The following is a 72,089-nucleotide window of genomic DNA, read 5'->3' on the forward strand; positions in this document are numbered from 1 at the left end:
GGCCCAGCATGGCTTCTTCCCTTCTTCCCTGTCCACTCAGCCACTGCTCAGACATCTGTGCTTTGTCCCTGGCTCGCCTGTGTGCACCTGGTCTTATTTTTCTCTCTTCTTTCATGATTTTTTTTGGGGGGAGGGCAGTATCAGGTAGGTGTGATTTAAGTAAAGTAATATTCCCCAGTTAGATGTACAGGAATGTGAGTTTTGAGAAGTGCCTAAGGTGCGTAACCACCGCCAGTCCCCAGGTGAGGCGCTGTGATCATGTTCTGTGGCTGCCAAAGAAGCAGAGAATAAACACATGTGACCACCAGCAGCTCGCACCTCAGTGGGTGTGGAAGGGTGGGGGTACAGGGGTGATGGGGGGGAGGGGGAGAGAGGGAGGGAGGGAGGACAAGAAGCCAGAGAGGGCAGTGTGAGTGTAAGCGAGGTTCTTAGAGGATGGGGATTTGAGTGTTGCTGTCCAAGACCAGCAGATCTGGAAACCCACACTGAGCCCGGCGGCTGTGGGCAACACTGGAGTCAAGTTGGGAGAGCCGACCAGAGTCCAGGGCACTGTGGTGGCGATGGGCTGCGGGCCCAGCTGATGCCAAGGGTGGTCAGAAGCAGCGCCCGTCACCCATGCTGCGGCTGCTTCAACAGCGTCTCTGATGTCATCAGAACTCTCAAGTCCAACTGCTCATTTTAGTTTTCTCTTCCAAAAATGGCACCATGGAAGGGTAGGATGCAAACCACGCCTCGGTGTCACTGGAGCACAGGCAGTAGTGGCACCATGGCCTTGCTCCCTTCCAGAGCCCTGGACACCACTGTCTCCAAACACAGGAGACATTCACCTAGAGACCAAATGCAGAGTCAGTCGAGTTTCAGTGAATTTAAAATCTTGGCATGACACTGAGTTCTCTGGAATCAGATCTGAACAACACCTGAAGCAAGCTCCCGAAACCTGGAGATTCATACAGGCCACCTCCAAATGACTCATGGTTTAGGCAGAGGGGACAGGGACGTGGGACTTCACTGTGAAGTGCAGGACAACGAGGAGGCGGCCATTGCCTCACTTGACACAAAATGCTGGTGTGACTCCAGGGCCCCCACCCTTCCTCCATTGGTCAGTCACTGGCGTGGCAGCAACTGTCCCTTGTTCAGGGAAGCCTGGCCTGGCCCATGGGACTGAGTGTCCTGGTCCTTCCCGTCCAGCTCCACTGGATGGTATCTGCTGTGTTCCTAGAACAGTGGAGGGGAACTCAGGAGAGCAGCATAAGTTCAGGTTCAGGGTCCTCAGCCGGCCCAAGTCTTGTCAGCGCTGCTCCCTCACTCAACCCTGCCTGGGGATCTCGCTGCCCCCATTTCTGACTTGTGAATGTCTGCAGTTCCCTCTGGGCTTCTGTTTTCTGTGAGAATTGCCCTGTGTTTTGGAGTTTTGTATCTCCCACTACCTCTACTTCAGCCTGCTCTTTAGTTATCTGTTTCCCTTTATGTGGGCTTGGCACGGAGTGTGTCCTGCTGGCCATGAGGGTCACAGAGGGTGGGAGACGCCAAACTCAGAGGAGTAGTTGGCTCAAAACACAGTATTTTGGCAGACCCATGTTGGAGGAGTTATGGAAACACATATTCATTCAACAAACACGCATAGACCACATGTACACTGGGCACTGTAGTCACTACTTCTGACTCATCAGAACAGTTGTCAGAGCAAAGGTGACCCTGAGTCCATGCTGGAGACTGAGTTAGATGCTTCCCACTGCAAAGGAGGGAGGGGTGTGGGGCAGGGTGAGGCATGAGTAGCGACAAGGAGTGGGGAGCCTGCTGTGGCCAAGGCAAGGTGTTGGTGGGGTGTTAGGAGGAGAGCGAAGGCTGGAGAAGGGGTGAGAGGCCAGGAGGTTCTCTCTCCTTAGGGTTTCACCCACTTCTGAGGACATGGCATTCCCCCTCACCCGGCCTCCCCTGGCCTGGCCTCCCTCTCTGTGCTCACTGGGTGTTTTCAGAAATGGGAGGAATGGGGCAGGATCCCGATCCCAGTGCTGGCACTCAAGGGGCACTAGGGCCTTTCAAAGGCAGGGAGGAAGACACTGGGATCTGAGCACTGTTTGAAGACACCTGCTGCCACCCTGAAATCTTGTGTTCTCTTCCTTTAGGGTTCTTGCTATTTAAAGATTTTTGTTTGAATGAGATTAATGACGCTGTTCCTCAGGTGAAGTTTTATGAAGAGGTAAGAAACAACTTTTCCTGATGCTTTGTTTCAAAAGCATATTTAAATTGAAACCCTGCTTTGCAAGATGTTAAGAGTACTAAGTGTTATGAATTTAGAAATTCATCAGAAGTAATTAGCAGGGCAGAATGTGACATGTAATTTATTAGAGCTAAGCATACCTGCAAAATGCAGGCATGTTCCAAAAACCACCTTCCCTGTGGCCTTGGAGCTGGACGGGCACTGTAGGGATGAGGATGAGCCATTGGGGCGCCCAGGGCACCGGCCAGTCTGTCCTTGGTGATGAGAGCTGAGGCCACCAGCCACTGCTGGGCTTGAAAGAGGAGTGAGCAGAAGTTCCCTGTCATGCTGACGTGCCAAGTTGGGAACCTGCTGGGGGTGGGGAGCCAAGCCAGCTTCCTGACAAGACATCAGGTGAAATCTGGGGCTGGACTGACATTTCCAGAAGGCACATTGCTGTCTACCTCAGCCTCACAGATCTGGGGAAACTCAGGCCTCATGGGGCAGGAGACCCAGCAGCCAGCAAGAGGCTAGGCAGAGTTTGTGGCTGGGACACCAGCAAGGTGTGGGTGAGCCACACCCGAGCCGACTGACACCTGCCTAGACTACCTATGAGCAACAGGTGCAGAGAACAGAGGGACAATGGACAGGGCTTGGAGAAGGGAGGGGATGGAGGTTGAGGCAGCTTCACTAGTGGGAGTTAATACAGGAACCAGCTGGGCATTGTAGTGTTGGAGTGAAAGGAAAAGACGAGAAAGATGATCAGGAGGGAAGGAAGGTCAGTGTCAGAGAGAAAACACATACAAAAGAGAAATAGGTGAGGATATCCAACACCTATGGGGACACATGCCTGTAATCCCAGCACTCGGGAGGCTGGGACAGGAGGACTGATGTTTGAAGCCCGGGCTACATAGCGAGACCCTGCCTCAGAAAAACAACAAAGATAAACAGACAGTCTGGGAGCAGGAGTTCCAGACGGGAAGAGAGAGAGAAGGGCAGAGCTATGTTTCTAGAGAAAGCAGGAGCAGTTTCACAGGATAAGGAAGGGTGGCTACTCACAGGTGCAGAAAAGCTCAGAAAAGCTGACAGAAGGAACACGGAGGAAGCATGTGTCTGTCCGTCCATCTGTCCATGTAAGAATGTGGAACTTATGTCCGCCAGTGAGAGTCTTAAGCCCAGCTCTGGCCGGGCAGGAGGACAAGTCACCTTTGGGGACCAGTGGACTGACGCTGGGCATTGCTGGAGAAAAGCAAAGGCAGTGACATGGCTGTGCTTGAAATGCCGAGAGAACCCAACACTGCCAACCAGAAATGGTTCCCAAGTGAGTGTTCCTGTAAGAGGGAAAGTGTGGTGAAGGCGTGTTCAGACAGGCCATCTGGACTCAGTCAGGACCTGTGTTGCTCAAAGCTGAAAAAGGTCCTGTGGGCAGCCGTCCCTGCAGTGGAGCTCTCCCTGAACCCAAGGGCACCTAACGTCCACATTCCAGGTACCTCATCTATCAGCAAGTTTGTGGCCATCCTCACAGGAGACCTGTCTCCCAGGGCTGCCTTGCAGCACAACTGGACAGTGCCAATGTGTCCAGGGCTCCTGTGTCCACTCGAACTTCCTGTCCCAGTGGGATTTCAAGGGAACTCATAAAATGCAAATGTTACACCCAGATCCGAGGTGAGCCCCAGAAAAGGGAGGGTAATGTCACCCCTTAGGTCAGCCTGCCAGGCAGAATGTTGTACAAAGTCCATTCCCTCGCTCCGATTGTTGGGCTGGCACTGTTGAGTGAACAGAGACCAAGCCTGCTCTTTGGAGCTGTTGTTCTGGTCGAGGGAAGGAGACAATGAACGATGGTGACGCAGACTGGGAGTGTGTGGAGGAGGACCTCTCGCAATGACACCGTAGGTCCAGGCTAGTGTGGGGTGTTGTGGCTCACTGGACAGTCCCAGGCTGTCTCAGTGGGTGGCAGTTGGACAAAGAGCCTCTTGGAGGTGGGCACCAGAGAGCATTGTAGACTGATATCACAGTGGAGACAAAGTCACTAACTTGGCTGCCATGACCAGAAGGACAGGGTGCATGACCTGAAGTTAGGTGGAGACACAGGGCTCAGACTGTCTCTAAGGGCTGTGGAAGACATAACCAGGGCGTGAGAAGTGGGTTCTGTTGATACTGGTCAGGTCCAGGTGGCCACTGTGCCCTGTCCTCAGCCCCCTGGACAATTTGTGTCTGGTTGTCCTGCCAGGGCACAGACAGGACGGCATTGGAGTCACCAGCACTGTCAGTTCCCCGTGTGTTTGGTGGCTTATACACAGTTCCAATGGCGATGTCTCCCTGTGACTGTCACAGACTGGGCAGACACAGATCACCACCTGTCCACTTGCAGTCTGTGCACGTGAAGTTCTTTTAGAGAGCGGTGGAAGGGTCTTGGCCATTTTTCTGCCTCTGACAGTTTCTGCTTCTCAGTGAGGTGACACTGGATACTATGTTTGTCTGTTGTAGGGTTTGCTGCTCTTTACCCTGTACGTGTGTGGTGTTAGCCAAACCTAGGAAATTAGGATGGCGACTTCTGACAGCAGCTTTCCTGCTTCTTTCCTCTTCTGGGACTCAGATTGTGCTAGATTTTTGGATGTCGTTCTATGGGTGAGGTCCCATTCAGTTCTTTGCCCCAGTACCTTTTCTTTTTCTCTGTTTAAGATTGGATAATTTCTCTGTCTGTGTTCAAATTCAGCCACCTGATGTCTGTCCATTGACAGTTTTATCTCAGATACTGCATTGTTACTCTGGAGTTTCCATTTGGTTCTCCTTATGTAAAGAGAGCTGCTCTCTCTGTGGCTCCTTCACCATGCAGGTGCTCTCTCTCTCTCTCTCTCTCTCTCTCTCTCTCTCCCCCCACTTTCCTGTTACACTTCAAGGTCCCCATCTGATGATCTAGCACTGGGTCTTCTCCTTGCATGTAGGCTCCATTTCCTTGTTTTTGGGGTGGAATAATTTCAATTGCATCTTGATGTGGTGACTTATAACTTGAACTCCAGGGTGAAAAACGTTTTGTTTCAGTGGACGCTGAACTTGGGTCAGCCCGGGGCTCCGTCTCCCAAGGTGGCCTTTGCTGGCAGCTTCGTCTGCTATGTCTATGTATCCTGAGGCAGCCCCAGAGGTGGTGTTGGGACAGTTTAGGGGCTCATCTTTTGTGGTGCTTTATTATTAGAAGTACCTTCTGTTTTTATAGTTTGTTTTTTAATTACCATACACCGATAGTACAGGGGGGTGCATTGTGCATTGAGCAGCTCACCTTTCCCCTATAATGCCCCCTTTCAAACACGTTTGGTGGGTTTCATTTCTCTGTTTCTACACACACATAGCATCCACAGATCCTTTCACCTCTCCCTTTCCTCCTCATCCCCACTGTCCCTCTTGGCTTCTGTTTGGTGTTCTCCTCCATTGTCTTTGTGTGTCATGTCTCTCTCCATCACCTTTTTTATTTTGAGGTCCTAGGATTTGAACTCAGGTCCTACACCTTGAACCACTCCACCAGCCCTTTTTTGTGATGGGTGTTTTCGAGATAGGGTCTAGTGAACTATCTGCCTGGGATGGCCTCATACTGCGATCCTCTTGATCTCTGCCTCCCGAGTAGCTGGGATTACAGGTGTGAGCCACTGGTGCCTGACACACCCGGAACTCTCCGTCACCTTGACGTAATGGTTCCTTCTGTCTGGAGTCCCCAGCTGCCAGCTCAGGCAGGTGGCTCTGCTAGGAGCTTGTTGACTGGGTTCGTGGTTAATTTTGAAGAAGGCACAGACACCACTTGCTCACTCACTTGGTGAGTCGGTGGCAGAGGGGAGGCCATGGGTGTCACTTGCTTTTGGCTGAAGCTGTGGGGATGCAGTTTCAGGATGAAGAGGACAGGTGGCCCATGTGACTGCTGTGCAGAGGACGTGGAAACCAAGGGCTCTATGTAGCTGAGTTAAACTCGAGACGCCCCCACCTGCAGGGTCAGGAGCATGGCTGGGTGTTTAGAATCCGGAGTTCGGTGTCCCAGTGAGTCCTGGGGGTCCAGAGTGAGTTGTCAGGTTGTTACTGGCATTTGACACCCTGTGGCTGCCTGGCTTGGCCCAAGGAGAAGGAGAATGCAGCTTGTGACGAGGGCATCAGGCTCTGAGGTGTGGCTGCGTCTGCAAGTCAGCAGAGGGAGATGGAGACGGAGGGGAGGAGTGGGGTGACCCTGCCTTGGGGACCTTGGAGGCCAGAGAAGCAGCATCCCGGACAGTGGGAACTTCTGAGCTCAGGGCTACCGCCAACTCAATGATGTGCAGGAGGAAGCAGAGAGCCGTGGACTGGGCAGGGCGAGACCCGAGTGACTAGGGTCCAGCTCCCTGCTGGTGGTGGACCCACCCGTGGCAGCCATGACCAAGGATGCTTGCACTCAGGGCTCAGGTCCACCTGGGAGCAGAAAGGGGCTGCAGGGCCTATGTGGCCACCTCCACTGACCACGTGTCTTTCCCTCAGTGAGAGGCTCTTCACCACCGGAGCAGAGCCTTGTGTGCTCGGGCACCTGGACGAGCCTCCCGGCATGAAGCAAGTGGTAGAGTGGTGGCTCCCTCTACCACTCGGTGACGGGTGCTGTGTCCTCAGTGGCCTCCTTGAGGGTAGAAAATCAAGTCTGAGTTACAGCCAGACACCTGGTCTCTATTTTTCCTGTGACTTACCTTTCCTGTGTTCAGGTTGGAGTTTATCAGGCTCCAACCTAAGGAAAGGTCACCACGGGCCCATGAAGGCACAGTCGCCTGGATGTAGGGTGTGGCAGTCCCCGGAAACCTCCAGAGAACGTCTGTCGCTCTGTGGGCCTCTGGTTCATGGACTTGCTCCTCATCACGTGTGTGGACAGTCAGTCGCTTGATGAACGCCTGGCTCTACTGTGGTCCTTACTGTGTGCAGGCAGTGACGTGCCTGCAGCCGGTGGTGTTTGATCGCTGCACGTTCTGGTGGCAGCCCTGAGCCTGCTGAGATGCAGTGCAGCCAGAGGAGGGGACAGGTCTGTTTCTGCCCGCCTGCCTCATGGTTTGTGCCTGGTGCCTGCCCCCTCATGGCCAGCATGTCTGCCAGCTCTGCCGTGGTCCTGTGCAGTCGCCTGCTCTCAGGAGTCAGTGGGAAGGGGACAGCAGGTCCTTGGTGATGTCGGCCTCTTGGTTCTTCTGGAGACAGCCTTGTCCTCTGGGCAGGCCACCAGCTGGCCCAGGCTCCTGCCATCATCAGCCCTTGCTGTCTGCCCTGAGCAGACAGTAGTTCATGTGGCATTTCAGCCATCGCCATGTCAGTTAAGACTGTCCAGTGACTTCCTGTTGTGAATCAGGGAGCTCCAGTGTGGACCCTCAGGGTCAGACATCCCTCTGCCCTCCACACACACCGTGTCCTGTGTCTGTCCGTAGTCCTTGCAGGACTGGCTGGGCTCTGACACTGTCACCCGAAACCCCTCGAGTCAGGGGAGCTTGTGCCCCTGTTAACTGCACTCTCGTAGGTGAGGTCAACCTTGACCATCCCCAGAGGGAGGCACCATGTGTCCTGGGCAGTGTGGGAGTGGCTGCCTGGTGGGCACATTTCCCAGAGCAGGTGGCCACATGTCACAGGTGTGCCCAGGCCCTTGCCGCAGGCCTCTTCCTGGCTCTACATTAACCTTAGCTTTTCAGTCTTGCCTTTGTGTTAAAGTGATTTCTGGAAAGAGTTGGGAACATTTTCCATCCAGGCCCTTCTGTTGCCAGCTCAGAGCGATGGGGCCATGTCCACGTCCAGGCCAGGGTACGCTTCCTCACACAGTGTTTGAAGTGCTGCCTTTGAGGTGACCTTTCTGTGAATGCTTTTGTAGTGCTGAAAACCCAGAGTGGTAGTTTAGTGGTTAATTCCTCACTGTGGCACTCCCTGTGGCTGATTTTCACAAGTCTCTGCAGGAGTCCTGACCGTGTTTTCCTCCTGTCACTTTGGGAAGGCTGTGGCTCAGAGCCCAGCAGAGCCCTTTGACCTGACCTGTAGCCAAGTTTAGGTATGATTTGTTTGGAGAGACGGCTGGTGAGGACGGATGGTGGGCCTCATGTGTTGTGAGACATGTCAGTGACAGTCACCCCAGGGCATCGGCAGGTTCTAGGACGGTATGACCCAAGAGTGGCACCTTTACATTGCAGATAAAGGAGTATGAGAAGCTGGACAACGAGGAAGACCGCCTGTATCTGAGCTGGCAGATCTATGATGCCTACATCATGAAGGAGATCCTGTCCTGTTCACATGTAGGTGCTTTGTCCTGTCGCAACACGTCCTCCTGTTGTTATGTCCTTCTGTCGCGACACGTCAGGGTGTCTGAGAGACACGGTCAGTGTTTCCAGCGTGAGCAACATGGAAGGAACCTGTTTAAACATTGAAAAATGCATACCCGGGATGGGGTGGAGTTCTTGTGCCCTCTTGTTTTGTGACAGGAGTCTCACGTAGCCCAGGGTAGCCCAGAACTCGCCGTCCTCCTGCCTCACTCTCCGAGTGCTGGGATTACAGGCATGCACCAGTGTGCCAGACTCTTTCTTCTGCTCTGCCAGTTGTTCCTTGTAATTCTGGCACAGAACCTGTTGTGTCAGGTTCTCTTAATATATTTCCAGAACCTGATACTCTCACTGCAAAAAATGGCTGGAATCACATGACTAATTTGGACCAGCTGAAGAGAAAGTCTCGGTCTAGACTTCGTAAAGGAAGCCCATTTGTGGTCCTTGCCTGTGCTTGACCACCGAGCAGCATGGCACGAGCTTAGTTTTAATTTAGCTCACTTTAACAATTAGGCCGATCAAAATTGGACAAATGCAAACCTTAAATAACTTCTTCAGGTTAATTGCGGGTATAACTGATAGGTTAATTTTGCTCCCGAATGTTAAGTAATAGGTAAAATCAATGTTTTCTTTGTAAATAAGATACTCTAAGTTGGCCATGAGGGTAAACTAGGTTCTTAGGAAATTATTTCCAGAAGGTAGAATAATGAAAATCACCACTTCAAAACACCTGCACATTAATTAAGGCTTTTTCAAAGGTACAGCTGACAGACCTGACCAACTCTGTCCAGCACAGTAGCCACTGGCCCTGTGTTTTAAAATCAGGTTGGGGACACACAGGTGACCACATTTGCATCTGGCAGAAAGCCGATTGGTGGCCCTGGTCATGGTAGATGGCTCACCATAGTGCCACACCGTTGTGCCTCGGTGCTCAGAGTGCGGTCACAGTTCTTACCGCCATGGCTTTGATCTGGCAGAGGAAGACACCTGAGCTGGGACAAGTCCCTGGCACTGTCGCCTCGCTGCATGGCTGGGTCGGCATCCCCGGAGGACGCATGGGGAGCTGGTGAACTTGGCTGTTACGGAGCCCCACCGTCAGCTGGGCTAAGCGGCGTGAGGTGGTGTTTAAAGCAATTTTCCTGACAATTTAAAGTTGTGATCATGGATTATAGTTTGTTCTTCACGTCGTTGCCCAGCTCTGCCCTGGGGAGCTGCAGGGAGTCTGGGTACCCAGAGCCTCTGGTGCCACCTCCTCGGGCCGAGCCTCTGCAGTCCTGCATCTGGTTCTGAGCATGAGTTCCTGCATTCGTTTTTATATAGGAGACTTTTTACCTTTGCGGATCACCTGGACAGGTGACAGTAGGGTCATCCAACCCCTCTGACCACTGGCCCCTTGACCTCGAGGGGGGAGACTTGTCTGCTGCCCATCCAGGCACATGGACACGCAGAGGGACGAGCCACAGGTTTTAAGAATCCTGCTGAGAGTTTCCTAGGCTACCATCTAGGGCTTGACGTGCTGAACTACCTGCTGTGTGTTCCGTGATGTGCAGTTTTGTTACTTTTTATTGCTAAAAAAAATACCCTTTGATTTTTTTTAAAGCCATTTGCAAAGAAAGCTGTAGAATACGTACAAAGTCACCTAGACAAGAAACAAGTGACATCAACTCTTTTTCAGGTAAGATGAAATTCCTTTGCAATAAGTGTATCTGATTTGTTCTGTGGGGCTAGGCGACACTTTTTGGCATGTGTGAACGCAGTGTAGGAGCTGTTTTGGGAACTGTGCTCTCTCTGGATGACCAGAGCTGGTCCTGGCCATCTTCTCACTGTCACCTATTCTCTACCCAAGAGCCTGGTCTTCCTGGAAAAAGCCAGGAGCCATCTTCATGGTGCCAAGGTGCAAATCCTTCCAGGGAGATGCATCTGACACTTTGGTGCCTGTGACAATCAGGGACCTAATGAGATTTATTTCCTTGTGTCAGATCTTGGTGCTTATGGTGATTGTTCTCAGATTATGTGGATTTATTTTCAAAGAACCAAGGTTTGCACACAGTGCAGGCCTACAGGGTTAAGTGACATCAGATTTGGCATCACCAGGACAAGGCCAGACATTTGAGGTCTGTGTTGATTATAAAAGGAAAGAGTGTCCTTGAGCTATGTACAAATGAAAGTAGTTAATTTATTCTTACGTTGGGTTATTTAGTCAATTACAGGGAGGTAAACTGATGTTGATTTGATGTCCTATGAGAACATTTATTTATGCAAAATTGAGGCCAGAGTTTTGGACCCCAGGTGTGTCTACCTGCTCCTAAACGCCAAATAATGAGGTGGCAATGGTGGAGGCAGAGAAAGGAGGTTTGTTTTATTACATGGCCCAGGACACGCCATGGGAAGAGGCAGAGAGAGAACTCAGCTCATCTTCAGCCATCTTCAGGTACAGACATGAGCTGCAGCTTTAAATAGAGAATTAGGGCAGGGGACAAAAGGTGTACAGAGTTAAACAGTCCCCGTCGTAGGTGTGTCCTGGTGGCTCTTCCCTCAGTCCTGGTTCTGTGAGGGTTCTGGAGCTGTTACTGTTGTCGTCACTTAGGGGAGCTGTGGCGCCTGTGAAGAGATTGCTTCTGCTCCAGGGAGCACAGTGTAGGCAGTACAGGTAACTGTCTGCATTTGGAGATTTGGAGATTTGGAGGGCATCTGTCCTGCCAGGCTCTGCGGTTCCCTTGGGGAAGTTTCAGGCCCTTGTCATAAAGATGTTTCCATCATTCCTGTCCTTCCTTGAGTCCAAGCTGATGGCAGGGGGAAGTGGCTCAGAGGGAGGGACGACAAGTACGAAATGGAGACAGAAGTGCCACGCTTTTTCCTTTCACTTAATTCCTGGCCCAAGAAAGGAGTCAGAGCTTTTTAGTAAAAGCAGTTCAAGTACCTGTTACAAAATGAAGCCGATTTCCTAGAGAGAAGGAAACGCCCATGGGCGTTAAGTGTTCATCAGAGTAATGAGATGGACCTTTCCTGAAGTGTAGGACCTGTGTGCATCATCCAGAAGATGCTAAGCGCTGGCCATCCAGTCTCGGGGGCTGCAGGACAGTCTTTGGGGTGCTAGGCGACTTCAACAGCCTCCAAACTCTAGTTTGCTCGCCTGTGAAGTGGGGTGATGCAGATTCCCCTAAAAAAGGTCCACGTGGCCTCCTTTACACTGGGCACTGGGTACTCCCATCTCAACATTCCCTGAATCTTACCCATTAGCAGGTATTTTACAGTCAGAAGGTGCAGTGTGAGCATTTGCCTTGTGTCATCTTCAGTGTGAGAATTTCAGTATTCAGCTGGCTGCCACGGTGCACCTAGAGCCGGAGGGTCCATTTCCTGTAATGCTGGTAAACTAGACCTTGTTACACGTGGCATATGAGGCAGTTTTCCATTACTGTACCAGGGTGCTTAAAGCTCAGCCCTTTATAAAGAAACAAGGTAAGCTTGATTGGAGGTCCACAAATGTAGCCTCTCTTGAGGCCCCTTGGCCAAGTCACACCATGGAGATGACGTGGCAGCAAGGAGAGGGCACATGGTGGACTGGAAGCCAGGGAGACAGGGAGGGACTAGAGGTGTCCTTCTGTGTGTGACCGTCCTCTCATGAGAACTAACTGGGGTCCCAGGAACCACATTGCCCCTTGTGAGGGCAGCGCCCCAGTGACCTCAGCACCTCCACGTGGCCACGCTGGGGACCACGCTCCCACACTGAGCCCTTGGGGGCCACTTGAGCTTCACTCAAGGTGTGCCAGGTGGGTTTCGTTGATCAGATTGTGTCAGCGAGGTAGATCAGCATGACCATTTTCACACTGCAGGGAACAGTAGATGCTGCCTCTTCAGGATTCCTTGTTAGAAATAAAAACACTGGTTTTGTTCACTTAAAAATGGACGAAGACAGTGTTCTGGTGGAATCGATTCTGGTGGGCGGTGCTCCTGCTCTGAGATGAAGGGGGCGTCACGTCAGCACAGCACACAGGCTTTAAATAAAAGCCGCACATTGCACGTCCTGTTTATAGAGATGCACTCACCCTACTCGGGCAGCATCCATAGCAAAACAGAAATACCCTGAAAGCAACAACGAAGTGTGTCACATTAAATTCCTCTTGCTGAGGGAGGAGTGAGGATAGGTAAGACACCTAAAAAACTAGCTAGCATTTGTTGCCCTTAACGCAGAGAAACTAAAGCAGATACCTTAAAGCAACTGAGGCCAATAGGAAAAGGGGAACAGGTACTAGAGAAAAGGTTAGATCAAAAAGAATTAACCTAGAAGGTAACACACATGCACAGGAAATTAATGTGAGTCAACTCCCTGTATAGCTATCCTTATCTCAACCAGCAAAAACCCTTGTTCCTTCCTATTATTGCTTATACTCTCTCTACAACAAAATTAGAAATAAGGGCAAAATAGTTTCTGCTGGGTATTGAGGGGGTGGGAGAGGGAGGGGGCGGAGTGGGTGGTAAGGGAGGGGGTGGGGGCAGGGGGGAGAAATGAACCAAGCCTTGTATGCACATATGAATAATAAAAGAAAAATGAAAAAAAAAAGAACTAATTTAATTTACTTAGATGGGCACTGTCCAATACTAGTTCTTGGACTGTGGAAATCTGTAATTTGTGCTGTCCACTAGAGTAACCACTGCCACATGTGGCTAGTGATCACTTGAGATGAGTCTGGTGTGAACAGGGAATTCATTTTTTAATTTTAGTTAGCTGTAACTGATTTATATTTGTAATTAAATAGCGATTGGATTGGATGTCATAAACTTGGTGGTATCATTCATGGAAAGATTTTTTACAACAGAAAACAAGTTGCCAAATAATGTGTGTGATCTTCTTTAAGTAAACATTTCACCTGTCCTCAATCCCATATAAATGATCTGATTCTATGCAGGTAGCTGTCTGGAAATGCACAGAAAATGGTCAGGAAGGCAACACAGAAAACTGACAGCACTGAGTACATGCAGGGAAGGTGATAACAGTGGGGCAGAGGAGGGAAAAGTTTGTGTATCATTTTGTGACTTTGCTTCTCATGTTTTGTTAGTCTTTTCAGAGGCCATGTATTCATGTGTCACTTGTATAATTAACGAAAAATAAAAAATGAAAAGCTAAAAGTAAAAAAAAAAAATTCCTCTTGCTGCACAATCAGCTTTGGAGATGAGTGGTTATGGAGAGGGTGAGGCTGGGAGGGATCCCAGCTGGCATGAGGCATCTAACATGCCAGCCCTGGGCGTGTCCTGCAAAGGTCTTCATGTATTGAATTATCGTGATAGCCTTGCAGCATGGACAGGGCTCCGTGTGTGGGGAGGGGTTACACACGGCCCCTCAGCTGCAGGGAGGCGTTGCACACGGCCTGTCTGCTGAACTTGGTTCTTTCATTTGCCTCCCTGGCGTTTCCTGGCTGTTGAATGTGGCAGTGTGGTGTGTTCGAATTCCTAGAGAGTTGCCTCTGGATGTTGGATGAAATAGCAAAGAACACTCATCAACATAACTGCTTTTGGAAATGGAGTCCCTATGGACTCACCCACTCTGATGCTCTCGCAGCTGAGGGGACATGGATAGACTCCGTGTGCTGCTGTGGAGTTGTAGGTATCAGCGCATGAGAGAACGAGAAAGAGAGAGAGAGAGAGAAAGGCAGAGCCTCCTTGAGACAGTGATGGGTTGTGAGGGTACAGGTGGCTTTGCCTAGTTGCCTCGCCAGTGTGGTGCTGCCCACTCTGTAGTGGGAAGCGAGGTCCCTGAGCAGCTGTGGCTTCTGTGGGTGCCCTGCCCAGCCGCCCGCTCGTTCACATGGTAAACTCTCAGAATGAACTGTGAAGACAGGAAACGTTACACGTCGCCTCATTCAACACACTAGGGTGTCAGACATTTTCCGGAAAGGCCTCACTGACTCTCCTCTGATCTGTGGAAATGCACTTTATAACTTCGTGGCTGGTGATGGGAAATTCATCACAGAACAGGAAGGAGCGTGGTGGGTTTGGGTCGTGGGGAAACCAGCCCAGAATTGAAGTCGGTTGCAGGCCCTCCTCCAGAGAGGGAGGAGCTCGCACCCTGGAGCCCTCACCTTCTCCCCAGAGGCCGGGGGACGCACCTGCTCATAGCCCCGCGGCCTCCTCGCCTGCAGGAGGAGGCTGAAACCCATGGTAAACACTGACTAAAGAGCATGGCTCTGCGTGGTTCATAAGTTGTGCCTCACTGTTCACAGCGTGCAGGGCAAAAGGAAAATGCAGGGACCTGTTTCCAAAAGTTATGAAGAATTTCAAGACAGTGGGAGGGGACCACTGATCCAGCCCTGGGACCCTGGGTGACACACAGCTTTGGCTATTTATAAGTGCATGTCACCCTGCCAGGAGCCACGCCAGCCAGTAGAGACACAGGGCCACCACTCAGCCTGCCCTGTCTTCAGGGAATCTAATGGTGGAGACACTCATGATGTGCTCCTGAGACCAGCCTGGTAGTGGGGCCTGCCAGCACGAGCACAGGGTGCTTTGAAGGGCACACCTGGCTCCCTCACCTGAGTCCCTCACCTCGGTCCCCCAGGGATCCCCTCAGGTCCCTGGTGCACTGGGCTGTGATCTCCACTCCCAGGCTGTCCTGTTCACGTGTGGTTTCTTTTTCTTCCTTTCCAGCCGTACGTAGAAGAAATCCGTGAAAGTCTGCGTGGTGACATTTTCCAAAGGTTCATGGAAAGGTACGGAGCTCCACGTGTGTGCCAGCCGGTCTGGGTGTGGGGGGTCACTGTGTCACCGTGTGCTGTCCTTCACTGGTTCACCCCTGGGCATTCATGGCTGTGATTGTGTGTTAGGCCTTGGTCAGGCCGTTTCCTCCTCACTGCAGCGCACACCCCGCGCTTGCACAACCTGACCTCCCTCGACCTTCAGTTCTGCTTCAACATGGTCTGAAACTCAACCAACCAGGGACCTCCCTGTCCACATGTCCCCAAGGGGGCTAGGCCTGAGCCATGGGCCAGAGAGGAGGCTTATGTCTGCTTGTGGTCGTGTGTGTCCTTTGTGTGCCTCCTAAGCACGTCTGGAGGATCACTCAGACATGCTGGCCGTGTGATGTCCTGAAGGCCTGAACGTGCCCATGTTCTCCCTCTGTCCTGGGGTTGGGGAGGAGCAGTGTGCACCTGAGTGACCCCAAGACCCAAGCCTGGACATCAGGGCCATCTGTGTCTCCCAAAGAGGAGCCTGACAGGATGGAGCTGAGCTTCTCTTATTGCCAACCCTCCGAGGCTCCTTGTGACTGTCACCTTCCACTCACCCCCAGCTCTGACCCCCCGAGTGGGTGATGAAAGACGTGGAGCAAGGCCAGGAGACCCAGGGGTTTTGAACATGGCTCTGGGCTTGGGTGAGGAGGGCAGCTCACGTGGCTGCGAAGACCGTATGCAGTGTCTCAGAGCAGGAGGTGACTTTGCCAGCCTCACACATGTTGGGAGCGCTGGGGAGAGCCCTAAAGTCACCGCAGAGGTTGCCGTGAGACTGCAACGGTTTCTCCTGGCTCTGCCTGTTCATTGTCAGCCTCAGAAATACTTGCACAGGGTCCTTCAGACCCTCGGGGACTGTGGCAGTCAACGTCCCTGGGCTTCTCGAGCCCCTCCTCCCTGCTCACCTTCTGTCCCTCTGCTTCACCCATGCTGAGGACTCTCAGCCTGTGTCAGAAATGGTGCTGGGCTGGGGGGTCGTCATCTCCAAGAACATCCTCCCTCTCTCTCTCTCTCTCTCTCTCATGCTGGGGGTGGAGCTCAGGCCTCACCCCACCCCATGCTACACATTCCTTTTGGACATTTATTTAATAAAACACACCTTTCCGAGGTGGGCATGGGGTGGACGCAGCAGCTTTGGCCTGGTGGTTGAGTAGGTCATGGAGCTGGAGGTCCGTGTGACACACGGCTCCTCGAGGCTGTGTCTGTGGGTCGGTGTGTGTCCTCATCTACCCTTTGTGTATCTCTGGGAGGCGGTGTGTTTGGTGTCCCCACTCTCTCCTGTGTGGCCCTGGCCAGGCCACTTCCATCTGTCCGTCTGCTCTGCCATGACCTGGGGTCACAGTCATCCCTATTCGCTCAAGGAGTCATTGGGAAGGCCTGGCACAGGATGAGTGTGGTGTTTAAGCACCTGCTCCTCTCAGATTATTTGTACAGTTCAGTTTTCTATAATTCAGAACCGCACTATCTAACGTGGTGGCCACTGGCCACATGTAGCCACCAACGCTCCGTGAGTGTGCCAGTCACCAGACCAAGTCCTGCAAATATAAACAAGAAAACAGGTGTCCCACTGATGACGTCCCCTTGGCCACATGCTGAACTCATCCCGGGATTACATAAAATATTAATTAAAATTGAGTAACGTTTGTGTCTTGTCCCTGCGGGACAGTGCTGACTCAGAAAAATGTCACCATAGCTGTAAGTGAAACGGGAATGCCAGCTCCGTCCCCGAGGCCACACGGGTACTGCCATTTGAGTTGTCCTGTAATGTCACCCTATCAACCCAGATAACTTGACATTTAACTGTTCAATAATCATTTGTGTTCTCTTTCAGTGACAAATTCACTAGATTTTGTCAGTGGAAAAACGTAGAATTAAATATTCATGTAAGTATCCTCTTTTTTCTTTTTAAAAAATAAAAGCCTTCTCTGGCTCAGTCTCCTGAGAAAATACTTCATACTGGACACAGGCTCCAAGGGGCACAGCCAAGGGGCACATCCCACACATAGGCTTTGTGTCCTGTGAAGCCTTTCTCCCTCACCCCATAAGTGATCGGCACCTCACGCAGCAGTGCGCCCAGTTACATAAGGAAGGGTTTCTGCTGAAATTTGTTGACCCTTTAACAAAGTCGGCGTGAAAACACCTGTCTTCTGAGCATAATTGACACACGACCTGATCTTTCTGTCCTGCTGTAAAGTTCCTTTTTTGTTATTATTGGATGTGATAATATGAGTTGGTGTCATCTCTTTGTCATTTTGAGAACAAGGAAAGTCACCTTCAAGTGCAGGTGTTTCCTCACAGCTCACTCCCACATTTCCCCCTGGTTTTTGGTTTTTTGTTTTTAACTATTTTTCTTGGGGCAGCTCTGTTGAAAGCAGAGTGTTTTGGCCTCCCCCTGCTGTCGTATCTCCTGGAGGAGTTAAAAGCAAGTAGCTGGAACTTCGTTTGTCAGAAAGTCCCCTTTCTTGCATCCTGCTCTTCAGTGTGTCCTCCTGGACTCTGAGTGTCAGCCCTGCAGTGTGTACTCCAATTGCAGCTGACGTGGGGACCTGGTGATTTAGGGGTTGTAAGGACCCAGGAAGCCTCTCCCTTAATTTGCCAGAATACATACACCATTATGTGACGGCCTATCACTGGGGATGCCATGCTTTTGTGCCTCTTAACATTTTCCTGGCTATATGCGTGGCAGAACCTAGCTGTGTGCTGTGTCATGTCACCCTTGTCCTGTCTCCTGCTCACGCCCAGCACAGGGCTGCCTCACTCATGTCCCAGTGAAGACTCCTATGGTGGCATCCTGGTCATCTGGCCCGTTCTGAAAACCCATCATATGGACCCTTGTCTATGCACCATAATGTCTTCTGGATGGGCTGGGCTGCCCCCAGCCTTGTGTCCTGCAGCTGGAGAGGAAAACAGTGTGGTGGCCTCTGATCCACCTGTCCTCCTCCTGTTCCCCCATGGAGGTGGACCATGGAGCCACAGACATCCTCTCCTCTTGGGTCCCGTCTCACGGCTTCCCTCAGTCACGGGTAGAACTGTCGTGTGTGTTTGGCGTGGAGTCTTCATGATGACCAGACTTCGGGTGATGTCACGTTTTCACCTTGCAGTTGACCATGAATGATTTCAGTGTGCATAGGATCATTGGTTGAGGAGGATTCGGGGAGGTGTACGGTTGCCGGAAAGTGGACACAGGGAACGTGTAAACTTCGTCCTCACTGTCTCTCCACAGCCACTCAGGGCCTTCTTCTGTCACTATAGAAAATCCCTGGGTAGAACCAGGAAACCTGTGATCACATCCTGAAGAAATTCCCACAGAAAGCAGACTGTGCCTTGCTGAGCACAGGGAACAAGGACCTGGGCCTGACTCTCCTTTTGTAGGGCCACCCCAAGAGCTGGGGTCCAGAGGTGAACGAGGGGCAGTGAATGCTAACAGCTAGGGGCATGGGACCTGGGACACACTGGGAGGGAGTCGAGGTATTGTCTTCTGAATGGAGGCTAGCCTGTGATCAGCGAGGACGGTGAGGTCAGGTGAGGAGGTGAGGTGCAGGTGAGGTGAGGTGAAGGTGGGGAGGTGAGGTGCAGGTGGGGGGTGAGGTGCAGGTGAGGAGGTGAGGTGTGAGGAGGTGAGGTGCAGGTGAGGTGATGTGAACTGGGGAGGTGAGGTGCAGGTGGGGTGAGGTGTGCAGGTGGGGAGGTGAGGTGCAGGTGAGGTGAGGTGCAGGTGGGGAGGTGAGGTGCAGGTGAGGTGAGGTGCAGGTGGAGAGGTGAGGTGCAGGTGAGGAGGTGAGGTGCAGGTGAGGTGAGGTGCAGGTGGGGAGGTGAGGTGCAGGTGGAGAGGTGAGGTGCAGGTGGAGAGGTGAGGTGCAGGTGAGGAGGTGAGGTGCAGGTGAGGTGAGGTGCAGGTGGGGGGGTGAGGTGCAGGTGAGGTGGGGTGCAGGTGGGGAGGTGAGGTGCAGGTGAGGTGAGGTGCAGGTGGAGAGGTGAGGTGCAGGTGGAGAGGTGAGCTGCAGGTGAGGAGGTGAGGTGCAGGTGAGGAGGTGAGGTACAGGTGAGGTGAGGTGAAGTGGGGAGGTGCAGGTGGCGGTGAGGTGTGCAAGTCAGGGGGTGAGGTGCAGGTGAGGTGAGGAGGTGAGGTCAGTTGAGGTGAGGTCAGGTGGGGAGGTGAGGTCAGGTGAGGAGGTAAGCAGTGCAGGAGTCCAGGCAGAGACGTCTTTCTGGAAAGCCAGTAGCACAGTTCCTAAGTGTGGGAATTTGTTTTCTCTCTCTTTTTTTTTTTTTTAGTGGACTGGGGTTTAAACTCAGGGCTTCCCACTGGAAAGCAGGTGCTCTACCTCTTAAGCCACCCCTGCAGTCCCTTTTGCTTTGGTAGTTTTGGTGATGGAGTTTCTTGAACTATTTGCCCAGGCTGGCCTTGGACCTCAGTCTCCTGACCTCAGCCTCCCAAGTAAGTGAGATTACAGGCATGGGTCACCAATGGCTGGCTTTGTTTTCTCTTTCATTAGAAGGTATTTCTGAGAACAAAACAGAGTGAACAAAGAGGTTTGTAAGCCCAGAATCAGAGGTGTGAGTAGTGACAGACTAGGGGGAGCGGGGTGTGTGGGGCCAGTGACAGGTGTCTGGGCCAGCCAAGAAGACACACTGGGTGTCACACACATCCTCTGTCCCCGCCTGTGCCTGGAGCTGCAGCTTTGCCAGGCTCTGCCTTCTGTGTCCCACAGGTCCCTCGGTGGCTTTTCATTATCTGGGGATGGACATCATCCTTCACCTGTTTGGACAGTGGTCACCTTCCTGCCTGGGCCCTGTGCAGGGGAACCTGAGGCCAGGCGCTCAGAAGTTGGAGTCTGGGGTCATCTAATGACTGGGACCCTGGTGTTGGGTCCTGGTGTGGGCTCACCAGGGCAGGCCAACTCCCACAGTCTTCTGGACAGTCCGTGACCTGTCTGGGTGTCTGTAGCCTGGTCTGTTTTAAGGAGGGCAGTAGTTACGTGGATGATGGCTGTCGTCTTTGGGGCGTGCTTGTCCCTCCGTGAGTGCTGGGGAGTAGAACTTTGCTCATAGGACCAGGCAGGAGAGCTCATGGGCTGCTTCCTCTCTGGACATCTCCCCTGGTGATGACAGAGATGTCTTCAGTGTGACCTGACTCTTCTCCCGCAGTACCTGGTCGCCACTTGTCTCTGTACCCACTGCCGAGTCCACAGGAGCCATGCACGGCGTGGCGTGGTGTGCCGCCATGGGCTCGGAAGCCATCTTTGTTCTCCAGGTATGCCATGAAGTGCCTGGAGAAGAAGAGAGTGAAGCTGAAGCAGGGGGAGACACTGGCCCTGAATGAGTGCGTCATGCTGGCCCTGGTCAGCACCGGCGTGAGTACCCTTGCCCTCTGGCGCCTTCACCGCGGCCTGGGCTTTGTAGTGTGGTGTTTGTTTTGGGGTGCTGGCTTCAAACTCAGGGCCTCATCTGCTTCACAGCAGGACGACCTGCACAGCTGCCTAAAATGTGGCCTTGTGTTTCACTCGGTGTTGGCGGTCAGGAAGCCCAGCTGTCCCCGCCATGCACAGGGCACCTGCAGTGCCCAGTCCCTCGCCCTTGACCTTGACCACCTTCTTCCAGAGTGAGGCAGCCCAGGTAGCAGAAGTAACCGTGAGAATAAGTCACTTGACCAGTGACAATGGACTAGGTGCCGGGAAGGACTGACTCAGGAGGGAAGCTGCTCCTGCCCTTCACGAGCAAGCCAGAGGAAGGAGGGACTGTCACTTCCAAGCTGTCCTCCTGGCTGGCACTTCAGTCCACACCACTGTGGACAGGGTCATCTCTGTCCCCTGGTGGACATTTGGTTTGTGTGTCAAGCCAGTCTTCTTTTCAGCTCGGTCTCCCCTTTTCATTTGCAAAGTGGCTTCCCACTAGTGTCACTTGGAGGTGTTGTGGCCTCGCTTGTCACCTGTGTGCATTGCACTCTGCTGTATACTATTCTAGCTCCAGTCCTAACTGCTTCTAGAAGGGCCGTGTGCTGTTGGAGCAAACCAGTGTGATTTAGCTGAGCTGTGACAAGTGACAGCACTGTGGCTATAAATAACTTATGGTGGCCTTGCCCTGCAGTCTTTCAAGCAAGGTCACCACTGTGCATGAGGGACTAAGGTGGTCCTGCTGGGTGGAACCAGGTGGCCACGTATGTGCTGGTGTCACTGGGAGTGGTCTCTTCCTCCAGTTCTGCTGTGATGGCTGGCCCCAAGTTTCAAAGTTCCACTCACTGTAAATTATGAGTAGTTATGAAAACATTAATTTTTAATGAATTACCTCAAAGCCCATTTATTCTCACAAAGCCTGTGGGGAAATGCTGGGATGTTGGGAAAGTCCAAGGCAAGTTTTTGTGGCATGGAAGCTCAAGCCTGGAGATTCCCCATGGGTCCTGCCTGGGAAGAAAGTAGAGATGGGGTCATGCTGGGCCATACTGTGAACTAGTTTGAAGGGATCACTATGTTTTAGTCAAGTATTGATCCGTATGTGTTTGAAAGTTTATTCACACGTGGTTTGAGCTGGAGAGTTGGAGTGGTTATTTGGGACTGGCTTTGCTGACCCAAGGCCACTCTGGTGGGTTTTCAGTACATGAGATTTGAATTTTGATGGCCGATGGCCATGAGACTGGGTGTCCAAGGCCAGAGAAGCTGAGGCAGCCACCCTGCTATTGTTTTCCCTGGAAGCTTGCTCTGGTCTCTGGGTCGTCCTGTCCCCATCAAAGCGTCCTTCCCTGGTGAGACTGCAGGGGCTCCTGTCCTGAGTCTTCTGCAGGGCAGAGGGGGAAATGCGTGGTCTGAGAACCAGGATCAGCACATATGTTTGTCCATCCATAGGTGAGGTGAGCACTCTGCCTGTCCAGACATGTGGTCACACAGGCACAGTTGCAGTAACAGTCATGGCCTCTTTTCTCCTCTTGCCTGCCAGACCCTGCAGGCTGAGTTGTCAGTGAACACTGGGTCTGGGGCGGTAGCAGCCTGTCTGAGTCCCCAGCCCCACAGAAGGGCAGGGGAATTGAGAACGGGCACCCGGGGCCGAGGGGCTGGAGAGTCACACACCAAACCCAACCCACATTGCTCCGAGGCCAGCAGCCAGGGTCTGAGGTTCCACAGCAGCCAGGGTGGCTGTGATGGGCTGCAAATGTGAACTGTGCTCTGCCACAATGCGGACATGACTTCCTGGTCCTCCCCTGTGGCTTCATGGCCCCGGTGCAGTGCTGCTCCTAAGAGGAGGGCTGGAGTCCAGCCTGCCCAGCCGAGGGTCTCCGTGAAACTCCCTGTTGGCACAGCCAGGCAGACCCTCCGACCTGGCGCCTTTTCCCTCAGTGAACTGCCGCCCAGGGTCCTGACTCCACGGGAAGCTCACCTGGCACCTGCTGGCCGGAGGGATGGCCTGCAGACCACAGGCTTGGAGACCCCCTGCCTTTTTCCCTCACCACATCCTGATAATACAGTGGGCTTTAGTTAACTGAGAAAACAGGGTTTGTCCAATGACCACCCAAGTGGGGGAGCAGCTGAACCCCATCCCGACCTGCGCAGGGCCTGGGGGTCCCAGGGATGGTGGGGGGAGGGGGTCTGTGTGGTCATGGAGTGGAAGCCACAGGGCAGGCAGGGGATGCCCAGGGAGGCCCAGGTGGGTTTGCTGCTGGCTGAAGTCAGGTCCTTGCCCCTCCCCTCCAGGGGCCAGGCTGTGTCTGGTGTCACCTGTCACCAGGCACACAGTAAGTGCTGCGGGCAGCCTTGCATCGGCTCCGGCCGGCACTTTGCAGGGCAGGAGCATCCCAGGATACTGTTGTGAGCTGTGGGAAGCCACATTGGGACTTGCTCAAGGCTTCGTGGGTCAAGGTGGAGGCCTAGTGGGAAGCAGGGCTCAGTGGAGCCTGCTGGACTGGCCAGGGCATCATCACCCTGCTGGCCATGCCTGCCTTGTCAGGACAGGTGGAGGGGCAGACACCAGAGCTCTCTGTGACCTCAGGCAAGTCGTTTCCCCTCGGGCCTGACTTTCCTGTCTTCAAAATACAGAAGTCGGAGCAGGTGGATTCCTTGTCTTTAGAGCCCTTCCTGCTCAGGGAGCCTGTGGCTCCAAATCTAAAATTCAACTTCAATCTTAGATAATATCTTAATAGGGCTGTGTGCCATCATGTTCAAAAATCCCTCACGGGATCACTTGTCCCCTGGTAGCATCACGGGAGTGCAGTTGCCAGCTGCAGTGGGGGACACCTGGGTCCCCTACTTGTCTGTCCACCCCTCAGGAGCAAGAGTCTGTGGGGACCCAGCCGAGGAAGAGCAGGTATTTGAAGTGGAACATGCCAGCCACCCCAGAAGGGCAGTAGGAGAGAGGCTTGGGGACACGGGACCGGGGCATGGAGGGGAGGGTCAGCTGTAAGCAGGCCGGGGACCCAGAAAGGCCACAAGCCTCCTAGCAGAAGGGCAGTTCTGCATTTTGTCTGCTGAAGGCGAATGCTTGGGGCCAGTAAATACTCACAGCCCGTCAGCAGAACGCTGAGGAAGACCCGGGGGTTCTGAGGTCACCTGGGGTGATTTTCCACGAAGACTTAGGGAAACCAAGTTCTGGTTCACTCATGTTTCCTAGTACAAGTGGGAGTACATGGTGTGTGTGGGAGTGTGGGGGGATGTGGGTGGAGGGGCATGAGGACCGTGTGTTTGTGGGCGTGAGAGTGTGGGGGGCATTTGGGGGTGTATGGGGGCATGTATGAGAGTGGGGGGAGGAGGGTGTGTGTGGGGTGTGTGTGGGGTGTGTGTGGGGGTGTGAGTGTGGGTGTGAGTGTGGGGGTGAGTGTGGGGGTGAGAGTGTGGGGGTGAGTGGGGGTAAGTGTGGGGGTGAGTGTGGGTGTGAGTGTGGGGGTGAGAGTGTGGGTGTGAGTGTGGGGGTGAGAGTGTGGGGGTAAGTGTGTGGGTGAATGTGTGGGGGTGAGTGTAGGGGTGAGAGTGTGGGAGTGAGTGTGGGTGTGAGTGTGGGGGTGAGAGTGTGGGGGTGAGTGTGGGGGTGAGTGTGGGGGTGAGAGTGTGGGGGTGAGTGTGGGTGTGTGTGGGGGTAAGTGTGGGGTGAGAGTGTGGGTGTGAGTGTGGGTGTGTGTGGGGGTAAGTGTGGGGGTGAATGTGTGGGGGTGAGTGTAGGGGTGAGAGTGTGGGGGTGAGTGTGGGGTGAGTGTGGGGGTGAGAGTGTGGGGGTAAGTGTGGGGGTGAATGTGTGGGGGTGAGTGTAGGGGTGAGTGTGGGGGTGTGAGTGTGTGGGGGTCGTATGGGGGGCATACATGAGAGTGCGGGGAGGAGGGTGTGTGTGGGGTGTGTGGGGGTGTGAGTGTGTGGGGGTGAGAGTGTGGGGGTGAGAGTGGGGGTTAGTGTGGGGGGTGAGAGTGTGGGGGTCGTATGGGGGTGTATGGGGGGTGTATATGAGAGTGCGGGGAGGAGGGTGTGTGGGGTGAGTGTGTGGGGTTGTGTGTGGGGGTGAGAGTGTGGGGGTCGTATGGGGGGCATACATGAGAGTGCGGGGAGGAGGGTGTGTGTGGGGTGTGTGGGGGTGAGAGTGTGTGGGGGTGAGAGTGTGTGGGGGTGAGAGTGTGGGGGTCGTATGGGGGTGTATGGGGGGCATACATGAGAGTGCGGGGAGGAGGGTGTGTGTGGGGTGTGTGGGGGTGAGTGTGTGGGGGTGAGTGTGGGGGTGAGGGTGGGGGTTAGTGTGGGGGTGTGAGTGTGTGGGGGTGAGAGTGTGGGGGTCGTATGGGGGTGTATGGGGGTGTACATGAGAGTGGGGGGAGGAGGGTGTGTTGGGTGAGTGTGTGGGAGTGAGTGTGGGGGTCGTATGGGGGTGTTTGGGGGCATAAATGAGAATGGGGGAGGAGGATGTGTGTGGGGTGTGTGTGGGGGTGAGAGTGTGGGGGTGAGAGTGGGGGTTAGTGTGTTGGTGTGAGTGTGTGTGGGTGAGAGTGTGGGGGTCGTATGGGGGTGTATATGAGAGTGCGGGGAGGAGGGTGTGTGTGGGGTGTGTGGGGGTGAGAGTGTGTGGGGGTGAGAGTGTGTGGGGGTGAGAGTGTGTGGGGGTGTGAGTGTGTGGGGGTGAGAGTGTGGGGGTTGTATGGGGGTGTATGGGGGTGTATATGAGAGTGGGGGAGGAGGATGTGTTGGGGTGAGTGTGGGGATGTGGGGTGTTAACAGAATCACCCATGTGCCTTTTTAACCACACAAGAGCTGCTCGCTACTGTTGGGACTGATAGCTCACAGTCTGCAGAGAACGTGACATGGAAGCCGCCATTTTAAAATATGAATCTCTCTGGTGGCAAACACATGTGGTCCACAAGAGTCTAAACAGACGTGTGGCGCTCAGAGAGCTGACACCGTCAAAGGGAACAGATGCGTGTGGCTGGCACTAGGTCGCGATGGAAGACTGCCAGGATTCCAAAATCTCCTCTCACAGCCCCCACCCCATCATGAGGTCCTGGAATTTGAACTCAGGGCCTCTCGCATGCCAGGCAGGTGCTCTGCCACTTGAGCTGTTCCCCAGCCCTTTTGCTTTTGAGGTAGGGCCTCGCGCCTTCGCCTGAGCTGGTGTAGGACCGCACCCTCCCATCTCCACCTCCTGAGCAAGTGGAGTGCAAGCGTGGGCTGCCAGGCCTGCTTGTTCTGAGACGGGTCTCATGCTTTCGCCTGGACTGGCCTAGGATCTTTGTGTCCACCTTCCAAGTAGCTGGGATTACAGGTGTACACCACACACCTGGCTCCTCCTTGCACCCATTTGAGTTGCTAGCCCCATACCTGAGCTAACTGCTCCCCAAGTTCTGACCCAGTAGTGTAGCTGTTAACTTACACCTTTGGCATCAAGTGTCAGATGTTGCCCGTGGCAGTGGCTTGTTCTGTAGGGGATGTCAGGGATCAGCCAGTCTAGCTGTGGTCTTTCTGTGTTCGGCCCATGAGCTAAGGATGGCCTGCATGGTCTTAAGGAGTGTAAGGCGCATAAGCAGAGAAGAGTGCACAAAAGTGACCACAGGACGCCAGGAACACTGAACTGCTTGCTGCTTGTGCACCGTCCTCTGCTGACAGATACGAGGTCTTCCCCACATTGGCTGGCGTCCACACTCTGTACCTGGAAGGTGGACCGATAGCTGTGCCCCTTGGGGTGCAGGCGAGGTCCAGCCATGGTGAGCACAAGCTCACAATTGGCCACAGTACCCATACCTGGTCACCCCACAGCCAGGTGTGGAGGCTCCGGCCACTCCATGCCATCCACTCAATGCTGCCCACTTTGCATGTTGGCAGTTGGCGTGGCCAGGGGCGTTCACCTCAGCTTTGTGACCCTTGCTGGTGGCAGGTGTCCTTGGACACAGGAGAACACAGGTCCTCCGTTCATTCACAGATTGCAGTCTTCTGCCCTGTGGTTTGGTGTTTTCTGATGAGCCGAGTCTGCGTTTCCTCTTAGTATAGTTTGTTGGTGTTTCTGTGGCTCGTGTGTTCCGTGGCCTGTCGTGAAGTCCTCGCTTGCTGTGAGATCCTGAGGGATCTCTTGTGTCATCTCACCAGCTCGATCGTCTGTCTGTCTTCCAGGTTCAGAGTGACAGACATCCAGGTGGTGACATTGGTGTGCGGTTTGTGTTGTATTGTGGTTTCTGTGTGGCGCAGATGCCTCAGGATCCGTGATGGAGAGCGCCGCCCTTTTCTTCCCTCACTCGCACCTTCATCTGCTGTGGCCGTTTGTCTGTCTCAGGATCCTGTCTTCTGCCCGTGCTCTGTGTCTGTGACCCCATGCCACGCTGGCCGCCATAGGATAAGTCTGGGAGTTTGTCGCTGTAAGTCCCCACCTCAGTTTTCTTCACGCACATCTGGATTTTCTTGGCTCTTTACATTCATGTACATCTTTAAGTCAGCTTGTCACTGTCATTTTAACTAAGGTCCCACGGAATCTCAGGTTAGTTAGGATGTGTGAGTTCTGCTCAGCATTGGGCTACGCCTCCCTGACTATGGTATCTTTTCCACTTTCAAAAGCTGATTTAATTTGTTCCTGGTGATTAAACCAGTGCTGTCCCTGCTGTGGTGCAGTTCTTCCATTTCAGAGGTAGAGGTGGAAATGGGTGTCTGATTGGCCAAGGGGACTATAGCTCACCGTGTCTCTGTCCCTGTCTTTCAAGATGGAGGCAATGAGAAGTCACACAACCCGTGGGGGACGGCCTCGTCACCTGCTCCAGTGATCACATCATTTGTCACATGTGACCACAGCCAGATCTGCCAACCCTGACGTCTGTGGTCATTGTGCGGGTGTTGCACCCAGTGTGTGGATGGTGGCGTTGGGTGGGGATGAACTCACCAGATGTGCCCACCTTCTCACCAGCCATGTCCTCCCTCTAGGACTGTCCCTTCATCGTCTGCATGACGTACGCCTTCCACACGCCCAACAAGCTCTGCTTCATCCTCGACCTCATGAATGGTAAGTGACCCAATGCTCGCTCCGTCCGTCCGCCAGTCTGTTCATCTGAGCACGTGCTGTGGGCAGGCTGAAGCCTCATGTCTTTTCTACAGTCACGTTCCCCTTCAGTTGTCAGTCACGATTCATTTCACAACCTGCACCGTGGTTTCCCCGTGGTCTGCCTGTCTCTCCTTAGAAGCTGGAGTCCCCTAGAAAAACAAGAACAAGCAAATCCCAAAACAAATAGAAGGAGAGAAATAATAAAAATAAGAGCTGAAATCAACGAAATAGAAACCAAAAAAACCATACAAAGAATTAATGAAACAAAAAGTTGGTTCTTTGAAAAAATAAACAAGATCGATAGACCCCTGGCAAACCTGACTAAAATGAGGAGAGAAAAAACCCAAATTAGTAGAATCAGGAATGCAAAAGGGGAGATAACAACAAACACCATGGAAGTCCAGGAAATCATCAGAGACTACTTTGAGAACCTATATTCAAATAAATTTGAAAATCTAAAAGAAATGGACAGATTTCTAGATACATATGATCATCCAAAACTGAACCAAGAGGAAATTAATCACCTGAATAGACCTATAACACAAAATGAAATTGAAGCAGCAATCAAGAGTCTCCCCAAAAAGAAAAGTCCAGGACCTGATGGATTCTCTGCTGAATTCTATCAGACCTTTAAAGAAGAACTGATACCAACCCTCCTTAAACTGTTCCATGAAATAGAAAGGGAAGGAAAACTGCCAAACACATTTTATGAAGCCACTATTACACTTATCCCAAAACCAGGCAAAGACACCTCCAAAAAGGAGAACTATAGGCCAATCTCCTTAATGAACATTGATGCAAAAATCCTCAACAAAATAATGGCAAATCGAATTCAGCAACACATCAAAAAGATTATTCACCACGACCAGGTAGGCTTCATCCCAGGGATGCAGGGGTGGTTCAACATACGAAAATCAATAAACGTAATAAACCACATTAACAGAAGCAAAGACAAAAACCACTTGATCATCTCAATAGATGCAGAAAAAGCCTTTGATAAGATCCAACATCATTTCATGATAAAAGCTCTAAGAAAACTAGGAATAGAAGGAAAGTTCCTCAACATTATAAAAGCTATATATGACAAACCTACAGCCAGCATTATACTTAACGGAGAAAAATTAAAACCGTTCCCTCTAAAATCAGGAACCAGACAAGGATGCCCACTATCTCCACTCCTATTCAACATAGTACTGGAATTCCTAGCCAGAGCAATTAGGCAAGAAGAAGGAATAAAAGGAATACAAATAGGTAAAGAAACTGTCAAAATATCCCTATTTGCAGACGACATGATCCTATACCTTAAAGACCCAAAAAACTCTACTCAGAAGCTTCTAGACATCATCAATAGCTATAGCAAAGTAGCAGGATATAAAATCAACATAGAAAAATCATTAGCATTTCTATACACTAACAATGAGCAAACGGAAAAAGAATGTATGAAAACAATTCCATTTACAATAGCCTCAAAAAAAATCAAATACCTAGGTGTAAACCTAACAAAAGATGTGAAAGACCTCTACAAGGAAAACTATACACTTCTGAAGAAAGAGATTGAGGAAGACTATAGAAAGTGGAGAGATCTCCCATGCTCATGGATTGGTAGAATCAACATAGTAAAAATGTCGATACTCCCAAAAGTAATCTACATGTTTAATGCAATTCCCATCAAAATTCCAATGACATTCATTAAAGAGATTGAAAAATCTACTGTGAAATTTATATGGAAACACAAGAGGCCACGAATAGCCAAGGCAATACTCAGTCAAAAGAACAATGCAGGAGGTATCACAATACCTGACTTCAAACTATATTACAAAGCAATAACAATAAAAACAGCATGGTACTGGCACAAAAACAGACATGAAGACCAGTGGAACAGAATAGAGGATCCAGATATGAAGCCACACAACTATGAGCAACTTATCTTTGACAAAGGAGCTAAAAATATACGATGGAGAAATAGCAGCCTCTTCAACAAAAACTGCTGGGAAAACTGGTTAGCAGTCTGCAAAAAACTGAAACTAGATCCATGTATATCACCCTATACCAAGATTAACTCAAAATGGATCAAGGATCTGAATATCAGACCCCAAACTCTTAAGTTGATACAAGAAAGAGTAGGAAATACTCTGGAGTTAGTAGGTATAGGTAAGAACTTTCTCAATGAAACCCCAGCAGCACAGCAACTAAGAGATAGCATAGATAAATGGGACCTCATAAAACTAAAAAGCTTCTGTTCATCAAAAGAAATGGTCTCTAAACTGAAGAGAACACCCACAGAGTGGGAGAAAATATTTGCCAATTATACATCAGACAAAGGACTGATAACCAGAATATACAGGGAGCTTAAAAAACTAAATTCTCCCAAAACTAATGAACCAATAAAGAAATGGGCATGTGAACTAAACAGAACTTTCTCAAAAGAAGAAATTCAAATGGCCAGAAAATACATGAAAAAATGCTCACCATCTCTAGCAATAAAGGAAATGCAAATTAAAACCACACTAAGATTCCACCTCACCCCTGTTAGAATAGCCATCATCAGCAACACCACCAACAACAGGTGTTGGCGAGGATGCGGGGAAAAAGGAACCCTTTTACACTGTTGGTGGGAATGTAGACTAGTACAACCACTCTGGAAAAAAATTTGGAGGCTACTTAAAAAGCTGGACATCGATCTACCATTTGATCCAGCAATACCACTCTTGGGGATATACCCAAAAGACTGTTACTCCAGAGGCACCTGCACATCCATGTTTATTGCGGCACTATTCACAATAGCCAAGTTATGGAAACAGCCAAGATGTCCCAGCACTGACGAATGGATTAAGAAAATGTGGTATCTATACACAATGGAATTTTATGCAGCCATGAAGAAGAACGAAATGTTATCATTCGCTGGTAAATGGATGGAATTGGAGAACATCATTCTGAGTGAGGTTAGCCTGGCTCAAAAGACCAAAAATCGTATGTTCTCCCTCATATGTGGACATTAGATCAAGGGCAAACACAACAAGGGGATTGGACTATGAGCACATGATAAAAGCGAGAGCACACAAGGGAGGGGTGAGGATAGGTAAGACACCTACAAAACTAGCTAGCATTTGTTGCCCTTAATGCAGAGAAACTAAAGCAGATACCTTAAAGCAACTGAGGCCAATAGGAAAAGGGGACCAGGAACTAGAGAAAAGGTTAGATCAAAAAGAATTAACCTAGAAGGTAACACCCACGCACAGGAAATCAATGTGAGTCAATGCCCTGTATAGCTATCCTTATCTCAACCAGCAAAACCCCTTGTTCCTTCCTATTATTGCTTATACTCTCTCTACAACAAAATTAGAGATAAGGGCAAAATAGTTTCTGCTGGGTATTGAGGGGGGGAGCGGGAGGGGGTGGAGTGGGTGGTAAGGGAGGGGGTGGGGGCAGGGGGGAGAAATGAACCAAGCCTTTTATGCACATATGAATAATAAAAGAAAAATGAAAAAAAAAAAAAAAAAAAAGAAGCTGGAGTCCTGTGACCTGGGCTCCGCCGCGGGCTTTGGTGCCTGGCCTGGGGTGGCCAGGCCTGTAATTAGCTTCCACCTCTTTGGCCCTCGGCTCCTAGGGAGGAAGCGCCTCCTGGGAGTACTGGCCAAAGATAGCTGCATTCACAGCTGGTGCTGACGGCTCTCTTTGAGCCAGGAGAGGCTTCAGCCCTCGGATGGTACGCTCGTCTCTTAAACCACGGGCCTTTGCTGGAAAAGCCACTTTTGCAGGCAAGGAAGTGACATGGTGTACAACATGGTACACACACAAAGTGTATTTTGGCAGCACTGAGGTTTGAACTCAGGGCTTCATGCTTGCTAGGCAGGTGCTCTGTCACTTGAACCACTCCACCAACCCTGGTTTTTGTGATGGGGTTTTCAAGATACAGTCTCTGGAACTATTTTCCCAAGGCTGGCTTCAAACTGAGATCCTCCTGATCTCTGCCTCCCAAGTAGCTAGGATTACAGGTGTGAGCTACTGCACCCAGCTCACTTGAAGTTCTATGTTTTGAGTGCTTAGTGTGAAACCAAATCTGTCCAAATTTCACAGACACAGCAGCTCAGATCCTCTGGAACAGGCAGTGCTCAGGGAGGGTGGGGGCAGAGCCAGGGCCCAGGGCAGACAGACTGGGGGCCTGTGGGGTGTGGGTCCTATATGTCCCCATCTGGTGCCCCGGTGTGGGAGCAGGGAGACAGCACAAGCCAAGGCAGTGCAGGTGAGCTTTGCTTTGCTTCTGTAAACTAGGAGGGACTCTCCCCTGTGGCTTGTGAACACACCCTCACCCTATTGGTGACATTCTCTGTTCCCTTACCTGAGGCCTCATGATTAGTTCCTTTCTCCAGTGTTGTGTTACAGAAACTTCCAGGCACCACAGAGCTGCCCTGCAACACCCCTCCTGGAGTGGCCTGTACTGGCTTTCCCCAGTGTCTCTCCTCACAACTGGGTTCTGGGGTTGGATTTTTTGTGCCTGTAGAGGTGCCGGGTAAGCCATCTTTGGATGTCTGTGCAGTTGGTGTTGGACAGGGCTCAGAGATCAGAGCAGGGTGGCTGGCCTGCCACGGTGTCACGGGGAGCCTGGAACCCTCGGTTGTGCCCTCGTGCCTGGCTCTGAGCTCAGGTCTCTAACAATTTGTGTTATACCACAGATGTCAAAGACAGGCAGCTAGGAGAGGAAGCATGGCTCCCCTTCCCCTACATCCCGACCGCAAGCAGACGCCATCAGGTCCCCTAGACTGAGGTGCGTCTCTCTCCAGGGGGTGACCTGCATTACCACCTGTCGCAGCACAGGGTCTTCTCAGAGAGTGAGATGCAGTTCTACATGGCGGAGGTCATCCTGGGGCTGGAGCACATGCACCGGCGCTGCGTGGTCTACCAGGACCTGAAGGTGAGGGTGGCGAGCGTCCGGGGGGTGTTACGTGCCCCAGTTTATACTCATCGTGGTCCAGTGGGTGTTCGTGGAGCAACAGACGGCCCCCATTCTGTAGGAGCCTGGACGAGTGTTTCACAGGGACCTAGGCTGTGGGGTGGAGACCCAGAGGCCAGCGACGTGGACGACGTGGGTGACGTGGTGGCACGGTGACATGGTGACGGCCTGCACCATCTCCCAAGGCCAGACTCTGCCCCGCGCCCCACGATGGAAGGGCTCGGGAGGGGGCAGTCCCTTCGTGGTGACGCTGGCTAAGCGAGGTGCCAGCGATCTGAAGGCAGCTCTGGAGGTGCAGGGAACCCAGGGAGCCCGAGAAATGAAGACGAGCCTGCAAGGCGAATGCCGGAATGGTGCAGGGAGCGGGGCGAGGACGCCAGGGACAGAGCGCCTTCCTCTCGGACCTGGGCCAGGATGATCCGAACCCTTTTCTTACAGTTCCCGTCCACACACCTAAAACTCTAGGTTTTGTGTTTGTGTATTTTTTTTCACAGAATACTTGATAAATCTTAAAGCATTTTCTTCAAGGTCAAATGAGGCCCTTACTTTTCATGTGAGCATCGGGAAGCAAAGGATGCTGGGCTTTTGTTGTGTCAGAGAGGAGGAGGCAGCTGCTCCATAAGGGGAATGGAGTCGCGGAGGTCTGCAATGAGCGGGTGTCATCTGGCTCTTGGTGCTGACCTCGGCTTTCTGGCCGTTCAGGGGCAGTGTCATGATTTAACGTCCATTCAGGCCTCATTTGCGTCATTCGCAATCGATTACTCACACTCAAATGTTATAATTGAATTATATCGCTTTTATTTCAAGCACAGGGATAGCTGATCTCCAGCAGAAAGAGGTTTTAAGATGGCCGTGGGTCAGTGTAGGACCGGAGCTGGGCTTGCCAGTCATGGGAAAGCCCTTTCTTGGGTCGAGGTCGCAGCTGTACTTGGCTGTTTGGCTGCCCTGGCTCCGCTGTCCTGATTGGGTTGTGTGGTGCTGTGGGAAGCCTTGATCTCTTAGGTCAGCCTCTGCGTTTTCTTCTTGGTTCACTGGGGTTTGAGAGCAGGCCTTGCACTTGCTATGCAGGTGCTGTGCTCCTCGAGCCACACCACCAGTTCTTTCTGCTCCAGTTATTTTGGAGCTGGGGTCTCACTTTTTGCCCAGGCTGTGATCCTCCTGCTATGCTTCTCGCTGTGGCTGGGATGACAGGCGTGTGCCTTCACACCCAGCTTGCTTCTGTCGAGACAGGCTCTCCCTTTGTTTGCCCTGCTGAGCTGGAATGGAGGCAGGAGCCTCCGGTGCCCGGGCAGCCTCTGCACTTGCACAGCTCTTGCTGTTGTTTTTTGCCCTCGTTCCCTGAAGTCTTTGTGGCTCATAGAAGCTCCAGGGCTGGTGGTTCCACTCCTGTTGTTGGGAGGGCCCGGACAGCGTGAAGGAAATGCTTTCCTCTGTGATGACTAGAGGTCTGGCCCCTTGGATGACCTGCCTGTGAGGCTCTGTCTGATGGTAGCTGCCTTCATCACAGGAGCAGTGTTTTCCTCAGTCCCTGCGCTGTGTTGGTGTGACAGGGTAGACCGTCATCTGTGTGCTGGAGCAGACATGGCGGTGTCACGGGCGATGTCACGTGCACACACTTGCAGAGGCTGTCACAGTCCCCCCAGCATCTTGGGGACTCAGGCGTGCCTTTGTGTTTCCCTTTAGCCTGCGAACATCCTGCTGGATGAGCACGGACACGTGCGGATCTCAGACCTCGGCCACGCCTGTGACTTTTCTAAGAAGAAGCCATACTCAAGCGTGTGAGTCGCCCTGGTGCTGCGCCGGCCTGGCATCGGTGCCCCGATCCTCTCACCAGCTGCGGTTTCAGTACACCATGATACAGAGTCAGTTGGGGATGTCCAGTGTCACAGGAGTGAGAGTGGAGAGAACTGTGCGCAGTCTGTCACCATCCATGGGGATGGAACTGACCCCGGGTAACTGGCTGTGCTCAGGGCCCAGTGCTGCTTGAAGGAGGCTGACCCAGCAAGCAAGCAGGTAACCTTTGACCTGCAGTCTCTTCTGTAAGTGGAGCTGATCATGGACCCCTTTTCACTGTGCCAGGGACACGTGAGGGAGCCCGTGTGCCAAGGAGGTGGTGTACAGCTGCACGGGATCCCAGGAGGGGCTGAGGGCTGCTGGCCCTCCCACCTGCCTTTCTTTCCAAAAGCCCTTTGCTGTTCCCTGCAGAGGAATGAGGACTTTTGTCCCCTTAAACAAGCCAGTCATTCCTTGCAGTTATGGCTTTGACACCTGCGGGTCATATCGTTAGGTCAGAGTGAGGGAGCGAGGTGACTGCAGGCCGCTGGCCACTAAGGGGACACTGTGGTCACACAGCAGGAGTGTGAGTGACCTGGCCTGAAGCTCTTCTGACCACAGGTGTGAGGTGGCCAGCCAAGCTCTGTAGACAGAAGTGAGGGACCCGGGACTCCATGACTGACCCTCTGGGCCGGTTTATCTGCAGGAAGTGGACACCCGTGTGCAGTGTGCGTTCAGGCCTGTGGTGTTGTCTTTAAGCGTCTCATTCTTAGCTGAGGCTTTCTAAGTTGTATCTTGCTGTTCCTCCAGACTGAAGGCGCGTCACAGTGCTGGACGGCCTGGAGGACTGTCCCCACCACGAAAGCTTCAGCTTTGCTGGCGTGCCCACCATGCGTGAGTGTCTCCCAGGGACAGCACCAGACACTCCTAAGAGTCATTTGAATTTTTAATGCCACCGCCATTTGGTATGCTAATCTCTTCAATTTACCACAGTCATAAAATTGTGTGAATGCCAGAGTTCATCAGAATCGAGTGAGTCTTTCAAAAGAGCGAGCTCTCAGATCCGGGTTCTGTGACAGGTGCTGGAGAAGGAGCTGGAAGGCGGCCCAATCCCCACCTGCCAGAGCCAGCAGGTCCAGGGACCAGGGACTGTGTCCTTTAAGTGACCAGTGAGCATGTCTGTGGGACACTAGGTGGCTTATTGGCTGCCCAGGCCTCGTGAACCGCTGCTGTGATGTTCATGGAGACCCCACAAGTCATGAGTGTCACCGTCCACTCCACGTGGCCTGCAAGTGAGGTCCAGAGAAATTGCGTCACACCTGGCCACAGGGGCTGTAGTGTCAGCTCTGAAGCCAGGTCCTAGGCTCTGTGTACTATGGCGAAATCCCCGAGGCTCTGCTGCTTTTTTAGGTTGAAGGTGTTTTGCCAGAATTTCACCCTGAACTTGGTTTCTCAGATCTCTTCAAAGCTGCAGAGAAAGTGCCTGGACATTGCTGAGTGGCTGGTCCATCCCCAAAGCACTGCCATGGTTGGGGCCCCTGCTCGGAGCTCAGACCCATCCGTGTGGGGACAGGGTGACAGATGGACGAGCTTGAGTTTAGCTGTGAGGAGCCAGGGGACCCAAAGGGGACCATGGAGCTGAATCAATGGCCAGTGGCCGATGAGGGCCAGCTTACCTGAGGGAGGGACACAAAGCCGCAGCACGGGCCCCGTGTGTTGGCCAGCAGTCACGGTCTCCTTCAGTGGATGCCAGGAAGCTGTCACTGTCTTGGGTGGGCAGATCAGCCACAGCGCTGGCGCCGTCCCCAGCTCAGTCTAATCACATTCAGTGGAAGCTGGCAGACCCTCATTTGTTCCTCACTATCCTTCAGCTCTGTCCATTCCAGAAATGATCCACTCAGTCCTGGGATTGTGAGTCACAGGTCACTAGGAACTGCTGGGTTTAAACTTCCCAGAAAATGGTTTGGGTGCCTGAGGGAGGTCTTCCCTGCTCCTTGTGGGGCCGTGCACCAGAAGACAGCTGTGGTCTCTGCAGTGCTGCCCACACACTGTTGTGCACTGGAGCCCTCCAGAGACCCAGGCTTGCAGGGGTGGACCAGTGCCCACTGCCACCTGGTCACGGCGCTCTTTCAAGAATTCTTTTAATGACCAAAGATGAGTTTCTGAGCAGATTCCTGCTGTCTGAGCGTGAGTTGTTAGAGGAGATTCAGATTCCCAGCAGGACAGCAGTGGTGGAGCTCGTCTGTAATCCCGGCTATGCAGGAGGCAGGCAATGGAGAATCCTGGTTGGTGGCCAGCCTGGGCAAAAGTGTAAGACCCTCCTTGAAAAACAAAAGCAAAAGGCTGGGGCACAGCTCAAGTGGTAGAGCGCTTGCCTTGCAAGTGTGAAGCCCTGAGTTCAAATCCCAGTGCCACCAAAAAAAATAAAATAAGTCCTTCATCTGGATTGAGTTCTCCTGTACACCTTGATGCTAAGCCTGTGCCATCTGCGGTCCTCACAGCACCCCGAGGTGGACGGCTTCTTACCCATGGTGTTGGTGAAGGAAATCAGGTGCTGATGGTGGCTTTTCAGAGGTCATTCCTCTCTGCCACAGCTCTTCCAGCTGTTCAAGGACATCTAGGACCAGCACTGTGGGGCAGGAAGGGTTAGGGCAGCGTGAACTGTGTAAGTCAGGTGTCCTCCCAGGTGTGTCCTTGACATCCTGCAAGTCACAGTCGGCCTGCTATAGCTGACCCTTGGCCCTTGAGTGGCTTTTTAGGCAGATATGAGGGTTCTACCATGTATACCTGCATGTGCTTCCTCCTCCTCCTCCCCCCACACCCTCCAACTCCCAGGACCCATCACTGTAACTGAGTGTGACCCAGCAAGCAGCTCTGCCCCCAGCACATGAGAGCACAGGTCCTCAGCATGGGAGGGACACAGCAGGGGTGGACGAGCCCCTGCCCTCAGGTGCACAGCTCGGGGTGGTGCAGCCTGCTGGCTGTCCTGTGTCCCTCCTCCTGCTCCCCCAGGCTGGCATCCATAGGGCTCTCAAGAAGGTGGGGAAACTGCTCCTCACCGCCAAGGACGCTGACCTTATCCGCTGGACTTGGGCTGGTGTCCCTTCTCCCTCTGTGTTGTCACATCCGTGGGAATGCCCATGTTGGTGGAGTGGGACCTGGCTTCCCACTGACCAGCAGGAGGCCTGTTGAACCCTGTGCCCCCTCCTTATCTATGGAGGCTGCCCTGCTAACCACCCTGTCTTCCCCCACAGGGACACCCATGGGTACATGGCTCCCGAGGTGCTGCAGAAGGGAACAGCCTATGACAGCAGTGCTGACTGGTTCTCCCTGGGCTGCATGCAGTTTAAGCTCCTGAGAGGGTGAGTGGACACATGCGGGCTGCCCGCGGGCATTGCCGCCAGGAACATGGGGCTGGGGGAGCCAGGGCTGCTTGCCTGGATGCATGGGCCCTGGCCTTGTGCCCAGCCTGAAGGAAATGGGCACCCTTTTGAAATGACTTCCCTGACGTCGTCTTGGGCCATGCAGTGACCGGGAACCGCACATGGCTTAGAACCCCTGTACGACCACGCGGGTTTCGGCTGAGCTGCCGTCTGAGAGTGGAAATCCTCCAGGTTCTGCAGAGGGGACAGAGTTCCCGGGTGCTTACCACCTCTCTCTCTTTCTCTCTCTCTCCAGTGCACAGGAGGTGAAAGAGCACAGCTTCTTCAGGGGTATTGACTGGCAGCACGTCTACTTACAAAAGGTATGGCACCAGGGCGCAGAGACCACCACCTCTGCCCAGCCCGCTCGCCTGTCCCTGCTGCTTTCGGGTTTTGACCCCTGAAGGTCACCCTGTGGGAAACTCCTTCACATTGCTGGCCACGTGTACCCCGGGGCTCTCATTGGCAGATCTAGCCAGCCATCCACGGAAAAGATGTTTGGTCTGTGCTGAGCATGGTCGGATGTCTTTTCTTGTCTTCAGTCCCCAGACAACATGGAACCGTGGCTACTCGCACAGTCCTGGGTTTTGCCAGCCACCTGGAGCTGACATGGGTTACAGGGGTTGCGTGGGTCCAGGCAGATGTGGTGCCCATGGGGCCTGCCTGGGAGCTGTCCCCGAGGGGCCTGCGATAAGTCAGTGAAGGGCGAGACAGAGCCGAGCTGTTGCAAACGTCTGCAGCACCGAGACGTTTTGAGTTTATGCTCATGTGTTTGAATTCTGTCTCAATATGTGAACATCCTTTTACGTAAACCTGTGTAAAACTACACAAGAAAATTGTGACGTAAACTTACGTTTTTTCTACCCAAGTACCACAGAACGTAAGGGTCCCTTTCCTTATTTTTACTTGTTTTTTGGCAGCACTGGGGCTTGAACTCAGGGCCTCACACTTCCTGGGCAGGCACTGTAGTGCTTGAGTTGCCCCACCCAGCACCTTTTGCTTTCAGTTTGCTTTTTGTATATGGTCTCATGCTAACTGCCCACAGTGGTCAGAGACTGCCCTCTCTGAATTACAGGTGTGTGCCACCATGCTCGACTAAATTCGTTTAAAGCGTGTTTCTGCACGAGGTCAAGCTGCAGAAGGGCGGTGACTTTCTGTACTGGGTCCTGGGGCATTAGAGTCAGGGCTGCGGCCACGTTCGTGTGGACGCTATCCCACCCAGCCTCAGCTGTGCTGCATCACACAGGGAGGAACAGCTGTCTGTAAACTGCGCTGGGGACCCGGGGCAGCCTTGAGACTGTCCCGTGTAACCATCAGTTAGTACATTGGCTGTGCATCTCTTTTCTTCAGTTTCTGTAAATCTGTGGTCTTCCCGGGAGTCCGGGCTCCCGGTGACTCCCCACGTGGCATGCTCCACGCAGGCTGAGCGAGCGTGGGGATCTTGCGCTGGGTTGCTGTGCAGCTCGAGGTTGGGACAGGGACAGAAGGGTCGTGTGATGTGTCCTGCTCTGTGTCCTCCAGTACGCGGCGCCCCTGATCCCACCGCGGGGAGAGGTCAACGCTGCAGATGCCCTTCAATATCGGCTTGTTTGACGAGGAGGACACCAAAGGCGTCAAGGTAGGCCTTTGCCCTGTGCCCTGCGTGTTCCTGGTTTTTGGTGTTTTTTGGATGGGAATTTCTGCTGGGAATCAGTTACTTTCAGTTCAGAAGTGTCTGGGGATGCAGAGATGAGGGAGCTCTGTCAGCTGGAGTCCCTGGGAGCTTTCCTTGAGCAGTCATCTTAGTCTGGAGGAACTAAACTGATCAGGGAAGGAGGGATCAGGGCTTAGCCGCCAGAGCGTCTGTGGTTGGGTTAGAACCTGGAGTGTGGGAGAAGCTGCGAAGTCAGATGATTCCCCGGCATGGAAGGGCCATGCTGCCTTCTTCACAGTTCACTCAGATCCACCGCGTGAGGAGGGGACAGGAGACAGCGAGTCACTTCGCCTTTGTCAGTCATAGGTGACATAATCGGTGTTTTGTGTCATCCTCTGCACGTCTCAGACTTTTGCTCGTGTCATTAATCCTCCAAGTAGAGACAAAGTGTGATGACAAGAGGGAACTGGCATGTCTGGGTGCCAAGTCAGAGTGTGTCACCTGCCAGGCTGCCACCTGTTCGTCTGTGGTGGCTTCTCTTGCAGGCGGCTCCATTCCCTAAGCTGCTTGCCCTCCTCCTGTGTGCCCCTCGTTTGTCCCCACACCGTGAGCTGTGACACATTAAAACATGCTCCTGTCGAATGGGGACGCCATAGTGACGTGGCTTGTGGGCCCAGGCAGGAGCCTCCTGGGCCATGGGGTAGCGTGGGGGTGGCTTGCTGGCTGGAGGGGTTCGAGGTGTGGAGGAGGGTGGCCAGGGCAGGGAGGGTGGCTGGGGCAGCAGCTGGCGCGGGTACAGCCAGGGGTGTCAGGAGAGGGGCCGAGCTGTACACTGATGGAGCGTCCACAGGAGCGGCCCTGGAGGCAGAGCCAGGTGCAAGGCAAGTGCTGTGGGCCCAGCCCAGACTGTTGAGGTCGGCGGACACCTGGAGTGGAGGCTGTCCTGTGGACAGCTGAGGCTAGCACCCAGACTTGCATGGCATAGGTGCCACTGTGCGGCTTTGCTGCGGGTGTCGCTGACAAAGCGACTTGCAGAGAGTACTGCTGTCACAGCAGAGTTTTGTTACCAGGCGTGCTGCTGCACATCATGTACTAAAGCAGAGCTGCCATCGTGCAGGAGGTCACGTCCCCGAGTCCACAAGATTCTCAGACGCGAGGTTTCTGTAGCCCAGACCTCAGCTCTGGGGACAGTGGACGGCTTGGTGCTGCCCCGTTTCGCTGAGTGGATTCCAGCCATTTTGGGGCCTCCATTTCCCCACCTGTGACATGGGGAGTTGCACTGCTGTGCATATCAGTGAGATGGCCTGTGTCATTCTCCAGGACAGCGGCTGTGTGACAAGCTGGTGGCCTCTGAGCTTGTTTTGGGAAGTCACTTGGGGACCACGATGCTGAGTGTGGTGGGGACACGGCTGTGGTGAGGGTCCTGTCCGGAGTGAGGGCTCCGTGTGCCAGGGCAGCCGCCTCTTGAGAAATGAAGAGCAGCCCAGAGATGACACGGTTCATATTTTAAAAGCAAAAAACCCCAAAGCAAACCCAAAATCTCACCCCATACCCCCGTCAGCATGAATCATCTTCTGCATTAGTTCATTTTTGCTGACATGGAGGCTTAGGGTTAGGGTTAGGGTTTCTTAGGGTTAGGGTTAGGGTAAGAGAGGTAGGGGTTAGGGTTAGGGTTTCTTAGGGTTAGGGTTAGGGTTAGGGAGGTCTGGAGGGTTAGGGTTCCGGTTGGGACTAGGGCAGGGTTAGGATTAGGCTTAGGGTTAGGGAGGTACTGGTGGCTTCTGAGTGTGCGGGCCCGGGGTCCTTGCTACCCAGTGCATGCCACACACCAGGGCCTTCGTGCCTCTCATCACACTGCCATGAACTCTTCTCTTTCATGGACGAGCTGAACCAGAGACAGCAAAGCCTCATGGCTTCCCTCCCTCAAACTCATGTGCACTTACATCTTTAAGGTCACACTCCTTCAACTTGACTCAATCTTGTGCCTCATTTTCCTTCCACCTGGCAACAGAACTTAGGACTTAGAGTGTGGAAATAGTGAAAGTGATAGGAGAGGTGGTACATATTTTTCTGCCCATATTGTTCAAGATGTTGTTTAAGTTGATTGAGATACAGCAAATAAGAAAATGAACCAAAATATCTGCTCTCAGAGTCACATCAAGAAGGAGGTGCAGCTGAAAGCTCTGGGAGATGGTCCTTCCCATGTCCTTTCAATTGAGGTCTCAGGCATGATCAGAATCACTGTATTGCAAGACTGGAACCCATGCACACATTTGCTGTATGCATGGGACAACTGAAGGATGAAGAGGTTGGTATAAGAATCACTCTTAGGTCCATTTGTGACCACAGAGCTCAGTGAACAGACACTTCACAGATCTCCCAGATGAGGAGTGTAGTTGTTGTAAACATAGTGTGGAAAAGTCACTAAAAAAGAAGGATTGAGTCCCTCAGGAAACAATGTCCCCAAAAGGAGAATGTGATTAATCTGATGTTCAGAATTATAGCATTGTACCATTCAACATGTCCAGATTTCAAGAATATTTTCTTAGCATACATAGTAACAAATACACTTAACCCATTCACTGAGAAAGAAAAAAATCCACTGAAAATATTCCAGGAGAAGCACATAAGTTGGATATTATACACCAAACATTAAATTAAACCATTAAGTATGCTTAAATTGCTAAAAGAATACATGGAAAATCCCCAAAGGATATTAGAGGGATAGTGTCCAAGAAGAAATCCCATATAGCCAAGAAATAAGTTTTGAAAACTTCCAAATAAAAACAAAGATATGAATAATTCCTTTCAAGGAACTCAATGAATTCAAAAAATGTTTCAGTGAATATTTAAGTGGAAATAATAGGTGGAATTAAGTTTCAAAATAAATTTTATTTTTTTAATGTTCTATAACATTGTTATTTCAGTATGTAATGCATATTTAGAATGGGAGTATTTTTCTATCTTCTATGAAGTCTTTGACCTCTAGAGTGTATTTCACACCTACAGTACTTCTGTATCTGGATCACGAACATCATGGGTTCAGCAGCTACCTATGTTGGTCAGATCAGGTCTAGAGGGAAGATGTTCTGTTTGGGTAATCGCACCTGTAGTATATGCTTCTAGCCACATGGAGGCGGCAGAGTGTCTCATATACAAAAAGGCTTCATGAGAAAGAATCCCTTCTCCACCTTCAACTCTTACCAGAGGAAGCAGAAGTGAGATATACAGAGATGATTGTCTAAAATATGGGGGCGAGGATTCTTTCCTTTTCAAAGACATTAAGTTTTGCCACAGTTTGAACTAGAAATCTGAGCCATTAAATGATTTTTCTAATGGTCAGTGGAATGTATGTTAATAGCTTTCATGAATTATCTTAGATGCTGCTTCAGTGTTCCCATCTCAGAGAGAAGAACCTTGCAATAAAGTTATTGAGATATTTTATTGAAGATAGTTTATGGATGTAGAAATAAGAGAAAGCGAAGAGTTCATTGAAATTTAGAATACTGACATTCTCTACCCTGGGATATATTTCCTGCCCACAAGCATCTAGTATGTTTTGAAAGTGAACCCACTCAAGGATGGTCCTAGAGGACTCGATCCAGGGCTGGATTAGAGCACACAGCCGAGTTTTCAGAAATGGCCTGTATATCTAAGGATGTTCTTGAAGTGAGTCTTCTGAGAGGAAATATATTCTCCTCTCTACTGTCTGGGACTAAGACTGCTCATGAGGGCTGGCTCATCACTGGATGCGAGGAGAGTTCATACATTAAACATAATAATTATGTAAGGCTATGATGAGGTTCTGGCATGACACATCTAATATCCTCTCCAAAAGGTCTGGCATATTATAAGGACTCACATGATGTCATTCTGCATGAGATATTGTGACACTGATGGGAACATTTATCCTGAGATCAGAAGTGAGCTGCGTGGATCTCACTTTGCAGACCTTGGCAGTGTCCAAGTGAAAAGTTTTCCCTGATGCTCCTGTCAGTTTCCTGTTGTTGGGTGAAAAAATCTCTCCATTGCTAGCACCAACCTGGCTTTTGTTCTGATTATTGGAAATTTTTGACCAAGGTGCTCAGACTTTTGTCTCAGGCAAGAGATTAGAAACCAAACTTTGGAAGGCAGTACAGATTTGCATCCATTGCTCCTCGTTTCTCACTCTGCAAGAAGACAGGATAAGAGAGGAACTGAAGAGTGTAGGCCCAGCTGAGCTGCTTCAGGGCAGAACACCTGAAAGTGCCTTCTCACCATGGCCTAGCTTCCCTTCAGCCTCCTGCCTCTCCTTTTCTCCACAGGTGGAGCAACCCTGGGAACTCAGGGAACACTTTAATATTTCTCCAAGCCCATATCCTGTGGGGTTAGCTTTCCAGGACACCTTGATATTCAGTGTCACTCATGAAATTGTGTGTTTCCAGGTTTCTGTGTTCTGCCTGTGCTGACTCAGGCCCCATCTGTGTCTGCCTCCCTGGGAGCTTTGACCAAGCTCATCTGCACCCTCAGCAGTGAGCACAGCAATTACTACGTTCACTGGTATCAACAGATACAAGGGAAGAGTCCCCAGTATATAAAGAAGGTGAAAAGTGATGGCAGCTTCAGCAAGGAGGACGGGATCTCCAATCGCTTCTCAGGCTCCAGCTCTGGAGCGAATCGCTACTTAACCATCTCCAACCTTGAGTCTGAGGATGAGGCTGAGTATTACTGTGGAGAGGACCATACTACTGATGGATAGTTTGGTTAAGCCACAGTGAAAGAAACAAGGCAGAAGTGAGGTCAAAACCTCCCTCCCTTGCTTCTTCTTTAGGGACCCATAGTGACAGCCCCATGCCTCTCTCAAGGACTCTGACCCTTTGTAAACCTCCTTTTCTCTCAGATTTGCTTCTGAGTCAGTTCTAGGTGGAGGGAGACATGGCTCATCTTTGAGGTCATTTTGAGAGCTCAACATTCTGCTTCAACAATACCAACCCGTGAAGACAATGCTGGGAGAGACCAGTCCATCTCAGAGATGAGACATGCCTATGAGAGAGTGCCTAGGCTGATTTAACCATGTCCCATGTGTTTCCTAGGCCCTGGATCCACTGTGCTTGGTGAAGGGACACTAATAGAGCCTCTGGAGGTAAAAATGGAAGTGTACTACAGGGAGTGTCATACTGCCTGGTCCTACTGCAGTGTTGCAGAATTCTGTCATGACAGACAGTTGTTCATCAGGAAATAATAAATGAGTAAACATCAAAGCAAAGACAGTTTTTATTCAGCTACAGAAATGATTTGCAAATCCTCAACAGGAATTGGGTTGGAAAAAAATGTTCTATGAAGTTAGAGATGGACTGGAGTTTTTCAGAGTAGATAGGGAACAGTGGTGTGAGGGAAAGAATTTGTTTTGATCAATTTTACATTCACACTGTGATATCTATGAATTGTGGTAGAATTTGAATTGTTTCTGCAGTCTGTCCATACGTGAAACTGTACATGACTCATTCATTGTTAGGAGGCTAACATCAGGAGGGAGCAGCAATTCTTTCAAAACAGGAAGTCAGCAGAAGACAAAATGAATGTACCGTTGCATTGTTCACTCTTGATGCATATTTTTCAACATTATTTTTTGTCTGGAAGTTAAATTTAGGGACCCATGTCTGTAAGGCAAATTGTAGTCTATGAAAGATTAGACCGTGGGGCTCACAGAGCTTTTGCTCTGTCTTGACCAACTTACAGATCTTAATTTGTTTTTCCAAAATAACCGGTCAAATAAAATCTATTTTGTTTTGTTGTTGTTGTTTTCATTTGCTTTTGATTTACCCACAAGTAAATACATCCTTTTTACTATCCAGGTTTGTGAATTTGATGATACATACACAGTTGTTAGCACTCCACAGCTGAGACACATATCAGTGTAATCACCACCCACACATTCACTTTGCACTTTGCAGTCACAGCCTACCTCATCCCAACCTCTAGAACTACTGACCTTCTGTTTGTCTCTATGAATTTACCTTTGTGAGAACATTGCATTTATTTGGTTCTGGAACCTTTCACAAAGCACCATGAATATGAGACCCACCTGTGTTATGGTGTTTCAACACTGAAAAGATGAAAATCTGTGACCAAGTTGGTCTCATTCCTAGGATGCAATAGTTTTTCAATTTATGGGAATCAATAAACATGTCATAGAGTTCTTAAATTGAGCCAAGGACAAAAGTCACACAATAAAATCAATAGACACAGAATAAGCCTTTAGAAAACATCAAAATTGTTTCATGATAAAATATTTGCAGAAACTAGGTATATAAGAATCATACCTCAACATGATAAGGCTATATCTTACAAATATAAAACCAACATAGAATTGGGAAAAATTGAAGCACTTTTTCCACTATCAGGAATTGAAACAAAGATGTCCATTTGGTTCCAGCTAATTCAATACAGTATTTGAATTCTTAGGCAATAAGGAAAGTGAAAGCAATGAAAGTGACAGGACTATAAAAAGAAAAAGTCATATTATCCTTATTTGGGGCTGGTATAATCTTATACTTAAGAGACCCTATTAAGTTCATATGAAAACTCAGAACTATAAAACACTTTCAGCAAAGTATCAGGATAAAAAATTAACATAAATAAGTCAGTGACATTTATATATGCCAATAATGAACGTACAGAGGAAAAAAATCAGAAAAGACATTTATAACAGCCTCAAAAACTGCTGGTAATAAACCTAAAGAAAAAATGAAAGGCCTTAACAATGAAAAGTATGAAACAATGAAGAAAGAAATCTAAGAAAATCCTATGAGATGGAATCGACCTCCATGCTCATGGACTGGCATAATTAATATTCTGAATATGACTATATTACCAAAAGTGAGCTACAGAGTCAATGCAATGCTTATGAAAATTCTAATGACATTTTTCACAGAAATTGAAATAACAATTCTAAAACAAATAAGGAAGCACACAAGAAACTAAATAGGAAAAGATGTGAGGCTTTAAGAACATTTTAGCTGATGGGATGTAGAGTATTGGTGACTCATATCTAAAAGTATTTGACTGCATGGAAAGTCTGAACTGAATAGGTCCAACAGGAGGTAGGTGCCGTTTTCGCTGTGAATGATAAAATTAAATTTATATAGAAATCCAAGGAGCCACCTCTAGGTATTACCTCAGATCCAGTGACCAGCCTCTAAAGCATATCTTATTCCAATGTATAAAATATATTTTAATTTTATTTTTGAAGTAAGCATACCATGATAGTATGAGGGGTTTCATTGTGCAAATTCTGCAGATATATACAGTATACTTTGAAAAAGTTGTCCCCCTTCTGTAACTATTTTTTAAAGACCTGTTACAAGAAATGAGGAAAAGAGAATCCACACTGGGTTGATTCTCCTGCTGAAATTTTTTGGCAGAGATATTTGAAACACCAATCATGAAGCTCCTCAGTGAGTAATTTCATTTTCTTAAAACAAATGGAAAAACATCAGATATCTGAAAAGAAATAGAGGTAATACAAGAAAATAGAATAGAAGACTCAGAAATAAACCCAAGCAGCTATAACCATCTGATTTTTGACAAAGGAAACAAAAACATAGGTTGAAGAAGACAGCCTCTTCAATAAATGTTGAAGAGTAAAATCAGACTCCAACTCTGACCCAGTACAAAATCAATTCAAAATGGATGAAAGATCTTATTGTAAGTACCACAACTGTGCAATTTCTACATGAAAATATATGGCAAACACTTGAAGACTGTGGCCTAATGAATGAATTTCTAAATAGGACTCCAATTATTCAGGAAACAAGAGCAATAATCAACACACATGAATGGACCAAATTAAAAGATTTTTGCACTTTAAAGAAGCAATGACCAAAATAAAGAGGCAATCCCACAGCATGGGAGAAAATCATTGCAATACTCAGAATATATAAAATAAAGGAACAAATAATGTAATTAAATGGGCCAGTGAACTGAACTGACAGTTCTCAGGAGATGAAGTACAAAGGGCTCATTAAACATGAAGAAATGTTCAAATGCTTTAGTATAAAGGAATTTCAAATAAAAAAGAGGCAGACATTCCACCTGATGCCAGTGAAGATAACTATGATCAAGAAAACAAACAATCAAAAATTCTTTAAAGGATGCAGGAGAAATGAACACTTACACTTGGTGGTGTTAATGTAAATTAGTGCATCCAGCAAGGAAATCAGTAAGGAGTTTCTTCAAGAAATTAAAAATAGGATCACTTTTGAGAATATATCTGAAGGAATGTAAACCAAAACACAGTTGAGATATCTGCATACTCAAGTTTATTGCAACACTATTCACAACTGCCAAGCAATGAAATCAGCCTAGGTGCACCAAAATATGATCGAGTAAAGGAAATGTGGCACATGTACACAATGGAGTATTTTTCAGCCAAATAGAAGATGAACTCTTGTCATTTGCTGTAATATGGATGGAACTAGAGATCATGACATTGAATGAGATATGTCAGGCTCAGAAAGATGAAGTCACATGATTTTGCACATATGTAGAAATTACACAATAATAACAGAACTACTACTACTAATGACAATAATAATGAAATACTGACAAAATTGTTAAAAGGTTGTGAGAAGGAGGAAGTGGTTAATAACGAGTAGTAGAGGAGGTAAGGGTGTTCAAATTAAACTATATGCATGTTTGAAAATATCACAATCCTTTACTACAATGCAATTACTTTAAACTAGTAAAGTGCCAAAAGAAATAGAGATCATAGAAAGTGCAAATGGTAATCACAGAGTATAAAGTAATGAATTATAAAACCAATTTCTGGAGAAGGAAGTAACAAATGACAGTCAAACTACATGTCTTTATAAAAGATATTTAACACAGGAGAAAGAGGTAGAAATCGACATAAAAGCCTAGCAGGGGATGCTGTGGGTCTTCCCAGTGGTTTGAAAGAGATGAAAGAACTCACATGCTCACATTAATGGTCTGGGGAGTGCTCATTGGACCGATTTAAGGAGTGAACCAAGTGTTTCCTCCCTTGGGGAAATTCACAGTTCAAAACAACCCAGCCTCCCAGAAAGCATAGCTACTTCTTGAGTAGAGAAAAAAATCCTGTTGGTTCTGGTGTGTTGCTTCAGGGTCCAATTTGCACAATACAACAAATAACCGCACACTTTTTACCAAGATAGCTGAGGAGGAGGTAAAAGGGCTATGCCAGTGTCCAGCAGCAGCTGTGTGCCCAGAGCATCTTTGGACATCTACACCAGAATGTGGACACATCTCCAACTTCCCAGTCTCCTCAGTGACTGTCCATGTTCATGGAGATTTAGAAACCAATTTAGAATGATTCCTCTGTCTTCCTCAATCATTCCTAAAGTATTTGTTTTCCTTCCACAATCAGGTTTTTGGCCTGTGGTGACTCTTCTGTTATCACTGACTCTGTCCATAGTTACTCATGTTTTTTGTCTGCCATTTCTTGGAGTCACCAGTGCTTACTTCACACAAAAGTTCCAACAGAATTCTGACCATGCACCCAAGACAATAATTTATAGCAAAATGATAGATACTTATGGACCCCTTTTCTGGTCCATGCTTAGGGACAAATTTCCCCTAACTATATCCACGGCCCACCATGAAGAGAAGGCTCATTGCTATTGCATGCTACATCTCAGTGGTGCCCAGACATTAACATTGATTGAACCTGAAACGAAGCACAATCACTTGACCAGGCATGAGCTCTCAAGTAGCCTAATATTGACAATCCATAGAGAGGTGGATAAAGGGGAAGGTATGAAGTAATTTCTGCTCCTTTTTGAAGGCATACAGTTGATGATACTCAAGAGTTTTATTGGGTGCAGAAGTTCCACAAAAAACATAATTTAATTATCTCACTTTTGTAAAGCAACAGTAGCCACTGGATTAGATCTGAAGACTAAGGGAAATACATTCCTAGTCATGTTCACCTTTCCACCCAAAAGCAATGTAAAGAAATAGTTTTATTAAGATATATTCATTTTGCAGGGGGGGCTAATTGTGACTGTCCCAAATAGGCTTGTATTATACATTGGTTAGATCACCCCAACCATCTCTCCCCTTCAACTCCTCTTGCCCCACTTAAGGCCATTGCAAGAGATTTCTTTGTTCTATTTCATGTAAGTTTATGAAGTTCATCAACCATATTCCCTCACCTTAATCTTCTTTATTCACCCTCCCTCCTCCCACAAGTACCGTCTCCACACATAGTGTTCTTACTTTATAGACATGTCTTTTGTTATTAATATCTAAGTTGAGGTTCACAGGGGATGCTCAGTGTATGCTGCTGTGAGCATACTTCACTTTGGTCTGATGCCTTTACTTCACACCCCGCATTTTTCAACAGATTAAATACATATCATTGAATCCCCTTCCTTCACAAATGTTATGTATTATGGTATTGTTGATGCTCCATAGGTCCTTTTTCCCTTCCTGAGTTCCTTAGTGTGTTTCTGCTACTATAAACATGCTTGTTGTATACATTTGTGTATTTTTTGTGTATATGTTTATTTTTTGGATCTGTCTTCCACATATGAGAGAAAGACATGCAGCTTTATCTTTCTGAACTCATCTTACTTCATGTAACATGATGTTTTCCAATTTCATTTATTTATGTTTAAACCACATACTGCCATTCTTTCTTATGGCTAAATGAAACTCATATATATATGTGTGTGTATATATATATATATATATATATATATATATATATATATATGCCATATACAAATATATGTCATATTTTCTTGATCCATTCATCAGTAGTGCATCTGTGTTGTTTTCATAGTTTGGATATTCTGAACAGTCCTGCAATAAATGTCAGTGTGCAAGTGTCCCTAGTGTACCCTGATTACATTCCTTTGGATATATGCCAAGGAATGGTATCACTGGATCATACAGTAGTTCTATTTCTAGCTTTTTGAAGATTCTCCATACTGCTTTCCATAATGGTTGTAATAATTTGCTTTCCCAACAACAGTGTATAAGGGTTCCTGTTTCACCTCATCACAGCCAGCATTTGTTGTTATTTTTGCTCTTGAACACAGCCATTCTACTGGTGTGAGATGAAATGTTCATGTAGTTTTGATTTTCATTTCTTTATAATCAGGGAAGTATTATCTCTTCCCTTGAGAAATCCCTGTTTAATTCATGTGGCCATTTATTCAATGGGATGTTGATTCTTTGGGGGTTGAATATTTTGAGTTCTCTGTAGATCCTGGATATTAGTCTTTTATTGAATGCGTAGCTGGAAAAGTTTTTGTCCAATTCTGGGGGCAGTTTCTTGAGTCTAGTGATTGTCTTTTTTGCTGTGTAGAAGCTCTTTAGTTTCATGGAGTCCCATTTGTTCATTCTTTCTCTTAGTTGCTGAGCCATTGGACTTCACTTTAGGAATTCTTTCCCTATGCCTATATGTTTAAGTGTATTTCCTACTACTTCCTTTAATTGTTCCAAAGTTTCAGGTCTTATATAATGGTCTTTGATCCACTTTGAGTTGATACTGACACAAGGTGAGAGATGGGTATATAGATTCAATTTTTCATAGACGGATATCCAGTTTTTCCAGCAACATTTATTAAAGAGCCTGTCTTTTTTCCATTTCTTTTAGGGATCTTTGTCAAAAATCAGATGACTATAGCTCCATAGGGTTATATCTGGTTTTTCTACTATTTGGATACATTGGTCTTCATGTCTGATTTTGTGCTAATAGCATGCTGTTTTTATTATTATGGGTCTATAGTATACGTTGAAGTCAGGAATTCTGATACTTCTAGCATTGGACTTTTTGCTCAGAATTGGGATTTTCATAGGGATTGCATTGAACATGTCGATTGCTTTTTGCAAAATGGCCATTTTCACAATGTTGATTCTGCCACTTTCTAGCATGGAGGATCATTCCATCTTCGAATGTCTCCTTTGATTTGTCTCTTCAGTGGCTCATAGTTTTCATTGAAAAGGTCTTTGCATTCCATCACAACATTTATTCCAAGGTATTTTTAGGGTATTGTAAATGGGATTGATTTCCTGATTTTTTTCTCACCTGTTCATTGTTGGTACATAGGAAAGCTACTCATTTATGTATATTAATTTTGTATATGCTACTTTGTCAAAAGTATTTTTGATTTCTAAGAGTTTTTGGTTCAATATTTAGGGTATTTAGGTATAGGATCAAGTCATCTGCAAATAGAAACAGTTTGACTTCTTCCTTCCCTATGTGAATCATTTTTATTTTTTGCACTTGTCTCGTTGCTCTGGTTAGGAATTCCAAAAGTATATTGAATAAGAGTGGGTAAGCAGGCATCCCTGTCTCCTTCTTGACTTTAGCCATAATGGTTTCAGTTATTGTCCCTTTAGTATAATGTTGACTATGGGTTTGTCACATATAGTCCTTATTATGTAGAGGAACATCCATCTATTCCCACTTTCTTCAGAGCTCTTATCATGAAAGGGAGCTGAATTTTGTCAATGGATTTTTCTGCATCTATTGAGAGGATCATGTGACTTTTATCCTTGCTTCTGTTTGTATGTTGTATTACATCTATAGGTTTAGGTATGTTGAACTATCCTTGCATACCTGGAATGAAACCAGATTGGTCATGTGTTATTGAATTCTGTTTTCCACTGTTTTTTGAGAATTTTTGTGGCTGTATTCTTGAATACTATTGATCTGTAATTGTCTTTTTCTGTTGCATCTCTATTGGGATTGGAATAAGCATAATATTGGCTTCATAGCATGAGTGTGGTAGAGTTCATTCCCTTTTTATTTTCTGGAAACATTTAAGATTATTGGTGTTAGTACTTCCTTAAACTCTGGTAGAATTCAGCTGTGAATCCATCAGGGCCTGAGCTCTTCTTTGCAGGGAGACTTTATTATGCCTTCAATCTCATTTCCTGTTCCAAGTGTATTTAGGTGGTTAATATCTTTTAGGCTCAATTTTGGTTGGTTATATGCATCTAGAAATTTATCTGTTTCTTTTGGATTTTCCACCTTCTCTGAATATAAGCTTTCAAAATGTTGTCAATTACCCTCTGGATTTCGATAGTAATTGTAGTTATGTTCCCTATTTCATCTTTGATTTTATTTGTGTCTTTTCGCTGTAACATCTTGTCATGTTGTGTAAGGGTTTGTCAATCTTGTTAATATTTTCAAAGAACCACCTTTTGATTTTATTGATTCTTTGTATAGTTTTGTGATCTCAATCTCATTGACCTTGACCCTGATCTTCATTACTTCTTTCTGTCTACTCGTTTTGGGTTTGCTTTTTTTTCTGTTTTTTTTTAGGAGTTTAAAGCTCATCATTAGGTTGTTGATTTCAGTAGTCTCTGTTTTATTAATGTAGGCTCTTATAGTTATAAACTCTTCTCTTTGCATGGCCTTTATTGTGTTCCACAGATTCTGGTTGGTTATATTTTCATATATTTCTAAAGAATGAATATAGAATATTTAAAGAATGAATAAAGAATATTTAAACCTATTGAAATCAGCATTGGAAGGGGTGAAGCAATTCCAGATATAATGCAGATAAACATGGAAATGTCATAATGAAACTACCTTTCTAGATATCCTAAGTAAACAAAAATGTCTTTTTTTGCAAAAAGAAAGGACAAGAAAGTAAAACAGATCCTTCTGGGGGTTTTATTATTGGGAGGGTAGAGGATATAAGGAAAGGGCTAAGGAGGGTAAATATAGTAAAAATATTATGTACTCGTGTATGAAAAAGGAATAATAAGACCTGTTGAATATATTCTCAGAAGGGGGGAGGGAGGATCAAGGAGAATAATGGAGATGAATATAATTAAGACATATTGTTTGCACATTCATATTGTGACAATGTACCCCAGTACAAAAGTAATATGCTATTACAAAACTGTGAATGTCTCCCTATTTTATTAAAAGACCTAGATTAGTGAGCTGAATTTAAAGAAAGTCTCGGTGATTGTTTTCTCTAAGAACTGCATTTCAGTGACAATAATAAACATTGCATTAGGGTGAAAGGGTGGAATATAAGTTTCCAAGCAAATGGACTCCAAAAATCAGGCAGCAGTAACAATTTATATATCTTATAAAGAAGACATTGAACCTCAATTAGTCAGAAAGACAAAGATGGTTACTCTGTACTAGTAAAGGAACAATACAAGAGGAAATAACCATTTTTATTATATATATACCCAATATCAGCAAAGTACCTTCATTAAACAGCCCCTACTGGACTTCAAATACATATGGACACCAACACAGTGGTAGTGGGTGACTTTGCTATCCCACTAACACCAATAGACAAGTCACATAGAAAAAAATCCACAGGATTACATGTAACCAATAACATAAATCCAAGCAGTCGGGGCAGACATTTATAGTGTATGTCATTCAGCAGCAACAGAAAACACTATTTCTTGGCACCCCATGGAAATGAAAACATTCCTAGAATGTAATAAAAAAGAAAAGTCAACCTACCTGAAGCTCTGAGATACAGCAGAGGCAGTGCTAAGAGAAAAGCTTATACCTATATTCTCTGTCCCACAAGCAAACAAGAACACACAATCCCTTCTCAACTAAGACACAGGATATTTTTGTTTGTTTTCTGGTATACTCACTTTTTCTAACTTTGATAGGTTTATTTTCTGGTGTACCAGGGTTTGATCTCAGAGATTTGTGCTTGATAGGGAGTCATAGTGTCACTTTATCCATGCCTCAATACCTTTCTCTTCATGTATTTGTTAGTACGATCTCGTGTCTGAGGACTGCAATTCCTCCTAGCTATGGCCTCCTGCATTGCTGACATTACAGGTCTGCTCCACCATGCCTAGCTCATTGATTGAGAGGGGGTTCTCACTCATGTTTTGCTTGGGCTGTCCACAAGCTATGACCCTCCTGATTTTTGCTTCCTGAGTAGCTGGGATTATAGATGTGAACAATGCCTTAGCCCCTGATGTAATGTAAATTAAAATAAATGCTGAAATTAATGACTACTAACACACATTGTGTTAGACTTCACTGGGATGAGACAATTAGAGTTGATGGAAATATTTGGTAATCTGCATTCAAACCTATTCATGTTAAAATAAGAAAAATGTCTTTATTTATAGAATATTTCTATGACCTATGTGGTCATAGGAATTTCGTATTGTCCTAATTAACTATTCCTTACTCACAAATGTCTTCTTAAACTGGGCAAATACACTGGGTATTTAATAGGAAGATTTTCTCTACTGAAAAATATTGGTAAAGATTTACAGATTGAAAAATGTTAAAACCTACATTACTTCAATTTTAGTCAAACAGAGCAGGTTAGAAACTGACTTGCTCTTGCTTTGGAGTCAAATCTGTTCTAGAAAACATGAGCCAGTTTTGCCAATAATAGTGAAAGTATTAAAAGGCAAGTGAAATTTTTATATTCGGTTCAGTTTTTGGAGATTTTCAGCATGCTTGGGATACCTTGAATGTGTACTTCTACCTTATTAAGTGCAAACAATGAAATATAAATACAAGCACATATTACTGAGATGAGTTTTGTTTCCTAGTTGATATGCACTGTAATTATATAGTACATAAAATTATTTTTCAAGGATGTGGCATGAAAAAAGTGACTAAAATATTTCATAAATAACATTTTTAAAATTCCATGTATAAATGACAGTACTTTGACATATTGCTTTAATTAAAATTCTTCATTTTTAAGTCAGGCAAAAACTTGTAATATCAGTTTGTCTGCAGGCAGATATTTGGAAGATGTTGTTCAAAGCTAGGCTAGGCACAAAGTTATCTGGTCCTCTTCTCAATAAACAAGCTGTGTATAAGAATCTACTGCAGTAATCCAATTTTTATAGAAGTTATAAGTAATAGGCCCACTGCACAGCCTAGCCCATGCAAAAATACAAGACTCTGAAAAATTGCTAAAGGAAAATGGACTGGGGGTATGTTTGAAGTGGTAGAGTGACTGCATAGTAAGTGTGAGGTTGGGAGTTCAAACTGCATTATTTCTAACAAATGAGGAGGTGAAATGGAGACATGAAGTGTAGGACACCTGCCATTGTGGGTTACTGATCCTCAACCTCAGCAGAGTTCCTCATCCAAACTAGATGTAAAACCTCAACCTTAGAGTGTTCACTGTGGGCCTGCCTGACCACATGATCTGGTAGATCATAGTTGTGAATGTGCATCCCCTAAATGTCCCATGATATCCTCTAACTAGTAGGACCTGGGGATGGAGCAGGGCTGTTTCCAAAATGTGTGTGATTCTCTATTTCTGGTGACACACACTTACTCCAAAGTCTCATGGTGTACTTGAGAGTCTATTAAAGGGAATAAGCACAAAGTTTCTGCTCACATAACCAATTCTCCTAGTATCATAGAGTTCACAGGATAGGACTTTCCACATAGCTGGGTGAGTGGCACACCTGTGTGACATGCTACACACCTGTCCTGTGCAAATCTACAGTCAATGTCAACAACACTAGCATCTGAATTGGTGCATTTTTCTCACCTTTGAAGCAGCGCTGCCTGCAAAGACCGAGTGGCCCTAATAGGCTTTAACTACTTTCTTCGTTGTGAGAATTATGAGATAAACTTCCTTATTTATTAATGTGGGGACATGGTTCAGATTGCTCCAAACAAGTACATCTGAATAATTTGAGATAATGTAGAGGATTGAAGTTTCTTATGGTTTGATTCACACACTCTCGAATAAATTTTTCCCAAAATGTTCTTTATATTTTCCACTCAGTGCACATGGGGTACAATTACAGTGACATTTTGCAGCCTCAAAGTTTTTCTTGGGGTTCCAGATGGTCTGAGTCCCCATGGACTATGTTGTGACAGGAAAGAGAGTTAATGCTGCTGAACAATAAAATGTACACACATACTGTTGTCAGTTCCACACACATGAACACTCTTTGTGATCCCAATGTCCTAAAGAAATGGTGAGGAGCTCAGCTTTCACATCACTGGTGCCTCCTGGGCACAGCAGCCAATTTTCTCTGCTTGAGCATACACCACAGCTGGTGCAGAAATAGACAATGGAGTATTTTCCCATCTGGATGTGTAGGACTCTACTATTATCTTCCAGGATTCATCCATGTGATAAAATAGAAGGGGAAGGCTAATAGGTTTTACCCATTGTCAAAACAACATTAACTACAAGTCCTTTAGGTATTTATAGATGGCATTACTGTATGCAATTTGCTTTCCCAAGAGGTAATATGTTTGATTTTCTGATCTTAATGGAGCAGAGATTATGGAAGATGCTAATTTTTTCATCTGCTCTAGGCCAATAAAGAAATGGTTTAGTATTTCCAAGTTCTATGGTTTGGGGTGCAAACACAGGACTCTGCTCTTATAGCCTGAAAGCAGCAGTGATAGATATAAAAGAGTGAGCCTGGCTGATCCCAGGGAAATTTCAAATATAGGCATTAGCTAAAATCTCCTATCACTGATTTTTATAGTCCCCCTTTGTACTAGAAACATTCATTGGGGTCTCATCTGTGGTATCTTTTGGGTTAGGCAATTGGCTCTTGTGTAGAAAGTAGAGTTGAGGTTTGCATTGGGCAGCTTCCCTCATCAGTTTTGTGGTTTTAGAATCGTCTGAACCTGTTTTGCTTCCTTTCCAATGGATAGAAGGATGCTGAACACACAATTACTCTGTAGTGGTCAAACCTTATTAATGTCACTTAAATTCTTCTTTTAATTATATTTCCGTGCATTCTAATGGTGTAAAAAACACTTGCCCTAGCTTTTGCAGTACTGCCATCTCTATTACTATCATCTGTATTATTATCAAAGACCCATTTATGTAAGTACTCACAGTGACACAGGCACATGGGGAAGGAGACAAAACCTGCCACCAGCCTGGCTCCCACAGTCCCTCCCTGCCACATGGAGTGGAAGTTTCTAGTCTTGCACCTGCCTTCATAGACCTGAAGCAGAAGGGATGGTTTCTGGACTTTAGTTGGTCCCTTGTAACCTGACCTGTTCATGTTTATTGACTTGAGTATGCTCTAGAAACCATAGAATTCCTAGTCATCATACAACTCAATATGAGAGGAATTCTATTGAGACAGCGATTCATTTTTGGCATCGAAATGTGAGGTCAGTGGATGGCTTAGAGGGTTGGAGGATGTACATGTGTGGATTTAGGAAGAAAATCATTAAATTTATGTCACATTAGTATCATCATAGTGTAGAAATAAGGGAAACAAAAGCAAGCGTCTCAAAATGTGTTATATGAATAATTTTTTTGTACTCTTTCTTTAGGTGAGAACTTGGGGCTGAAAAAAATTACTCATATAATTGGTTTTCAAGAATATCCATAAGCAAAGAGGCACTTGGTTACTTTTAATACCCTCATCCTCTTTGGAAGGAGCACCCTGGTTCCAATTGTGAAGATGACATGGGTGGTTTCAGCCTTCACTACAAACAATGCTCATTGCATGATGAAAGAGGTCCTGACTGAAGGAAGAGTGTGTAGCATTTCCACAGACCAACAGACACATGAAGGGTGATGATGACTGAGGTAATCTAAGTGCAATTTGAGCTCCTGTTATACAGATGTCAGGCATCATCTCTGACATCACAGAAACTCTTACTCAGGGAGGGGGAGCAAAAGACTTGGCTTCTGAACATATAAAGAACCGTGACTCAAACCACACAACACACTTTCTGACATCTATGGTTCTTGTAAAGGAGTTACATTAAATTCAGCACTCTCATTTATTTCAATGCAAACACCAAAAAGCCAGAATAGTGTGTTTTATCCCTTGGACTGTGTTCACACCTGTAACTGTACTATTTCCCAGTGCTCTACTTAGGCAACATTTCTGTGCCGTCAGGGCTGGGCCAAGTAGACACAATGATAGAGTGAGGCTAGTCCCTGTCCACACTATCTCATATGACTCAAGGTTTGTGTACCTTGGCAGAAGGAAGCTGTAGTTGAGGCTCGTATACTAGCAGGATGCAGCAGAGCTGCTGTCATAAGTACCAGGGAAGAAGCTGGATGCTCAGTGGGATGCCAAAAGGGAGTTCAGCCCTGTGAGTCACCTTAGAAAGCACTAATTAAATAATACTATGACAAGTTACATAGCACTGAAAGCAGTGTTGGAGAGACAATTCAGATAATAAAGATAAGTGCAGATTTCAAATCAGAAGCAAGAATTTAAGAGGTAGGATATTGCTATGTTCAAAATATAAAAGTAAAAATAAGTCAACCTGAAATTCTTTACTCAGTGATAATGTCTTCAAAAAAAGGCAAAATAAGACCTTTACAGACATGTAAATATTGTAGAATTTTTAACCTTCAAACACTCCCTCTACCAAAGAGTAAGGACCCCACATAGAAGGAAATGACATAGTATCATGAACTCACAGAAGGAAATGAAGGCATCCGATATAGGGATTCTCTGTCTAAGTAGAAGAAATTCTGGATGATGTGATTTTCTATGATATCCATGACTATTCAAAGAATAAATGATGAAATAAAATGTGGATTATACTGCATGTGCATGAAGTCGTATGAGATGGATTGCACAAGCTGAGAGGGTGAGGAACATGTTATGCAGTTCCTCACAAATTGTGCAGTAATTGCATCCCCTGAATTTGATCATTAATAAATTCTCTGTGCACTGTACACGATACCAGCATAAAATAAAATCCTTTTAGCATCAGAGGTGCAGTTAATACTGTGTACTGGTCAAATTATTTCAGTTTTACATGGAGATAAACCAATAGCTATAGAGCATACAAAGGAGATGAATGGATGTACAGACGATAGATAGACATGCAGTCTTTCTTCAGATTTCATGGGAGACTGGTTCCAGGAACCCTGAAAGATAGTATCATCCGCAGATGCTTAAGTCCCTCTACACATCATAGTATTTTCATATAACCTGTGGACATCCTCTCATGTATGTTAAATCATATCTAGATCACTTATAATCACTAATGCAAATCAAATGCTATGACAATAGCCATTATACTTTATTGATTGGGGAATAATGACAAGAATAAAAATTACTTATATGTTCAGTAAAGACTGAGTTAAAAATGTTTTCACTTTATTGTTCATCCACAGATGTTGAAAATTTAGGTACTGTGTGCTGGCTGTTTATATGTACACAGACCTAAGCATTGCTTCATAATAAGGATACATTTTATGAGAAATACAGTGTTAGATAATTCTATGTTTTTTTAATGTAATTTTGTGTACTCTTGCAAACTTAGGTGGTATATACCACTACACTCCTAAGGCATATGATATATTTATATTCACACACATATATTTAGTATATGTACTTCTAGTTTTTAATGTGCATAAACCATTACTTCTTGGGCCATGAACTAATAAGAAATTTATAAAGGAAAATAGAAGATGATGAAATCAATATGCTTGCCACCATGAGAAATATGGGGTTCTGCAAGCATAAAAGTGCTCCCTTTTACAGGAACATTTTCTTTAAAAGTATAGGGCTACATAAATATCAATATTGTGCATAGTATAGGAAATACATTTACAAATAATAGTGGATTATTATCAGCATTAATATGTACTAAAATACTTATGTTTGCTCTACTTTTATGTGACTGGCAGTACCTGTGTTTGCACCAGCATCATCACAAACATGTGAGTAATTATTGTTTCCTTACATTATGACGGTATGACATCACTGGCCTGTGACAGTTTTTCACCTTCATTATCTGATGAGAAATCAGTGCAGTCTGGGGACTGATATCTCCAAAATAAAAGGAAAATTCTGTCAACCTGGAATACTTTACCCAGTGAAAATGTGTTTGTAAACAGAGGCAAAATAGGGCGTTTATGGATGTAAAAAGATTTAAGGAATTGGTCATCTGCAGACCCTCATTCTAAGCAGGGGGGTGACATGGACATCAGAATTCCCACAAGATTCCCCTTGTTGGAGTGACCCCTAATTACCAACTTGTCAGACCCTCATTCCTGTACAAGACTGACCCAGACACCTTTACAGAGACTGAGGAAGGCTTCTATGGCAGGTCTGTTTTCTGGCACTTGTAAAATGGTTATGTAAAACGTTGATACAAATACAAAATGAAGAATGAATTTCTGATGACTGTTACTAACAGGAAGGGAGTAATATAGAAGGAAATAAACACAAAGTCTGAAATCAGGCTATATTTGTGATGAAAACACAAAATCAGATCATTACTCACCTAAACCAAGGATGCTCTTGAGCTTCCAGCAACCAGTGTGGAATGGCCACGAGGGGGCAGCAGAGACAACCTGACAAGGCCAACTGGGGATGAATTGGACTGGGGCGTTAGAGGAATCTGTGATAGAGTAGGGTTAGTGTCCAAGATGAAGCCTGAAAAAATTGCTAGCATATTTTTCACATTGTACTTGAAATTAAAGTATAAATTCTTTGGTCTCTGAATTTGTCATATTTGTCAAATTTGTAGAATTTCTCCCTTAATCTTGCAACCTGCTGGGTATTCATTTCATCCTACAACACCACTTATGCTGTACACCTGTCAATATCATTGGTGTTTGATTATAGGTTGTGAGAACTTCCTTGAGGGAACTGAAAACATAGGCAGATCAAACCACAGGTATGACTTACATAAAAGCTCACAGTAACGAATAGATTTATAGCACAAATGAAGTCCTGAAATTTTTCATGGAAATTTTATTTCCACCATGCATTCCATTGTTTCCGATCCAGGGTGGCATTCTATGAACTCTGCAATGCCTCAGCAGCCAGGCAACTAGGCCAGGGAAGATTGTGTTTGAGATATTGCCTATATTATGGGCCATGCAGTTGACTGAGCACTTCCTGTCTGAGGGTTTGTCTGTAGGCTCACCCTTCTCTCAGTGCCTCCTGCTTGAGCCCAGCATTCAACTCTATAGAGCTCCTGCTTTGTAGACACGAGTTTAGAAAGATTTGCATAAAAGGCAGCTCCCTTCTGCAAGGGGATAAGAGAGTCCTGGGAAGAAGCCAGGCAGCTTGGGCATCAGGGAGCAGCATGAGGACGTCTCCCACTATGGCCTGGACCTCGCTCTTCTTCAGTCTCCTCCTTCACTGTACAGGTCTTTCCAGTACCCCTCCAAGGCAGCTTAGGGCTTGAATATTTGCCTGGCCAGGCCTCTGAGCTCAGTAGGTCCCTTTCATGAACAGGATACTCAGAACCTGCTGAGGAATGGGGGCCGTGGTGCCATGGAATTCCTGCAGCTCATACAGTTTAGTTGGGGATGGTCATTTATTAGAGAGTTACTTAAAATGCAATCCATCCTTTTCTCTCTTTGCAGGCTCTGTAGCCTCTTATGTGCTGACTCAGCCATCCTCAGCTTCAGTGACACTGGGACAGACGGCCAGGATCACCTGTGGAGGAAGCGGCATTGGAAACAAATATGTGTACTGGTACCAACAGAAGACAGGCCAGGCCCCTGTGCTGGTCATTTATAGGGATAACAACAGGCCCTCAGACATCCCTGACAGATTCTCTGGCTCCAACTCTGGAAACACAGCCACCCTGACCATCAGCAATACCCAGGCTGAGGATGAGGCTGATTATTACTGCCAGGTGTGGGACAGCAGCAGTGATGTTCACAGTGACACAGACACATGGGGATGTGAGACAAAAACCTGACTCCAGCTTGGCTCCCACATTCCTCTTTATTATGTTCACACTGACAATAGCCTGCCTGACACATGGAGGGGAAATTTTGAGTCCTGTACTTGCACTCCTGTTCTGAGATATGGCAGAGGGTGAAATTCCTGGACTTCTGGAGTTCAGCTAGTTCCACTGTAACCTGAGCTGTTCATATTTATTGACTTCAGATCCCTACAGCAGAAACCACAGAATCCATCTTTGTTACATAACTCTTGGTATGAAGGAGAATTCTATTGAGACTGAAACTCACTTGTGGTAGAGAACAGGAAACTTAAGACCTTTGACTGTAGGTTTGGAGGATGTACACTGGGATTAAAGAATGTCCTTCATGAAGGAACTGAATGGAAATTGGTCATGTTAATGTCATAATAGTTTAGGAATTGGAGTCACAAAAAGGCAAGTGTCAGAAATGGTTTAGATAAGTTGATTTTTTTGTACTGTACTTCATTCTCCAGGTGAGAACTGGGGTCTCTGGGATGGGAAATGTTACCTGTACAATTGCTTTTCAGGAACATCCTGAAGCAAAAAAGAGACTTAGTTACTACTAATACTCTCATTTTTTTTTGGAAGGAGAGATGTGGTTCTAGTAGTGAAGTTGACACATGTAGCCTTAGCCTTCAGAAAAAACAACATTGCAGGATGACACTGACCATAAGAGAGGGAGAAGCATGTGGCCTTGCTAGACAGAAACAGACCCACATATTTCCATGTGTAGTGCTGAGAGCTGTGAAGTCAAATGGCCCAGTTTCAGAACTGGGGTAGAAATGGGCAAAAGGTTTCTATATGGAGGGGATAGGGAGGATTAAAGATGTTGGAAATGGGCCTCCTCAGGTACTTGCCTGCACAGCTGAGTCATGGTTTGGCAAGAAATTAATCTAGATGCTTTCTGTCCCAGTTCCTTCCAGTAGCATCCCCAGGCTCCTCTATCTCTAAGCAAGGTGCCTTTTCTCCATCACCCTCACTACCTATTCAGGTCTATGGTTTCCCTCCATTTATCTCCTGCCCTAAGGATCCCACTCTGCACACACAAACCACACTCCCTGCTCTATACTAGGCCCTGCAGAGAAGGCCAGGCCCAGAGTCACAGCCATCAGTTTTACTCCCCTCCCTATGTGCAGGGAGCCAGTGATGCTAGCCCCTGTCCACACTATCTCATATGACTGAAGGTTTGTGAACTTGGAAGACCAAAGCAATAGTTGAGTCTCTTCTACCAGCAGGGGCAGCAGAGCTGCAGTCAGTAGCATCAAAGGATAAGCTGGACCCCTCAGTGGTAGGCCAATAGAAAATTCAGCCCTGAGGTCATGATGCATCCAGGAAACCCTCAGGTTAGAGCTCATGACAGGTCAACCTACATCCTGAGAGTTCAGTGGACACATTCTATGTCAGACTCACAGAGTGTCAACCCAAGACACTGGCAGGAGCCCTAGTACAGCGAGGGCCAAACTTCAAAATGCACTGGAGATTCCTGGTCCCAGGTGTCATCCTGGGCACCTTCCACATTTCTAGGAGGCACTGGAAGATAACCTCATGAGCCTTTGCTCAGGAAGGAAGTTCAGTGTATAAAACTGGTGCTCCAGAGCCTGTGTTCTTCACCAGTATGTTTGCCTGTGCTTCCTGGTCATCTCAGGGCACCATCCCTCACTGTCCAGCACTGCTCACTGGCTGACCCCTCTGTGCTGTGCACTTTCTGAGATTCATGTGCTCTCTTCCCTGGTTTCTCTTCTCACCTACAGTCAGGTTTGCCCTCAGACTATAACTTCAGTGCTCAGAAAAGTGTAGTTTGGGGAGGGAGAACTCAGGCTTCAGCCTTGGATGCATCACTCACAACTTCCTTTAGGAGCCTCTGTAGACTGACCTAGAATCTAACCTGCCTCAGCTCACAGCTCTGACCATGGGGTTGCCCTTATTTTAGTGACAGGATCCTCCTGGTTACATGGGTTCTTAAACGCCCACCCTCCAGTTCTCACTGAAATTAAACTAGAAATTGTGAAATATTCACAAAGGATGGTTGTGTTTTAGCAAAGAAAATGTGAGAGCTGAAATGATTTTGTAAAGTCCTAAATGCACAGGACAGAATTCTTCCAAAATGACCATGGTAGAACAAAATTTCACCTAATGGAACCAGAGAGGAAAAAAGGAGGGAGAGAAGCTGTCTATGGTCCACTGCCTGCGGAGTCTGGGGTCATGAGGGCTCTCTCAGATGGCCCAGTGTTGCCTATGGTCAGGCTCCTGGAAGGTCAGAAGCTAGCTGAGCTGGGCCCAGGGCTCATTATAGCACAAGAGATTTGTGACAGAGGTCATGGGATCCATACTTGGAAGGTGACAGTGTCCAAAGCTGGTTTTCTCCCCAAGGGAGCAACTGAAGGAAGTTGGATTCTACATCTCCATTTCAGGCTCATGTTCTACCCTTACAGTTGGGAAGAATGTAAACCATTAAGTTTCGATGTGGAGCCCAAGGGGAAGAGTGACTTTTTATAATCAAGCAGTTACTGCTGCTAGGTACCTGCGAGTGAATAAGAGGGACATGGGGGAACCCAGCTATGCTGTGGAACCCAGCATACAGAATTCTCTGGCATCTCCACCATGGCCTTGACCCCTCCCCCCTCCCCATTTTCTCCATCTCCACAGGTGACCTTCTGTCTCCCAGTTCATCCACTAGAGGATCCTGATTTAAGCCTGCCACAACCCAGAGCTCCTGGAGGCTACTGAGTGCAGGGCTGTCTCTTCATCATGTGGAATCCCAGGAGAGCATATGGTGCAGAACACATTGGTTCTGAAAAAACATTGGTTGTGGATGGTCTCTCTGTGACTTTGGTTTTGTGGGTAATATGCCCCATATTGTCTCTAAATCTGCACTTGGAACTAGCAAGAGGCAGTTCCTCATCTCTGGTTCCCTAAGTATGAGGACCTGGGGCCATTTCCATGATTACTCTCCAAGGCAGGGAAAGTAGGGCAAATGCTGTGAGTGAGCACTGAATCCTCCTCCAAAAGTACTCATTCATATTTTCCTGCATGAAATAAGACACTAAGCTTAGAGATGACAATCTCAAGGGACACTGAGAAGCAGAACATCTTCCTTGAAGACATCATGTCAAGGATAAATGACTCCCAGCCTAAGCAGCAGATTCTGAATCCCCAACTCAACCAAAGGTGCCCCTGATTTTCCAGCAACAAGTGTGGAGCAGTCACTAGTGGGCGGCAGCAACCACCTGACAAGGCCAAGTAGGGATGGATTGGACAAGGGCAGCAGAAGAGTCAATTATGGAGTAGGGTTAGTGTCCAAGATGTGATGACCAAAAGAAAAGCTAGCATTTTACATTATCCTTGATATTAAAGTAGAAAAATCTCTGAATTTCTCATGTCAGCTACATTTGTAGAATTTCTCTCACAATCTTGCAGACCTACAGGATATTCATTTACCATAGGTCACCGTTGATGCTGAATGACTGTCAGATGGTGTTTGATCATAGGGTGTGAATCCTTCCCCAAGCAAACTGGAAGCATGAAGCAGAGCACGTATGGTTTACATAAAAGCTCACAGTAAGGATACAATTTTATAGCACAATTGGGGATCTTGAAAATTTTCATGGAAATTTTATTCACACCAATCATTCCATTGTTTGTGATCCAGGATGACATTCTATGATTTCTGCATGGCCTTACCAGCAATGCAATTAGACCATGGAAGTTTGTGTTTGACATGTTACCAATATCTCAGACTGAGGCCCAGCCTGTGACTGAGCTCTTCTTCGCTGAGGTGTCTCAGTAGGTTCCCCCTTCCCTCTCTGTGTCTCCATTTTTTAGCACTGTTCAGTTCACTACAAAGCTCATGCAGGAGACCATGAGTTCAGAGAGATTTGCATAAAACGCAGCTCCCTCCTGCAAGGATATAGAGAGGCCTGTGAGGAAGCCAACCAGCTTGTGCCTCAGGAAGCACCATGAGGACCCCTGCCACTATGGCCTGGACTTCTCTTCTCTTCAACCTCCTCCTGCACTGCACAGGTCTTTCCCCATACTTCACCAAGACAGCAACCCAGTTTAGGGATATCAAATTGTTTAGGGATATCAAATTATCCAGGACATGACACTGAGCTCAACAAGGCCCTTGGGTGAACAGGATGCTCAGAACCTCCTGAAGGATGGGGGCTGTGGGACCATGGAATGCCTGTACCTCATATAGTTTAGTTGGGGGATAGTCACTTATTAGAAAGTTACCTAACATTCAATCCCTCCTTTTCTCTCCTTGCAGGCTCTGTAGGCTCTTATGTGCTGACTCAGCCATCCTCAGCGTCAGTGACACTGGGACAGATGGCCAGGATCACCTGTGGTGGAAACAGCTTTGGAAACAAATATGTGTACTGGTACCAACAGAAGACAAGCCAGGCCCCTGTGCTGGTCATTTATGAAGATAGTAAACAGCTCTCAGGGATCCCTGATAGATTCTCTGGCTCCAACTCAGGAAACACAGCCACACTGACCATCAGCAGGGCTCAGGCTGAGGATGAAACTGATTATTACTGCCAAGTGTGGGACAGCAACAGTGATGCTCACAGTGACACAGACACAAGGGGAAGTGAAACAAAAACCTGCCACCAGCCTGGTTCCCTCCCTGCCATGTTCATATTGACAAAGCCCTGCCTGCCACATGGTGTAGAAAGTTCTCATCCTGTATCTGCCCTCATTTTTTTGAGAGATGGTGAGGGTGGGCAGACAGTTCCTGGACTTTCAGAGGCTGAAGTAATTGCACTGTAACCCAAGTAGTTCATGTTTATTCACTTCAGCTCCATATCCTAGAAATCACAGATTCCCTGTTTATCACACAACTCTGGGTATGAATCAGAATTCCATTGAGACAGAAACTCACTTAAAATACAGAACAAGAATGTAAGTGGATGTTTATAGGTTTGGAGGATATACCCTTGTGGATTTAGGCAGGATCATTCGGAAAAAGCAGGTTGGAAAGGATCACATTAGTGTTATATTGGTGTAGGAATGAGAGTCACAAAAAGACAAGTGTCTCAAAGTGGTTTGGATTAATAGATTCTGTTTAAACCTTACTTCATTCTCCAGGTGAGAATTAGGGTCTTAGGGTTAATGAACTTTACCTGTATAATTGGTTTCAGGAGCATCCCGCAGCAAAAAGAGACTTAGTTACTATTCACACCCTCATCCATTTGGGAAGGGGTGCCCTGGTTCTAGTAGTGAAGCTGACACATGTGGCCTTAGCCTTAAGCACAAATAACATCATAGGATGACAGTGACCATGAGAGAGGGAATTGCATGTGACATTTTCAGAGGGAAACAGACCTGTATGTTTTCTGTTGTCATGCTGAGAGATGCTGTGTCAGATAGCCCAATTTCAGAATTGGGTAGAAATGACCAACAGGGTCCTTTATGGGAGGGATGGGGCTGATTGAAGACGTTGGAAGTGGGCCTCTTCAGGTACATGCCTGCCAGGCTGAGTCAGTGTCTGGGAGGAAAGAAAACCAGACCCCTTTTGTCTCCGCTCCTTCCTAGCACCATCCCTAGTCTCCTCCCTCCCTATGTAGGCCCCTTCTGTCCATCACACTCACTGCCTCCTTATCTCTGTGGTTTCCCTTCCTTTATCTCCTGCTTCAAGGATTCCCCTCTGCACACCCAGAACACATCCCCTGCTCCATGCCAGGCCCTGAAGAGGAGGCCAGGCCTAGAGTCACAGCCATTAGCTTTGCTCCACACACTGTATGCTGGTAGTCATGTGGACAGCACAGCATACACTCCCAAAGGACTTCGCCTCATTCATAGCTACGCCTAGGAGATGCCAGGTATAGTCAAGCCTCAGATAAAAACATTGAAGGTCACTTTGGGCATCGCCATGTGACTACACCTGACTCTGTGCCCACACCTCTTACATAGATTATGCTCCTTTGTAACACAGTTGGTAATGACAGCAGTGTCCTCATTACTCTATGGAATGTGACAATTGAGGATTTAATTGAAATCTCATCAATAAATTTGAATATGGACAAATGAGTATTACTCATTTATTTATCTTTTGAGTTCTTCATTATATGGTTGTAAAAGTATATAATGATTCACCAATTTATAACGTAAACAGAATTTAAAGTAATTGTGAAATTTGTGCTTGAAGTGCTCCTTATTCTTCATGCAAAACATTGATACTCCCATGCATGGCAGTGGTCATAATAAAATTGTGCCTTCTACAGGATTGGTGAGGTTTGAAAACAGGCCTTGGCAGGCTGATCTGGGAACATGGACAAAGGCACTATTTCTCTACAGCTCTGTTATTCCAGAGTCTGGATTTTGTGATACTTTGGTAGAGGAAGAGGCCATGCCCATGCGTGTGTTCAGGATGCAGAGCCCTGGGAATGTCCTCCATGGCTACCACACATCTCCTGGTCCCCTCTTGTGCTCCTTTCTTCACTCTCTGCACAGGTGAGTTGTTTAGTCCCTGTCCTCAGCTTTGCCTCCACTGAATGCTATGGGTGGCCTTGACCCAGAGCTCATCTCAGCAGGTGCTGCTGGAGTGCTAAGATTGAGCCTTATAATCTCCTGACCCTGCAGGAACTGACTTCTTATAAGACTTAGTTTCTCTCAGTAGAGTTAACCAGAGAGATGTGTCATTTACCTGCTCAGGGGAAAAAATCCAGCAGCAGTACATAGAGAAAGAGCCAGAGCCAGGCTGGCAGTGCCACCAAAAATCCCTTTCCTTTCCCTAGAGATGTTCCATCTCTAACCTGGGGCTCATGGACACCATTTCCTGCAGGCAAATCTGGGCTCCTGGGAATGGCATGACCATAATAGGGGATGTTGAGTGCTGTGTAGAACATAAATCTGGACCAAAATTTGGCAGTCAGCGTCCTCTCTCCACCCTTGTCATATCCTGCCCAAGCATGCTCAGGAACTTAGGTCATGATACCAGGTCTAATTGTGGAGTTCAAACAGCTTTTGTCTGTTTTCCTGGTAACTGATGCCTCACATCATTTGTCATTTGCTGGTAAATGGAAGGAACTGGAGGACATCATTTTAAATGAAGTTAGTCAGGTTCAGAAAGCCAAAGCTGCATGTCTTCTCTCATATGTGGAGTATAGACTTAATGCAAATACAAGCAATATTAGGAAAAACTTTTCACAGTAGTAGAGGGTACATACTAGAGAGGCGTAGGGTAAAAGAAGGAAACTAAGTAGGTAAATATGGTTGATGGACTTCCTATACAAGAATGAATATAGAATTTTTAAACCTCGAGGTAGAAATGAAGGGGACTGAGGTAGAAATGAGAAAATGAGAGATGAAGCAATTCTGGTTATAATACATCTATATGGAAACGTCAAAAGGAAACTCCCTGTGTAGCTATCATCAACAAACAAAAATGTCATTTTTTTTAAACAAAATTATAGAACAGGAGGGAGGAAAAGATCCTGTCTGGGGGGTTGGTACCAGTCGGGAAAGGAAGTTGGAAGGTGAATATATTGCAAACAAGTGTCCACATGCATGTAAATGGAAAAATGGTTCCCTTGAAATTATTCCAAAACTGGGGTTATGGGAGATAAAGGAGAGCAATGGGGGGGTAAATTCAACTATGATGTATTTGATATACTGTAAGAACTTTGGTAAATGTCACAATGTACCCCCAGCACAACATTAATAAAAATTATATAAGTGAATAAAGATAGTGTTAACATAAAAGGTGATGACTGAAGTGATTTAAATGCCATCTGAGCTTCAGTGACACAAACATCAGGTGTCACCTCTGACATCACAGCAGCCATTACTCTGGTGGACAGTGCAGAAGACTGGGTTTCTGAACATTTGAGGAGACTAAAACCTAAACCACACCACATACATTCTGAAATCTGTGGTTCTTGTAAAAGAGTTATGATTTTTCCAGCACTCTCAATTCTTTTAATACAAACACACTTAACAGTCTATTTACTTGGGAGTCTTCTGATTTTTACTTACTCTGTATTCTATTTTATAAAGTTTCTAGTTTTAGACTTTAAACAACAAGTACTTTTGACATAAGGGCCAGCTATTTGTCCCCTTGTCCTGTACTAATTTATCACTGGCCAAGAAACCCTAATTGAATCAAAATTAAAAACGTTCAAATGTAAAATTTAGTAGAGGTACTTAAACTACTTTTGCTGAAAGGCACTGACTCCTTACTTAGGCCTTAAAATTAGCCAAAACCAACAACAAAAAAAGCATTGCAGCGCTCCATTTTGCATCTGTCTTTGTTCTGAGTCTTTCCATTTGCAGTCACCTTGCAGCCGCCTGGGAATCAAGAAAGGACAAAAATAATCAGTAACATCTTCATGACAAGGGACTGAAACTAGACCCAACATAGACCCTCTTCAGGGTGGACTACCCTCCATGACAATAACTCCAAAGCATCTCCCAAGAAAAGAGCTAAAATAATGGTCAACCAGTACACACCTGATGTTCTGTGATTGGGCCTGTTTAACTATGCATAACTTTGTTCCCTGCCCCAAGTTAATTTGTCAATTTAATCCTGAAGCCAATTTCTATACCCCAAGATCCCATAACATTCCTTTTCATGCTGGAATCATCAATACACTTAATTGTATTTAACTACATTTATCTCCCAAAGCCTACATTCCTTTAAACAGGTCAACACTCAGAACCATGTTGACCACATACTCATGCTGCTTTTATGTTAACCAGTCCAGGATAGTTAGTGATGATGTTAAGAGACTTTGAGAACATGGAGCCAATCTCTGACAACACACAATGGAAAGTTCAAAGCAGTGATCTTCCTGGGCTAATTGGATGCCATGGGACCGCCCTTTGCTGGGCCTACTTATATTTGTCCTCTTTGTGACCTTGTCTCTTTCAAACATGTTTTCACTTTGTTTCCCAGAGGTTCAAGGTTTTCATCCAGGACATAACCGAAAAACAGATAAACTCAGCCCTGTTTCAGCAACAAACCCCCTAAAGCCATCTAAAGCAAGAAGACCCTGTCACTATCCCTCCCTTTTGGGATTTCAATGCCCCTCCTCAGTAGGAAGTAGCTAGACAAAATTTCATTGTTCCTCTTCCAGATATAGTGTAATGCTCACCACTAACTCTCCATGTGGTGCCACAGGGAGGAATGCTTTGTGTAATCAAATAGTCACTGCTTCTGGGTACCTGCGAGGGAAAAGAGGGATGTGATGGATTACAGATGTGCTGCAGAACTCAGCATACAGAGTTTCTCCACCATGGCCTGGACCCTTCTTTTTCTCCCCATCTTCCCTCTCTTCACAAGTGACCTTCTTGTCCATGACTCTATGTTCATCCCCAATAGGAGCCTGATTTAATTCATCCCCAATCCCATGCTCTACCCATGCAGTCTCTGTGGGCCCTGAGAATTTCACTTTCATTTTTAGGTCCCCTCCTATCATCTCTCTTTCAGCTTGCATGGCCTCATATGTACTTAGCTTCCCTCTATGTATGACATAGCTTCTCTCAGTTTCAATGCCCAGGTCAGATGCCCAAGATCACCTGCTCTGGAGGTAAACTCTTATATGAATATATTCAAAGGTACTAGCATGAGCCAGGTATGCCTCCTGTGCCCCTGTGCTGGTCACTTCTGAAGATAAGGAATGACCCTGAGGTGTTCTTGACTGAATCTCTTGCTACAGGTCTGGGAACACGACCTCCCTAAGACTCAGTGGTGCCCAGGCTGGAAATGAGGGTGATTATTTCTGACCAAGGTGGAAAAACATTGGTAGAGCTCACAGATAGATAGAGACATGATAGATGGGGATGGAGGGGAAGTGAAACACAAACCAGTTCACTGTCTGTGCAGTACTCTTCCTCAAGACCAGTTGGACTTGAGACAAGGCCATAAGTAGGTTTGTCACTTATGAGAACTCAGGTGGCCCATTCCTCCTAGCCACCAGTCTGGTTTTGCAGAGTGTGAATCAGAGTAGATATAAAAACAAGTAGTATTACTACATTTCAAGTTCTCAAGAGATAG

The 72,089-nt window shown here is 47.3% G+C and overlaps 1 pseudogene and 1 gene segment (V, D, J or C); both read left to right on the forward strand.

The window, feature by feature from the left end:
* The first annotated feature begins 8,418 nt into the window (after nt 1–8,418).
* Nucleotides 8,419–37,770, forward strand: LOC109684472 (G protein-coupled receptor kinase 3-like; annotated as a pseudogene).
* Nucleotides 37,771–39,393: 1,623 nt separating this feature from the next.
* On the forward strand, nt 39,394–44,197 carry LOC141418912 (immunoglobulin lambda variable 4-3-like). The segment is given in 3 exon segments: nt 39,394–39,444; nt 40,005–40,065; nt 43,884–44,197. Coding segments are annotated over 3 exon segments (426 nt in total).
* The last annotated feature ends 27,892 nt before the right edge of the window (nt 44,198–72,089 follow it).

Source organism: Castor canadensis, chromosome 18, assembly GCF_047511655.1.
Source record: "Castor canadensis chromosome 18, mCasCan1.hap1v2, whole genome shotgun sequence".
In the NCBI taxonomy this organism is placed as follows: domain Eukaryota; kingdom Metazoa; phylum Chordata; class Mammalia; order Rodentia; family Castoridae; genus Castor; species Castor canadensis.